At 41.8% G+C, this 52,530-nt stretch overlaps 1 protein-coding gene across 3 annotated transcripts; it reads right to left on the bottom strand.

The window, feature by feature from the left end:
- Positions 1-2,158: 2,158 nt before the first annotated feature.
- On the bottom strand, positions 2,159-42,746 carry lins1 (lines homolog 1). Of its 3 annotated transcripts, none has more exons than XM_048562884.2 (7): positions 42,633-42,740; positions 39,010-39,417; positions 30,720-30,809; positions 23,744-23,885; positions 10,906-11,523; positions 8,343-8,535; positions 2,159-3,850 (listed from the first exon to the last, which is right to left on the bottom strand). In XM_048562884.2, exons 2-7 carry the CDS (start codon positions 39,403-39,405, stop codon positions 2,902-2,904), a joined length of 2,388 nt encoding a protein of 795 aa, XP_048418841.2. In that variant the 5' UTR covers positions 39,406-39,417; positions 42,633-42,740; the 3' UTR covers positions 2,159-2,901. The 3 variants fall into 3 exon arrangements, with proteins under 3 accessions (XP_048418841.2, XP_048418842.2, XP_048418840.2); XM_048562883.2 differs by having other exon boundaries at positions 2,160-3,850; positions 39,010-39,450; positions 42,633-42,746; XM_048562885.2 differs by lacking the exon at positions 39,010-39,417.
- Between the last annotated feature and the right edge of the window lie 9,784 nt (positions 42,747-52,530).

The following is a 52,530-nucleotide window of genomic DNA, read 5'->3' as shown; positions in this document are numbered from 1 at the left end:
ATTAGGTGACCAGAAGTATATGCAGTACTCTAAATGTGGCCAAACCAAAGTCTTATACAACTGTAACATGACCCGTCAACTCTTGTACTCAATACCCCGTACGATGAAGGAAAGCATGCCATATGCCTTCTTGACCACCCTATTGACCTGCGTTGTCACCTCTAGGGAACAATGGACCTGAACACCCAGATCTCTCTACATCAATTTTGTCCAGGACTTTTTCCATTTACTGTATAATTTGCTCTTGAATTAGATCTTCCAAAATGCATCACCTCGCATTTGCATGGATTGAACTCCATCTGCCATTTATCTGCCCAGTTCTCCAATCTAACTATATTCTGCTGTAATCTCTGACAGTCTCCTTCACTATCTGTTACTCCACCGAACTTAGTGTCATCTGCAGACTTGCTAATCAGACCATCTATGCCTTCCTCCAAATCATTTACGTATATCACAAACAACAGTGGTCCCAGCACAGATCCCTGGTCACAGGTCTCCAATTTGAGAAACCCTCTTCCACTACTACTCTCTGTCTCCTGTTGCCTCACAGTTTTTTTATCCATCTAGCTAGCACACCCTGGACCCCATGCGACTTCACTTTCTCCATCAGCCTGCCATGGGCAACTTTATAAAATGCCTTACTGAAGTCCATGTATATGGCATCTACAACCTTTCCCTAATCAATCAATTTTGTCATGTCCTCAAAGAATTCTGTTAAGCTGGTAAGACATGACTTTCTATCCTTCTATCAGGTCGCCCCTCAGCCTCTGAAAACTAGCGAAAACAATCCCAGTTTGTTCAAATTCTCCATGTAGCCTAAATACTCCAATCCAGGCAACATCCAGGTAATAAAATGTGAGGCTGGATGAACACAGCAGGCCCAGCAGCATCTCAGGAGCACAGGTAAACCTCTGTTGCACCCTCTCCAAAGCCTCTAACTCCCTTGCTGGAATGTGGCAACCAGAACTGCACAAAATTCTCCAAAGGTGGCGTCGTCATATACATCTCCCCAAACATTAACTCTGTTTCTCTTTACAGACCTGCTGAATATGTACAGCACTTCTTAAAAATTTGATTGCCAAGGTCTGTTGTATTTCGTTTTTACACTTACCTTTGACTTTGTTGTCCTTGTCTGTTCTTATCTATGGTGTGACTGCTATTTCCCAATAGTTCTTCTACTTTCACAACAGTTATTGATCCATAAACTAAACGAAGCAATGTTTCTTCCCCTTTACAATTAAACCAAGCTCCTCAAAAGGAACCACAGTTTATAATAATTCCATTCCATTGATGGTTAAAATCACCCACTAGCATCTTCTTGATTTTGCATCTTTCTTGTAAATATCTACCCAACCTCATTGATACCCTGGACTGCTTACTGACTCTCACACTATTACTATTTCTTGACTCTATCCATATGGATTCTGTCTTAATGACTCCCTTCCCTGTATCCCAGAACATTGTTTCGGAATTGTAAGAAAATCCTTCACTGATGCTTGATCCTTCTAGAATGTTTTTTTAAAAAAACTCACCTCATATCTTTCACCACTTCAGTTAATCCAGTTGACAGCTTCATGTCAAAGCTTTCACTGTCTAATCTCAGACCCATAATTTTGCCTATTCTGGCATATTCCTGTTCTATTTATATTTTACGTATGGGTATTAAACTACTTGGGTTCAGATTAAGGTGGAACAACGTGGGAATATGGCATTAAGATAAAGGATCAGTTACGATAATCTTGAATAGTAGAGCAGACTTGATGGTCCTCCACCTGCTCCTTTTTTTATAAACGTTTGAATGTATAACTTCTACAAATCTCTCCAATACTTGAAGAATTTGACTATTGCACTCCAGCTCCCGCTGGTCTTCCCAGAGATGCTATTTTTATTACAGTATCTAATTCCTTCAAATTCCATTGGCACTCACAAATGTACATCCTTCTGTATCATTAGTTCGAGTATCGACCTGGGCTTTCAGTTATGCTCACGCTCGCTCTACCATGTGTTCATCAATAATACAAAAATAATCACATTGATTTTGAATGAAACATCATAAAATAGCCCAGTGTAACCAACAATAAATCATATAATTACTGAAATTTGTGTCAATTGCATGTTATAATGGGGACTTTGTCAGAGTATCGTTTTGTGATTTGGTTTGAGAGATAGAGTGGGGAGGGTGGTTACAATAATATTAATTTTGTGGCCACAGCATCACTATTCATTCTTAATTTTCTTTGTGTGTTATAACGTCAGTTCATATGGCACAGAAATAGGCCAACCCGTCTGAGTCAACACGTAACCTCCGCTGGAGCAAACAATTTCAGTTACAAACATTAACGTGGTTTCCGTATCCCTTTGTCTTTTCCTTCAACTATCTAATCTGATACTGAATATTAACAGTTTCTGCCTCGATCATTACCTCTGGAGTTAAAGTCAACAACCTTATGATTCTGTAAAGTTTCTACTGCTCCCTCTTCTAAATCGTCTCTTTCATCTAATATCAATGGCCTCTTGTTCCCGAGAGCTCAAACAGTTGAGCTCAAATTGTCAACAGTTTGCTTCTATTTGTCTTGTTGCCCTGTTGTCTGTGTTGATCAAATGAGAAGGTCGTTCTAGTTTCTATTCTTCTGAGATTTATTATACCAAATTCTAAAATTCTAAGACATAAATTATAGACAGTATGTCATTGTCTCACATAAACTCTTAGGTAGTTCACAGATTCACTGTACTCTCTCTAATACTGTCTGCTAAATCACTTCAAATTAAAATATATAAAGATTAAACAACCTAATTTCACATCCTGTTCGTCATTCTGTTATCGCACACCTTCTGTATTTTATTAGAGAGAGTTAAATTCAGTTTTCTCATTGAATTTTATTTGCAAGAATGAATTATAGTTTAATAAAATATAACATTTGAAGAAACTGTGTCTGGATTGTCAAATGATCTGTTAATCACTGGTATTTTTGCATGGATTGAATCATCTCTTCTGCTAAGTGTTTCAATATCTATTAGCAATTTTAGCAGTGCTGTTGCATTGTATGGAAAAAGATTTCTTCTCTGCAAACGGCTAATGGTTTTCCTCAATTCAGTCAAACAACTCATTGATTTGTTGAATATTTTTTCCAGGGACATTTTTGTGTTGTTTTCACAACTATGTGAATTTATATCTCTTGGGTTTCTTTCAACATTTTTGCTTCTTATTGTTTCTGGAGCTTGTTTCACTGTTTCACCACTTGTGAATGTGTTATTCATTACAATACTCTGATTGGTCTCCAGGCTGAGGATATTTAAGCTGGAAGCTTCCATTACTTCATTGTCTGAGTCCTCAGAACTTTCATAATCCACTAGACTTTGGGGCTGCTTACTTGGCCAGGGCATGTTGCTGCTCATCAGACAGCCTGAGTTGCTGCTTTTCTCAGTGTCTACATGGTTTCTTGGGTCCCTCACAGGTGTGAGAAAGTGTGGTGCTTTGGGATTTACAGTTGCTTCTTTTGAGTTTTCAGTGACAATTTGATTGTTCGTCCTGTCTTGTTCTACACTAGGAGTGAAATTGAAGTTGACACAGCCTTTGTTTATTTCAGAGGAACAAAGTGATTCCGCAGCAGCTTTGTCAAACCGAGCACAAATGCAGCAGAAGGGCTGCCAGTCCTCTTGAAGAAGTCGCAGATATCTCACTAAATACTCCAAGAAGCAGGTTTCAGAGGAAATCAGGAAATCCAGCAGGACAGAATGATCAAATGCTAGACTCTGTAACATCAGGAGAAAGATACAATGGGGATTGAAGCAATGTTCACATGCTTCGCAAGAATTGTTTGCCTTTTCTTGAGGATAGATATCCAAAGATCTGTGAAGAAATAAAATAGCTTTAAATGCTTTGCAACTGAAGTAGTAATCAAGTTAAAGCAATTAGCTGAAATCTTGTGATAAATATAAGAAACAACAGTGGACAAGGTTGACTGAAATACTGGAACGGGCTCATTGGATGGCTAAGTGGATAAAGAGATTTCATTGTATAGTCCTGGATTGCAGAAGGGTCCAGGCCTGAAATGTCAGCTTTCCTGTTCCTATGATGCTGCTTGGCCTGCTGTGTTCATCCAGCTCTACCCCTTGTTATCTCAACTCAAGTTAGCTGATGGGATGAACTAGCTGTGAAGTAATGACATAGGCTTCCCACACATATCATGGAGAAGGATACATGCTTCGTACATTGCTGCACAGAGAGCCCAGTGAGAAAGCAGCCTGGTGCAGATACAAGCTGAAAGGGAATTTGATTTGAGTCTGCTGCCTCTTGCACTGTGAATCACTGATTAGGATCACACTGGAATTAGCAACTGTTTCAGGGTGGGGACAGAAAATTAGCAAGGTGGCCAGCACACAAGTGTTACTGATGCAAATAGAAGGAGAAAAGGAGGAATAGATGTTAAAGAGAGATACACAACCTGCAGACAGTGTGTGCGGGGGGGGGGGGGGGGGGACACACAATTGGAAAGGGAAAAGATAAGATGAGAGTACACTAGATGGACTGTGATACTAATTATTTTCATGCTTTTGGATTTATTTGGAATAAAAGAATCATTTGGTAGATTTTGAAAGAGAAAATGTAAGACTGAGATTCTGAAAATAAAATCCAACAACTTATATTGCTGTGCTAAAAAACAGGTAAGACAATGTTGCAGCTAGTTTGTTTAAACAGAGCTGATGTGGTGTTGATCTAACAGACTGGATGCCTTGTTGAACACTTCTCTGAAACACGATAACCACAACCTACAGAGAGGTAGATGTGCTGTGTTCAGTTTTGGTCTCCTTATGCAAGGAGATCACAAGTGTTATGGCACAGAAGGAGGCGGTTTGATTCATCATGTCTGCACTGGCTTTTCTTCATAACAAGAGGAATTGAGTAAAGGAGCAAAGAGGTCCTTCTGCAGCTGTACAGGGCCCTGGTGAGACCGCACCTGGAGTACTGTGTGCAGTTTTGGTCTCCAAGTTTGAGGAAGGACATTCTTGCTATTGAGGGAGTACAGCATAGGTTCATGAGGTCAATTCCCAGAATGGCGGGATTATCATATGTTGAAAGATTGGAACGACTGGGCTTGTATACACTCGAGTTTAGAAGGATGAGAGGGGATCTGATTGAGACATATAAAATTATGAAGGGATTGGACACTCTGGAGGCAGGAAGCATGTTTCCGCTGATGGGTGAGTCCAGAATCAGAGGACACAGTTTAAAAATAAGGGGGAGGCCATTTAGAACAGAGTTGAGGAAAAACGTCTTCACCCAGAGAGTGGTGGATATATGGAATGCTCTGCCCCAGAAGGCAGTGGAGGCCAACTCTCTGGATACTTTCAAGAAAGAGATGGATAGAGCTTTTAAAGATAGTGGAGTCAAGGGTTATGGGGATAAGGCAGGAACAGGATACTGATTGTGGATGATCAGCCATGATCATAATGAATGGTGGTGCTGGCTCGAAGGGCCGAATGGCCTACTCCAGCACCTATTGTCTATTGAATAATGACCTACTGCCATTCATCTGCTTTCTCCATATACCTTAGACATAATTTCATTCCAAATAATCATCCAATACCTTCATGAATGCCTCTTGTGAACTTGCCTCCACCACATTTCCAGACAGTGCATTTCAATCCCTAACTACTTGGTTCGTGAAGCAGATTTTTCTCACCTCATGGTTGCTAATTTTGCAAATCACCTTAAATCTGTACCCTCTAATTCTTAATCCTTTTACAAGCAGGAAGAGTTTGTCCCCCATCTACTCTGTCAAGCCTCTCATGATTTTGAAAACGTCTATTAGTCTTAAGTGCCTTCTCTCCAAGAACAGTCCCAACTTCTTCAAGCTATCCTCATAACTTAAGTTTCTCATCTCTGGGACCATTCTGGTAAATCATTTCTGCATTCTCTTCAATGGATTCACAACCTTCTGATATCATAGTGCCCAGATCTATACACAAGACTCCAGATAAGTCTAACAAGTTCAATATCACCACCTTGCTCTTATATTTTATGCCCTTACTAATAAAGCCAAGGATACTCTCTCGACAAGTCCTGCAAGCTTCAGTTATCATTGCACATATACACAGGTTCCTGCAGTCCCTTTAGAATTGTACCATTACTTAATGTTGTTTAATGTTCTTCATCCCAAAATGCATTCATTCACACCTGCACAGATTGCACCAAATATTCGCTGAACCAGTTTCCTAGGAGGAAGGGATTGTCCAATGAGAAGAGACTGAGCAAACTAGACCTATATTCTCCTGTTTTGGAGAAGCAATCTAATTGAAACATGAAAAATCTTTACAGAGTAGATGCTGAAAAAATATTTTTCTTAGCTGGAGAATTGAGAACAGTCATCCACAAAAGATTCAATAATCCTATGGATGATCTATGGGTTGGGTCCAAAATGTAAATCACTGAAGCTGGTAGATGGTGAGGACAGTTTCACAGATTATAAAATGTGAGGCTGGACGAACACAGCAGGCCCAGCAGCATCTCAGGAGCACAAAAGCTGACGTTTCGGGCCTAGACCCTTCATCAGAGAGGGGGATGGGGTGAGGGTTCTGGAATAAATAGGGAGAGAGGGGGAGGCGGACCGAAGACGGAGAGAAAAGAAGATAGGTGGAAAGGAGAGTATAGGTCAGTCCAGGGAAGACGGACAGGTCAAGGAGGTGGGATGAGGTTAGTAGGTAGGAGATGGAGGTGCGGCTTGGGGTGGGAGGAAGGGATGGGTGAGAGGAAGAACAGGTTAGGGAGGCAGAGACAGGTTGGATTGGTTTTGGGATGCAGTGGGTGGAGGGGAAGAGCTGGGCTGGTCAGCTTTTGTGCTCCTGAGATGCTGCTGGGCCTGCTGTGTTCATCCAGCCTCACATTTTATTATCTTGGATTCTCCAGCATCTGCAGTTCCCACTACCACAGTTTCACAGATTTTTGCTTTTTCAACAGTCTGTGTTTCCTGGACTTGCAACGTAGCTCAAAACACCTGCTGCTATTCACAACAACAAATAACTGCAAGATCAGAGTTTAATAACATGTGGGGCATCAAAGAAAGAGGAAGAACTGGCTGGATGTGGAACCTGACAAAAGACTGAAGCTTTTCAACTTGAAGTCAGGCATCACCTCATTGGTATTTCATTAAAAGCAGTTACATCCTCCCACTTATGCTGATGAGTCTTTTTGTGGTAGTGAGTGAGAACAGGTGGTGTAGGAGCAATAGATGGATTAGGGAAATACTTGATACATGGGTTTTTTCATATACTGCAAATGAAAACATTTGAGAATCTCTAATCTAACAGCGCAGTATCCAGAGTAAGGGGTCAGGAAAAGCAGAAATTTCTTCACTCAAATAATACAATAGCCTGCATCAACGTGGAATTCTTTTCTGAAAAAAAAATTATAAAGGTGCTTATGCACTCATAGGAGCACTGTGAAACAAAATATGACACCGAGCTATACTGCCATCTCTTAATTAAAGGATCACTTTTATTCAGGGTCACAAGTTTCTGTCACTGGTCTTCATGACTGATTCACATAAGGACGAGACCAAAAGATTGCTCAAAGTGGCAAGTTTTAAGATCAGTCTTCAAAAGTAAACAGAAATAAGGTGCAGAAATGTAGAGACATGGAATTTCAGAGAATGGGACTTAGGAAACTGAAACCATGACTACTAAAAATGACGCAGTTGTAATGATGAATGCACAGATGCGTAAATTAAGGGATGACTGTGCAGTTGAAGATTACAGAAGGTAAAGAGGAACAAGTCTATGGAGACATTTGAAGACAAGGATAAGAATTTCAAAATTATCATGTTGCTGAATTGGGAACCAGCGAAGGTCAGCAAGCACAGGGCTGATAAAGGAATGGGATTTCCTCTGAGTCATGACATGGGCAACAGAGCTTTGGATGACCTCAAGATTTACAGAGGGTAGGTGTAGGAGACTGGCCAGGAACAGTCATGACTTGAGGTAACAAAGGCAAAGATGAAATTTTCTACAGGCTTATAAAATCTTAGGAATTCTCCAAACCAAAAAGCTGTTGATGCTCATTTGTTTAGTATTATCGGATCTAAAGTTGTCTTGATCATTAGGTATGAAAGCAATAAAAGGATATTGGAATAGGATGGGAAGGGGGAGTGATGTTAGATTAACCATGATTCTGGTAAATGGCAGACCAGCTCAAAGAGGACTAAATGACTTCTATTCCTCATGTTCTTGAACAAACACATATCTCTAACAAGAATCAGTTCTAGAGGAATTGAGGAGAATATTAAATTGCGGACTCTATTTGTATTCCACTTAAACAATTAAATCAAAATACATGAGTTACTAACCTGTAGCAACTTGTATAGATGACTAGTAGTGCTCTGGCAGCTTCCACCATATCATCATCCTGCTCACCAAAAACCAGTGAAACCAAAACACATGGATGCGAGAGCTGTTGGGAACGTACAGGGCATTGGAAATGCATCCTCAGAAAAGTCATCAATTGCGATACACAAGGTTGGAGCTCAGCTCTTAGACAGCCTAGAAACAGCATGTACAGTCAATACATTCTCAAGATTTGATCTTATGCTTTTAAACATGAAATGTAGAATGTCCAGGTGACTAGTGTGAATTACAGAATTATGGGGTAAGAAGTTACACAATCATAAGGTGAAAGAATCAAAGCAAATCGAATTTGAAGATGCACTCCTATGTGACATTGGAAGTTTAACTACCAACTTCAGCACAGCACTTAATCACTTGGTCTCTATTGGGCAGCACGGCAGCTCAGTGCTTAGCACTGCTGCCTCAGTGTCAGGGAATTTGGTTTGATTACAGCCTCAGATGACTGTCTGCTTGGAGTGTGCAAGTTCTCCTCCTGTCTGCACGGGTTTCTGTCCAGTGCTCCAAGTTCCGGCCACAGTCCAAAGATGTGCAGACAGGTGGATTAGCCATGGTAAGTGCGGGGTTATGGGGTTAGGTGGGGACTGGGTTTGGACAGTCAGTGCAGATTGGATGGGCCAAATGGCCACTTTCCATACTTTAGCGATTCTATGACTTTATTCATTAATAATCAGCATCTTTCTATTACTTCATCTTATTCTTAGTTCCAAAATTAATCAGTGAACTTGGTATTCAGATAAATATGAGCACTGTTCACATTAAAAATACCAAGTTAACATCAGGAAAGTGGCCATTTGGCCCATCCAATCTGATGATACGGGGTAATCCCTCAGGATCTGCTGGAGTTTCCGTCAGCTCAGCACATTTCCATGTGTAGATGGGACATGCCAATAATCTAAACTGAGTACAGCTCAAACATTTTGAACATTGTTTGAAACTAGAGAATCATAGATTACAGAATCCCTACAGTGTGGAAGCAGGTTATTCGGCCCATCAGGTTCATACTGAACTTCTGAAGAGCGTCCAGTCCAGAACCACCCCCTACGTGGGCGGCACAGTGACTAGCACTGCTGCCTCACAGTGCCAGGGACCCAGGTTCAATTTCAGCTTCAAGGTAACTGTCTGTGTGGAGTTTGTACATTCTTCCTGGGTCTGCATGGTTTTCCTTCACGTGCTCCGGTTTCCTTCCACAGTCCAAAGAGATGCAGGTTTGGTGGATTGGCAGTGCTAAACTGTCCATGGTGTCCAAGGATGTGTAGGTTAGGTGGATTAGCCATGGGAAACACCAGGGTTATAGGAAAGGGGCTGGGTGGAATTCTCTTCGGAGAGTCAGTGTGGACTTGTTGGGCTGAATGGCCTGCTTCCACAATGTAGGGATTCTATGAAGTTCAGTACCAAATCCCTGTAACCCTGCATTTCCAGGGCTAGCCTACTTAGCCTGCACATCCCTGGACACTATGGGCAATTTAGCATGGCCAATCCATCTGACCTGCACATCTCTTACATTGAAAAATACTGAGTTTCACTGGCAGAAAAGTACAGAGGCTGAGGGAGGCCAAGATTAAATGATAAAAGACTTATTCAAAAGAGGATTTTAAAACAGTTTTGAAAATTGAAGCAGAAACAATTTGCATTTATATAAGACATTTAGTATAAAACATTTAAACAATGCAGCTTTGTAGCAGTGTCAAATAATATTCAATATGAAGCCACTCAAGATGATATTTGAACAACTTAGTCAAAGAAATAGATTTTAAAGGAGTGCTTTAAAGAAGGAAAGGTGAATTGGTAGATGTAAGAAAAAGTAGGCCATTCTGTCCCTCAAGCCTCCATATGTTTGGGTATGATCATGGCTGATCATTTACTTCAACTCACTTTCCAGCCTGGGGAAGAGGGTTCGGTGGGGATGGGGAGCTTAGGGCCCAGAGGGCTAAAAATATGGCCACCAATACTTTAAAATTACAGTTGTGCAAGATACCTGAAACTGAGGAGTGCAGAGATCTTGAGGGGTGTAGAACTGAGAACACGTTCCAAAGGTAGGAAAGGACTTGAAAACATGATAACAAATGGCTAGTAGACGATCAGAGTACAAGAGCAGTTTTAAGATTCTGAATATTGACTCTGGTGCTGACATGCTCTTGATTACTAGCAGCTGAAAATTCATTGATTGGCAGTACCAAGTGCAAGTAGATTACTCAGATATAATTTGTAAAATTGTTTCAGGTCATCTTGAAGCCTTCCATATGGTTTAGAAATGATAATTTTCCTCTTCCACTTATTCTGCAGATGTGTCAGACTCCAACACATACTGAATAATTCTAAACAGACTTTAATGTTTTAACAAAGATCTGTAGCTCAGGTTATGGGTTGGAGTTGTTGGTTAGTTTGCTGAGCTGACTGGTTTTCATGCAACATGCACAAAACCCATAAGCTCGGCGAACCAACCAACAACTACAGGCTTTATCACATAAGTCGAGTTAACTAATTAAATTTTTAATGAATGATTACCTTGTTCTGTGATACCAAAGATCCTGTTTTGCACCTTAGTCTCCATGGCTTTAATTAGAATGAGACATACAGCCCTTATCATCACTAGGTCTGGTCCAAAGTTAGAATCTGCAACACCAATCATCTCATTGCCTCCAAAGAAACATGGCTTGGGACTAACAGGAAGTTTTCTGAACTGAGCTGACACCAAAGCTTGTAACACTGCATTCGATACAGCCAGTAAGTCATGCTGCATATGGCTATCTCGCTCAGTTGTTGCATAAGAGGAATCATTTACACTATCTTCGCCAGCATGGCAAAGAACACATTGTTTTAGCAGCAAAAGCACCTTCTTTTTAACTACGTAATGAGCAGAGCAAATGACATGCTGTAGTAATTGTGAGGTACGCAGGTATAATATCCTCAGGCAAGAGAAATTTAATTTCAGCTGGATTCTAATAGTAACCAAAATTTTAAGTAAATCTACAAATACAAGTTGATTGGTTGTGGCAATGTTCTCGGTATCAGGTGCTGCTGTGGCTCCACTTGTTTGGCAATCACCAGAATATGAAGTAAACATCAGGGAGTACAAATCACCAAACACAGAGTTCATTGGAGTCAAGAACTTCTCTATGGTCACTGCAAAGAAAAGACAAATTTCCAATGTTAGATTAAAAGATCGGAGGGATGGTCTGTGTTTATGGATGAAACCATAACAAATGCTGTCAATTGCACATCCAAGTAAAATTAAACATACAAATTATTTAATTGCAACACCAGATAAATAAATAAGTATTCAATCAAACAAAATCTCCCCTGCAAGAACAAGAACTGCTGCAGGAGAAAACTCAGTGAGCTCACAATCTTTCATGGTTTATTATTTTTGGACTACAGTGGCAACAATAATGACTATAGCTGAAGGATAGGCATCAACATTTCTTGCTAACTTTTGTTTTTACCAATTAGAATGGCATGTACATTAACAAATGCAAGCCTTACACTGATGCATTGAATACATCTCTTGGTCTGCTACAAACTTCTAGCATATAGCCATCCCTCTGGGATGCCAGGTTTCTGTTCTCATTGTTGCATTATAATACAGGTGTTATAATTATGAGACAGTCTTGAACTTATTTGGATAATGAGAAGGGTGTTTACAGTTCCAAATTAACTCTAAACTTCAAAAGAAGTCTCTATTTTAAATAAAACTTACTGTTTCCTTTTCATGATGCGCTTTCCCTATTTACTTAACGAATTAGCTCCACATTAGTATTATTACTTCAAAATTCAGTTTAATTACCCAATTTCTTCTTCCAGGATCATAACTTTCATTCAGGCCAAAGGCCGCAGTACAGGTTTAATTATGAGTACAATGTATCCATGATCAATTCTATCCATGGTGTGTAAAATGAATCGAAACAGCAGGCAGCACTAACCAATTTCATGTTCACTAACATCCCCAGAACTCAGCTGCACCTACATCAATAAATTATGCCTGGTACTGTGATGGTTAAATCTGAACATGTTTTACAAATTATTCACATACAGGCAGAAAAGTACTCTGTTCAAAAATAGACCTTTAGACAATTAGGCAATTTTCCCACATAAGCATTTAAAGACTTTCTGGAGGCAAATGTACCAAGGGGATCAGGAAATCCCAAGATTTGATCTGAAGTGCACTCAGTTCATCTACAACTGGGCTCATTTGTGTCTAGTGACCTTTCCTGGCAATGTATGACAAACGCATGGTTCCTATGCTATCCCATAGCACAGATCTGGTCCCTGTGATTCCCACACGCTCAGCAGTGTCCAAGTACACATACACTAAATTAGTTCACTCGTGCAGGATTTAAAAAGTGCTCTGGAATATGATACTACAGCGTACATTAATGGTATAAATTAAGGATGTGTCTACAGGCAGGAGGCACTCACTGAATAATGGGTTAGACACGAAAAAACGATCAACTAATTACTTTGACGATTCTTTGCTCAAAAGAGTATGAGGAGAAATTGGTGAAGGAGCCATTCAACAGAATTATTTGCTGTTTTTTTGTGGTTCCATTTATGCCTCATTATCCTTGAACAGTGCATTAATCTTCAAAGCTTGAGCTCAACTCCACTTTCCTTCCTTTACCCCATACAAGGGGTCGCTGACTTACAAATGCTTGCAATATTGTATACTTAACAAATGCAGTCCCATACAAGAACACATTGTTAGTTTTAAAGAGTCAATAATATGACTGTTTTCTGGTACTTGCAAACAGCTGTTTTGTATCGTTCTGCATCGTGTTCAAACTTGTCTTATGAATTGGCTTTGGAACAGACGCCCAAATGCAACCTGTTTGCAAACTGGGGACTGCAATATAAACATCAGTTTGCTTCATCATTAAAAATCTGTCTATCTCAGTTCTGAATACAGTTAAGGTCCCAGCCTCCACAGCCCACACGGTAAGGAATTCCATAGACTCAGTACCCTCAGAAGAAATTCCTCTTCATCTCTCTTAAAACAGGCAATCCCTTAGTGTGAGGTTGTGCATTTTGTCCTAAATTTTCCCAGAGGGGGAAACAAGCTCTCTGCATCAACCACGTAAAGTTCCCTAAGAATCTCGTACATTTCAATAAGGTTGCCTCTCTTTTTTTAAACTCCAATGATTACAGGCACGATCTACTCAATCTCTCCTCCTAAAACAGGTCTCTATACTCAGGATCAACCCAGCGAACATTCTCTGGACTAACTCCAATGCCAATGTATCTTTACTTAGATAAAGGAATTAAAACTATTCACAATATTCCAGGTGTGGACTAGCTAGTACCATGCATAATTTTATCAAGACGTCCCTATTTTTATACTTTATTGCCTTTGAAATAAAGGCCAACATTGCATGTCTTTTTCCTATTACCTGCTAAACTCCTATGTTCACATTTTATGATATATTTGCATGGATTCCCAAACTCTAATTACAGTTTTCTGCAGTTTATTGCCATTCAGTTCCTATTTTTGATGCCAAATTGGCCACCTCATATTTCTCCATATTATATTTGTTCTGCCAAGTGGTGTAGACAGTGAAAGTGGCTAGGATTATATAGACATATTCGTCAATTGGGTCAATGGGCTGAAAAGTGACAAACAGAGTTTAATTTGGATAAATACAAGACATTGAGTTTTGGTAAAACAAAGACAAGACTTCTACAATTAAAAGTAGGGCCATGAGCAGTGCTGTAGTATAGAGACACCAAGTGGTTCAGGAACATAATTCTCTGAAGTTTGTATCACGTGGAGTGGCATGGTGGCTCATGGTTAGCACCGCTGCCTCTCAGCACGAGGGACCCGGGTTCGATTCCACCCTTGGGCAACTGTCTGTGTGGAGTTTGCACATTTTCCCTCTGTCTGCGTGGGTTTCCTCCAGGTACTCTGGTTTCCTCCCACAGTCCAAAGATGTGCAGGCTAGTTGGATTGGCCTTGCTAAATTGTTCATAGTGTTCAGGATGTGTAAATTTGGTAGGTTGTCTGGGTGGGTTGTTCTAAGGGTGGGTGTGAACTTGTTGGGCTGAAGGGCCTATTTGCACACTGTTGGGATTCTATGATCTATGATATAGGCAGGGTGGTTACGAAGGTATTTAGCATGGTTGCCTTCATTGGTCAGAGTATTCAGTATAGGAGTTAGGATGTTATGTTGAGGTTAAACGGATGTTGATGTCGCCTCGTCTAGAGTACTGTTTCCAGTTCTGGTCTCACTGTTATTGGAAGGATATTGTTAAGCTGGAGAAGGTTCAGAAAAGATTTACCAGGGTTGCTCCTGCGAATGGAGAGTTTGAGTTATAAGGAGCTGGACAGGCTGAGACTTTTTTCATCACAGGATATCGACAGGTGATCTTGTAGAGGTTTATTAAATAACAAGGGGTACAGATAAGGTGAATGGCAGGGATAACAAAGAGTGGAACTGGAGGACACAGCAGGCCAGGCAGCATTAGAAGAACAGCAAACCTGATGTTTCTGGTCAGGACACTTCTTCAGAAATGGGGAGGCTGAAGGGAGTTCAGAAATAAGGACGGAGAGGAGGGATGGGGCTGGGCAAGGTAGGCGGAATGGTGATAGGTGAGTGCATGTAGGTAGTGGTTGGCATTGGTCAGTGAGGTGGGAGGAATGGACAGGTGGGAGACAAGGTGTACAGGCTGTGTCGGGTCAAGGAGGCGGGGATGAGGAAATTTTGAAACTGGTAAAATCCACTTTTAGGCCAGGGGCTGTGGGCTCCTGAGGTGCTGCTCCTCCAGTTTGCAGATGGTGTCATTGTTACACTGGAGGAGGCCCAGGATGGACATGTCATCCAGGGAGTGGGAGGGGGGGAGTTAAAATGTTTCATGACTGGAACGTGTTATTGTTTGTCATGTACAGAGCATAGGTGCTCCACAAAACAGTCTCCAAATTTCAACTTGGTCTCACTGATTTAGAGGAGGCCACATCCAGTGGAGTGGTTGAAGTAGACTAAGTTGACATGTGCTGTGAGCCCATGTCTGATGTCAAAGGTTGTTTTTTGCCTTGAATGGAGGTGAGGGGGGAGGTGTAGGGGCAGGTGTAGCACTTGCTGCGGTTACAGGGAAAGGTGATGGGGGTGGTGAGGCAGTCACAGAGAGAGCGGTCCCAATGAAAGACAGATAGCGGTGAGGAGGGACATACATCTTTGGTTGTGGGGTCGGATTGTAGATGGTGGAGAATGATATGCTGGATGCGGAGGTTGGTGGGGTAGATGTGTGAGGACAAGGGGGATTCTGTCTTTATTTTTGTTTTTGTTGGGGAGAGATGATGTGAGATCAGAGGTATGAGAAATGCAAGCGATGCATTTGAGGGTATTTTCAATCACCGTTCCCTTATCTCTGACTCTAGCATCTGCATTTCTTGCTATCTCAGGTGAATGGCAGGTATCTTTTTCCTAGGGTGGGGATTTCAAGACTAGTGTGCACATTTTTACGGTGACCAGAGAAAGATTTTAAAAAGACACGGGGGGCAGTTTTTTCTTAACACTGTGGTTTATGCGTGGAATGAACTTCCATGGGAAGTGGTGAATGTGAGAATAGTTACAACATTCAAAAGTAAATTAGATAAGTATACGAATAAGAAATGTTTGGAGGGAAATGGGCCAAGCACAGGTGGGTGGGACTAGTTTAGCCTGGACTTGTTGGGCCGAAGGGTCTGTTTCCGTGCCGTATGACTCTCAATGTTGCCCGCTTGCTTAGCCTGCCCAATTCCCTCTCCAGACTGTGTAATCCTCAGCTCTTCTCACTGATTTTTGTCTGATCTGCAAACTTGACTATATCACCTTCACTTTCCTCATATAGTGAAACAGAGCACCGAAACAGACGCTTCAACACAACTCGTCCATGCCAACCAGATTTCCTCAACTGACTGAGTCTCATTTGCCTACATTTCACCCATGTCCCTCTAAACCTTTCCTATCCATGTAATGGTCTAACTGTCCTTTTAAACATTGTAATTGTGCTCACCTACCGTGTAAATTTACTACCATTTCCTCTGGCAGTTCATTCTGCATACAAACTACTCTCTGTATGAAAAGGTTGCCCCTCAGGTTCCTTTTAAATCTTTCCCCTCTCTACTTTTGGACTCTATTCCCCTACCCTGGTGAAAAGATCTTGACTATTCATTTTATCTATGACATTATAAAGCTTTATAAGGTCACTCTTCAGCCTCTTCCAAATCACCGGGGGAGAAAAAAGGTCCCAGCCTATCCAGCTTCAAACCCTCCAGTCTTGGTAACATCCTGGTAAATATTATTTGTACCCTTTTCAGTTTAATAACATCCTTCCCATAGCAAGGCAATCAGAATTGTAGTACTCCAAATGTAGCCTTTGCAATGTCCTATATAGCCATAACATGCCATCCCAACTCCTGTACTCAGTGCTCTGACCGATAACACCATGCATGCCAGGCTCCTTCTTCATCGCCCTGTCTATCTATGATGCCACTTTCAAGGAACTATATTCTGCATCCCTTGGTCTCTTTGTTCCACAACACAACCCAGGCACTACCATTAACTGTTTAAGTCCGCCCCTGGTTGGCTTACCAAAATGGAACACCACGCATTTATCTAAATTAAACGTCATCTGCCATTCCTCGGCCCACTGGCCCAGTTGATCAAGATCGCAATGTACTCTCAGATAAGCTTCCTCACTGTCCACTATACCACCAATTTTGGTGTAATCCACAAAGTTACTAACCCCACCGCCTATGTTCTCATCCAAATCGTTTACATATGTGATGAACGACAGTGGACCCAGCACGGATCCTTGTGGCACACCACTGATCACTGGCCTCCAGTATTAACAACAACCCTCTCCCACTACCATGTCTCCTACTGTCAAGTCAATTTTATATCTGAATGGCTAGGTCTCGCTGGATTCCATGTGATCTAACCTCACTAGCCAATCGACCATATGGAAACCTGTCAAAGGCCTTGCTAAATTCCATGTAAACAATGTTTACCGCTCTGTCTTCATCTACCTTCTTGATCAGCGCTTTAAAAAACTCAGTCTACTTTGTGAGACATGATTTCACATGCAAAAAGCCATGCTGACTATTCCTAATCAGTCCCTACATGCTGCTCAGCCTGCTGTGTTCATCCAGCTCCACACTTTGTTATCTCGGATTCTCCAACATCTGCAGTTCCCATTATCTTGATAATTCGGAAAACGTTAAGTTAACTTTTTAAATTCAAAAATTCTCCCACTTGTCAGAGACACTATAAATAAAAGGGCAGAACATTTCTTGGATCTACTCAGTGTCTGGCACTTTAATTCCACTGGCAGAGTGATAAAAATTCTGTGACATAAAATGGAGGTTCTACTGCAATTTCCATCACATTGGAGCTGTTTCTACTCTGCTAAGAAAAGATCTAATCAAATTCTAAAGTGCTGACTGACATCACATCATTAAACCAATGCAGTCTCCATTTAAACTAAAATCAATGACAATAGAAACCTAGCTAGTTACAGGCGCTGTCCCATGTTGATAATCTAATACATATCATGGGGAACAGAGCTGAATACAGCACGAATCAAACCGTTCTGCCTTTCTTACCCATAAGGTTACATTATTACTGTTGAAAGTGAATAGTATAATAAACCGGGCTTCCAGAAAGTTATGATAAAAGCTCCCTTTGAAAGGCTGCTAAACTATTTACTATAATCCTAACCCTATTCCAGCTGTTTGGTTTGTCTCCAACACCACATTATTTTTGATATTTTGTAATTATCTCTCTGCCTTAATTAATTTGGTTGTGGATCATCTCCTTCACTTACTATTCAGCTGTCTGAACTTTACTCACACTGTCTGACTCTATTGATCACCTGCACAGACTTATAATTCAGCTTATCGACATTCCACTCACATCATGTGTACGATCTTTTTATCTCTCTGCCTACAAATTCTATGCCTTTATGCTCTTCACATGGCAAAGAGGCAGCGCTCCGAAAGCTTGTAATTTCAAATAAACCTGTTGGACTATAACGTGGTGTCCTGCGACTTCTGACCTTATCCATCCCAGTACAACACCAGCACATCCAGATCACACTAGGTCAAGTCGGGGCTGACCAAGTTAGAACTCAGGAGAGGAATGAAATATCAGTTGAGATTAAATCAAGAACAAACATTTTTAACTGTGGGAAAGGTAAATTTTCCAAAACTAGCAAGTGATTTGTTTGTGAGGGACTGGACAGGACTGTTAAAGCATAGATTAGTGGTAAACCAGTGGGACACACTGAAAAGTAAGATTCTTAGGGCACAAAGCAGACATGTTCACTCCAAAATCCAAAGTTGAACAGTTTAGGTGGATTGGCCTCGCTAAATTGCCCACAGTGTCCACAGTGTGCAGGTTAGGTGGTTTAGCCATGGGAAATGAGGTGTTACAAGGATGGGGTAGCTTTAGGTGGGATGCTGTTTGCAGGGTTGGTGTAGATTCAATGGGCTGAATGGCCTGCTTCCACACTGTGGAGACTGTATGAAAAATAAGATTGGTACTGCCAAATCTAGATCCCCATGGTTGTCTTGTTAAAATACAGGGGAAGATTAAACAGAAAAAGCAAGATTATGATTGTCACAAAAAACTCAAAATAGCAGATTGCCTAGAGGAATATAGCATGTACAGGGATCAAGGTTAAAAAAAAGGAAATCAAGGAGGGGGGCATGAAAAATATTAACAAGACAAAGAAAAGCCCAAAAGATACTTTACCAGTATCTAAAGAGCAAAAGAATAGTTAAGAAAAAAAAATGGGATCTATCAGAAAGAAGAAGGGAACTTGCGTGAAGATGCAGAGAATATGGGAAGAATTTTAAATGAATTTGCAGTGTCTGTATTCACAAAGGAAAGTGAATGATAGTAACCTAACAGGAGCAGTGTGAAATTTTGGTCAAAATAATCATAATGAAAGAGGAAGGATTCGAGTGGGAATCCTCGAAACTGGAAATGTTGCCAGGGTCGCATAGATTGTTACCTAGGATGTTGAAGGAGCCCAGGGACGAAATAGCAGATACTCTGAGGATTATTTTCTAATTTTCACTAAACACACAGAGTTGCTAGAAGACTGAAGGAATGTAAATGTGGTTCTGTTGCTTAAAAAGAGTACAAAGGAAATGCCAATTACAGGCCAGTCAGTCTTATATGGTGGTGGGCAAATTGTTCCAATTAATCCTGTGAGATTGAATAAACTTAGAAAGACATGGACTAGCCAGGGATAGTCAGCATGGCATTGTTAAGAGATATTCATTGAATTCTTTGAGAAAGTGACAAGGGGGATTGATGAGGATAGTGCGGTCGATGTTGTGGATTTTCCTATGGCATTTGACAAAGTCCCACATGGAGAGGTCAAAAAAGTAAAAGCTCACGTAATACAGGGTAATGTGTTGAATTTGATCCAAAGTTGGCCTAGTAGCAGGAAATCAAGAGTAATGGTCTTACGAATGGAAAGATGTTTCAAGCTGTGTTGTGACCCTGCTGTTTGTTTAAGTACACTGGATTTGAACGCTGGGGCACTGTTGAGAAACATGAAGACAACACGCAAACTGACCATGTAGTAGATAGTGTACAGGATAGCTGTAAGCTCCAAAAATGAGATACAAGGGTCGGTGGAGTGGGCAGTAAAATGACAAATGAAGTCCAACTCTGATTAGTGTGAAGTAATACATTTAGGGAGGTCAAACAGTAAAATGGAATATACAATAAACAGGAACGTACTGAGAGGGGTAGATGAAGTGAGAGATCTTGGTGTGCAAATGCACAAGTCCCTAAAGATAGCAGTACAGGTAGGTACAGTTGTAAAGAACGTATATAGAATGCTATCCTTCACTGGCAGAGATATGGAATATCGCTGCTAGGTGTGCTGCCTGAGGTGGAGGCAGTGACTTTAAACCCTTTTAAAATGTAACTGGATCTGCACCTTAAGTGCTGTAAGTTGCAGGGCTATGGGCCATGTGTCGGAAGATGTGTTTAGGAAGACCATCTGAGTGTCTTTGGGTCAGCATAAACAAAATTGGCCAAGTGGTTCCTTCTGTGTGGTACCATTTCTACAGGAGCAGATAGTGCTTAGAGAAGCAATGATTCCATGGGGAGATGTCCATGGCTGGCCAACAGAAGACAGCAAGTGGTAGTAGAAGGAAAATATTCTGCCTGGAAGTCAGTGGTGAGTGGAGTTCCACAGGGCTCTGTCCTTGGGCCTCTACTGTTTGTAATTTTTATTAATGACTTGGACGAGGGAATTGAAGGATGGGTCAGCAAGTTTGCAGACGACACAAAGGTCGGAGGTGTCGTTGACAGTGTAGAGGGCTGTTGTAGGCTGCAGCGGGACATTGACAGGATGCAGAGATGGGCTGAGAGGTGGCAGATGGAGTTCAACCTGGATAAATGCGAAGTGATGCATTTTGGAAGGTCGAATTTGAAAGCTGAGTACAGGATTAAGGATAGGATTCTTGGCAGCGTGGAGGAACAGAGGGATCTTGGTGTGCAGATACATAGATCCCTTAAAATGGCCACCCAAGTGGACAGGGTTGTTAAGAAAGCATATGGTGTTTTGGCTTTCATTAACAGGGGGATTGAGTTTAAGAGTCGTGAGATCTTGTTGCAGCTCTATAAAACTTTGGTTAGACCGCACTTGGAATACTGCGTCCAGTTCTGGGCGCCCTATTATAGGAAAGATGTGGATGCTTTGGAGAGGGTTCAGAGGAGGTTTACCAGGATGCTGCCTGGACTGGAGGGCTTATCTTATGAAGAGAGGTTGACTGAGCTCGGTCTCTTTTCATTGGAGAAAAGGAGGAGGAGAGGGGACCTAATTGAGGTATACAAGATAATGAGAGGCATAGATAGAGTTGATAGCCAGAGACTATTTCCCAGGGCAGAAATGGCTAGCACGAGGGGTCATAGTTTTAAGCTGGTTGGTGGAAAGTATAGAGGGGATGTCAGAGGCAGGTTCTTTACGCAGAGAGTTGTGAGAGCATGGAATGCGTTGCCAGCAGCAGTTGTGGAAGCAAGGTCATTGGGGTCATTTAAGAGACTGCTGGACATGTATATGGTCACAGAAATTTGAGGGTGCATACATGAGGATCAATGGTCGGCACAACATTGTGGGCTGAAGGGCCTGTTCTGTGCTGTACTGTTCTATGTTCTATGTTCTATGTTCATGTCCCCAAATTCTAGTGGTCTGTGCTGATATCGTGGGGTAATAGTGTACAAATCAGTTTGTCTCCGCATATTGGATTTGAACATAAATCAAGCAGTGTTACCTTACTCTACCAAGCAAAAAACAAAGATCGGTTTAACAAATTCATAAAGTGTTACATAGGCAACAGAATTCAAAGAATCTTGTAATGAAGGACTTCAATGATATTTGCGAGTGTTCCCTGGGAGTGAGAGAAAAGAAAAGCCAAGTAAGTTAAATAGGAGAGGATAAGAGTAAAAGTCAACTAAGTTAAATAGACCATGCTGAAGAAACAGGAAGAGCTGGAGGCAGACTGGAGAGAAAACAGGAAGGAAAATATGGAGGGGAAAAAGTGGAAGAGATGAGATGGTCAAGGGAGTGGGGGAAGTTGGAGAAGAGGTCAGGATGGTTGTGCATAGATCATCTTCATGTTCATCTGACAGTTATGAATTTAATTTCAATTTTTAATGGGATGGGAAACCCAACATTCAGCATGTGAATTCTAGGTCACCGCGGGTGGGTAGGTATTAGATGAAAAAGTGACCATTTTGAAGGGAACTTCTTCAGGTTGAGATTGAGGAAACATCAATTGATAGAGAATGTCAAATTACTTGAAGTGTAGGTTATGCTGACAGTAATAGATGCTTAAATTTCTTCTTTACAGTTTGGGAGATATAGGGAAATTTTTGTGACAGCCAAAGGTAACACTGCTTGATTTATGTTCAAATCCAATATGCGGAGACAAACTGATTTGTACACTATTAACCCACAATTTCATAATTATAAAACACTGAACCTTTAATAAGTGCTAATTCCTTTACCATATACTGGCATGACAAGCACTGAACGTTAAATATAGAACACAGAACAGTACAGCACAGTACAGGCCTTTTGGCCCATGAAGCTGTGCTGACCTATTATCCTACTAAGGCCAAACTACCCTGCGTACCCTACATTATACTATCATCCATGTGCCTATCCAAGAGACGCTTAAAAGTTTCTAATGTATCTGACACCACTACCACTGCCAGCAGTGCATTCCACATGCCCACCACGCTCTATGTAAAGAATGTACCTTTGACCTTTTCCCCATACTTTCTTCCAATCACCTTAAAAATTATGCTCCCTCATAACAGTCATTTCCGCTCTGGGAAAAAAGTCTCTGGCTATCAAATGCTGACACTTCTTATCATGGATTTTAACATCAACAAGAGACAGTCAAAGGAGCTTGCAATAAATTTGACATAAATGTCATGTCCTTTTTTATTGTATGGCACTGATCTATGTAATGAATAAATATTTAGAAGAACTTAAAATACTTTGGAGTTTGTATGCACTCTACACTCTGTGGCCTTAATCATGCATTGCAGGACAGCAATTAAGAAAACAAACTAAATACTAGATCGCCTTGCCAGACCAGCACAGTACAACTATCATACTTAAGTTGGTTCATGCAAAGGCACTATCTAAAGCACGGTGGCACAATTTTCTCACACTTATTGTCTTAGGGAGAAAGGAAAAACAGGTTGAGACTCTACTTATAAGATAACAAGGTGTAGAGCTAGATGAACACAGCAGGCCAAGCAGCATCAGAGGAGCAGGAAGGCCGACGTTTTGGGCCTAGACCCTTCTTCAGAAAAAAAGGTTGGGAGTCTACTTATTGGGATTTAAAAGAATAAGAGGTGATTTCATTGAAACATATAGGAAGTTCTGAAGACTCGCTGGACTCGAAACATTAACTCTATTTTCTCTCCACAGATGCTGCCAGATCTGTGGAGCTTCTCCAGCAATTTTGTTTTTTGTTTCAGGATTCTTAAGGGGATAGATAGGGTGGAAAATGAGGGACTTCTCCCCTCATCACACAGTCTAACACCAAATGCCATAGTTGCATAATAAAGATGTGCTAATTTAATAGTAAGACAACGAAGAATTTCTTCTCAGAGCCATTGGAACCCCTTGCCACAGCCAGCTGTTGGGCAGAATCTTTGAGTATATTTAAGATGGAGATAGAAAGATTCTTGATCAATAGGGGCATCTATTGATGGATAAACCATGATCTAATTGAACAGTGGAACAGGCTTGAGGGCCGAAATGGCCTACTCCCATTCCTATTTCCAATTTCTTTTTTTGTCCTTGAATATTGCCACAAGCATTCACTAACCTGCTTTATTCAGAGACTTTCCCTTTAAAACTTCTTTAATGACAAATGTAATTGTTTGCACCCATTCAGCTGCTTGGCTACTTCCAGGGTTTTCTGACAGAGTGTACAGACAACTGTTGATCCAACTCTCCACAGATCGATTCTAAAAACAAGCAACAACAAAACTTATTAATAGCTACCAATAAAAAGTGTTGGAAGAATGACTGTTAAAGAAACTGTTAAAGCTTTGCTTTAATTGAAACCTTTTTACAGGTGATAAATAACACAAAAGTAGAACAGGTTTTGGAGATCTGAAACAAACAAACATTTCAATGTTTACTGTGCACAGATGATGTCAGACCCGCTGACTTACTCCAGCAATTTCTGTTACATTTGCTAAATACTTCTAATTGTTTCCACCTTAAAATCCACTCACCATAGACTGACATAGAACATGCAACAAGCAACAAATTGGCAACTTCGAATAATTGCACAACCCGTAACAACTCAAAGCATTTAGTTTAAAACCTGAGCATTAGCTCAAACATGTGAGGCTGGCTAAGCAGCATGGTGACTTTGTAAGAAAAATCCATCAGTGCAAATGAAGAAAGGATGAACAAAGGAAACTACTGCCACATATAGAAACAAATGCACAATTGCAATTAGTTGTAAATTTCAGATGCTTAATCGAAGACTTTCTTTCAATTATTTTTCAAATATTGTTTAGGATCTGAAACTAAGTGAGTTAGAGGACACGGTGATTTGTAACAACAAAGGCATTAGGCATATAATGACCCACATATTAACTGAGCCTGTGACTAAATTGCATTAGTTCTTGGGATCATTTTCTCAATTCTGGGAAATGTATCAATCAGTGACTAAAAGGAAAGACTGATCGACATCAGGACAATGCTGTCAGACTCCTTGTTTCTCAGCTGAGGTCCCAAGACAATATTCAGTGTTGGCAAATTCTGAAACCATAATGTCCAGTGCTCCCAGAGCACTGGACGAATTTTGTCCAGATCCCAGGATTTTTTTTAACAGTAATCCTCCATTTCCAGACCTGCCTCCTTCATCCTGAATAAATGTCTAGAACAGTGATCCCATTCCAGTATGCTCAGACTGCAAGCCTATTTCTCGGAAGAACTTCAAGTGGACATGGCAATACAACTTGGCAGAGAATTCCGGTTCTCATTAAGTCACAAACTCACAGAGCAACAACAACAGATCTATTCATGCTATTCACAAAGATGAAGGTTTTCATTTGGAAAGATGTGCACTATTAAATCATTACAGAATTATTGAACTGGACATTATAGAGCAAAGCCATTCAGTCAATTGAGTCTGTGTGACATCTCTGAAAAGAATCTCCAGTGATTTTCTGTCTTGTGCCCTTTTTCCAGTTCTTAGGTTTTGCTTTTTTATATCCAGTTTCGCCACACGGCATCATAGGACTAAATCTGCTACCGCAGATCTGACAAAAAAGTTGCCAGATATCTCTCCAGGATCTTTCTACTGTACTTCTGAGACAGAATCCATTACAGTATTAGTCCAACAAACCATGCAGGTGACAATCTGAGTGGACTTCCACAGAAAGCTTGCCTCTTTTCATGCCGATAGCAGTCTGTCAGTAAATTCAGTTTAAACATTCTAAATCTAGATGCGAGTTTGCTCGCTGAGCTAGAAGGTTAGTTTTCAGACGTTTTGTCACCATTCTAGGTAACATCATCAGTGAGCTTCCGACGAAGCTCATCGGAGGCTCACTGATGATGTTACCTAGAATGGTGATGAAATGTCTGAAAACCAACCTTCCAGCTCAGCGAGCAAACTCACATCCAGAAACTCAACCTGAGCCACAAATCTTCTCAAAATTCTAAATCTACTTTGACAGCTACTGAAGAGATGGCGAATATAGTGTGGTTGGATGTTGGATGGGAGGAAGGGGGATTTGGTTAGCTTGGTCAGGGTGTCAGTTTTACATTAACCAGGATCTAGAGCAAGTTTTAATCCCTCTATTTTTTACCTAGTTGATTATTCAATCAGAACCCTGTGAATTCTCTGACTTGAACTTGAGGTGGGGGCTATTTGGGAGGGTTACAGACACCAGTTAATTGCTCATCAGAAGTTTATGCTTCACAGTCAATTATCCTGTGATCACTACATTAGGAATTTGAAGAGATCTAAACGCAATAACGGCAATTATGGTGTTTGCTAACCTAATGGCTTGCTGTATTTGCATGTTAACTTTGTGTATTTTGTATACAAGGGCACTTAATCTCTCGGAACACCAATAGTCAATGATTTCTCACCATTTAAAAGATAGTTCAGATTTTCTATCCTTCTTACTGGGTTAAAAACCTCACATATTGCCACATCATACTCCACTTTGTCCATATTTGTAACCGGTCTATATTCCAACTTAGGCAGAAGTATTGACCCTTGGGGAATTAATCCATTCATTTCTTCCCCAGGATTATTAATTTGCAAATTATGTTGAATTTGTGTCCTCTGGTAACTAATCTTTTCTGCTAGAAGAATCTGTTTCTTCCTGTTTATTTTATGAAAGCACTTTAATTTTAAATAAGATTTTGTTGTTCAAAATACAAAATGGATTAATATTTGGAATGGATTACTGAAGCATAATTACATTTAGAAACAGCAACCTTGCTTTCCAATGTGGTGTTGCAGAAGCCCCCGAAACACTGCATGAATCAATTACAAATAACATATTACAGAAAGTACACAATAGCTCAATGATTAATAACTGACCCCATAAACATTCTAATTCACTAATCATTTCACTGGCAACCTGTCACTGGCATTTCTGTATTTTGTAGTAAAATGACATTCAAGTGGTCCACCAAAATGGCATTTGAGCATTGGCACTTTGTAAAGTACTGAATAAGCTGCAAGTTATTAACCGTGATAAAACTTGTGCAATCTAATGAACACTTGATTGTGTTTTGTGTTAGTCCAGGGATTACTGAAAGGAAAAGTGGCAATCAACAATTTAAATATCCTCAATTCAAAACAAAATAGTGAAATGTTCATGGTGGAGTTCACTTTTCAGATGAATTCATGCAAACAGCAAGGAGACCATTTTGCTCCTTTGAAATAATGAGGTTGGGCTCGGTTGGGTGGGGGAGGTCTGGGCTTTTAATATGTTTTGTTCCTGTGCATTCAAACTTCATTACAGAAAATAGAGTTGTCTCACTACAGTGATCCCACATTCTGCATAGACAGTCTGCATCTTTGGAAGCATTCTAAAACTATAATAATCAGATTCACTGTAGCATTATTGATGGCAATTCAGAAGTTATGCAGTACTTTCCAGCAGATGATATTTTATTCTTTGAAGATGTAGGTCTATTTAACATGTACTTTTCCTTTCACATAAGCTTAATAGTAGCATGTAGGATCACACAGTACAGAACCCCTTTGGTCAACTGAGTCTGTGCCACCCAAAATACAATAAATCTACACCAGTCCCAGTTTTCAGCACCAGGCCCATGGCCTTGAGTGTTATGACACTTCAAGCGGTCATCCAGGTCGTTTTGAAAGATTGTGAAGTTTCCTGCCTCAACTTCCATCCCAGGTAGTGCATTCCAGACCAATATCAATCTCTTGTGAATTTTTTTTTTCCTTTAAGTCTCCTCTAAACACCCTGTCTTTCATCTTAAAATTATTCCCCTTTGTTATTCACTCTCCAGTTAAGGGTGGGGGACCGGCTGCTTTCTATTCACCTTGTTCATTTCCTCATAGTCTTATACACCTCTATCAGGACACCCTCAACCTTCCCTGCTCAAAAGAAAACAATCCAACTCATCCAGCCTCTTTTTGCAGCTAAGATGCTCTATCCTATGCAACATCCTGGTGAATCTCCTCTCCACCCACCGAGCAATCAAATCCTTCCTATAGTATGGTCACTAGAACTGCACATACTACTACAGTTGTAGCCTAACCAAAGTTCTGAACAACTCCAAAATGACTTCCCTGCTCTTAAAATCTGTGCCATCCAATATCCCATCCATAATAACCTGAAAATCCTAGGTAACAGGCATTGGTATCAGCTAAATAAAAACATGATTGCCCTGGAGAGAATGTACAGGAGATTCATCAGGGTATTGCTTGGGATGAAAAGTCTCAGTCCTGAGGAGAGACTGGATAGGCTGTGTTGGTTTTCCTTGGAGCAGAGGAGGCTGAGGATGGATCTGTTTGAGGTATACCAAATTATGAGAGGCACAGACAGAGTGTGGATTGTGAGAAACTCTTCCTTATGGCAAACCTGTCTAAGACCAGAGGGTATAAGACTAAGGTGATCAGTAAGTTGTTTAGAGGAGATCTGAGAGAAAAAGTTTACAAAGTTAGTATGAAGATACAACAAGTAACTAAGAAGGCAAATGGAATCTTGGCCTTTATCATGAGGGAATTATAACTTAAACACTGCAAAATCTTATTATAACTGTACAGAGTGTTGATGAGACCACATTGGGAGTAATGTAAACCTTTGGTCCCGTATTTAAGAAAGGATATATCGGTATTAGAGGCAGTTCAAAATAGATTCACTAGGTTAATTCCTTGGGTAAAGGAGTTGACTTGTCAAGAATGGCTAAGCAGGTTAGACCTTTATACATCTAGAGTTTAGAAGGATGAGGGATGATCTATAAAAACATACAAGATTGAGGTGCCTAGACAAGTTGATGTGCTAATGTTTCCATTATTGGTGAATCTCAAACTGGGAAGGCATAATTACAGAATAAAAGAAGATATATTTAAAACTGACATCTCAGAACGTAGCAATGTTCGAAGCACTCTACCCCAGAGAGATATGTGGTGAAAAGATCATTAAAAGTATTGAAAGAGGAGATAGACAGATTTTTGAAATATCAGGGTTTTGAATGCTACGAGGAGCTGGCACAGTTAAAGCCTGGAGTAGATCAGCCATCATCTAATTGAATAGAAGGGCAGGCTTGATGGACTGAATGCCCTACTTCTATTTCTTATGTTCTTAAATGTCTTAATGGTCTGTGGTTTCCATAGGGTCTGTCCTACCTTGTAAGAATATAGCATATTTCTAACTTTCAGGACACAAACTGGATTCAATTTGGACCCTTCTGAAATGGGCTTTTCCTTGAAAAGGTACACAGTGTGCTGTTAAGATGACTGCCAAAGGTCACTTGACCTTTGCGATTTCTGTACTTAACAAAAAAAATTAACTCAGGTCTCTAAAAGGTTTATAGAATGTACATGATCATGAGTGAATTAATTTCCCTTGACTAGACATATGGAATACAATATTACTTGTGAATTTACATCCCCTCTTGTCTTGGTATCTGCGGAAACTCAAATTCAATGTTTCTCAGCCCCAGAGTTAGTGCCTGTGAGTTTGAAACGTTACCGATAAGCATGGAGAATTAAGTCAAAAGCATGTGTAACAGCTGGTATTCATCCTCCACTGTGTAGAATTGCTTATGACTTTGAATCATTGGACAATGGAAATACATGGGCACAGAACGGGTTTCAGATAATGAATCTAATTACTCCAAGAACAGGCCAGAGATAAGTCAATTTGAAATCCAACAGGGCACAAGTAGGATCATCCTCTGATAAGAAGGAAATCCTGCCTAATACCATTGATCGAACCTGGGCTGCGGGGCCGCGAGAGACCGAGAAGGGGCTAGTTTGTTGTCAGCTACAAACTTCAGCCTCAAGCTCATCTTGAAACCCAGAATCCCCCAACTTCCATTAATCTCCAAACAACCACAGAAGACAACCACTTAGGCCTATAACACTACATTTTATTTTTAAAAAGAATGTCTTTTAAAATTTGCTTCCAGTATTTCTGTTAGTAACTCATGTGTACAATTTCTCTCAAATTCATTTTTTCTTGCATGTGTCTGCCTTGGTAAAATGTTTTGTTACATCTGTATTTCAGTGTTGTGAATAAATGTATTTTTCGTTTTGATTTAAACTAACCCAGAAAACCTGTCTCATTTCTATGGTGGCTCAGTGGTTAGCTCTGCTGCCTCACAGCTCCAGGGATCCGGGTTCAATTCTACCTTGGATGATTGTCTGTGTGGAGTTTGCATCTTCTCCCTGCGTCTGTGTGGGTTTCCTCTGGGAGTTCCAGTTTCCTCCCACAGTCCAAAGATGTGTAGGTTAGGTAGATTAGCCATGGGAAATGCAGGGTTACAGGGATATGGTGGGATGCTCTTTGGAGAGTCAGTGTGGACTCAGAATTATAGAATTATAGAATGTACATGATCATGAGTGAATTAATTTCCCTTGACTAGACATATGGAATACAATATTACTTGTGAATTTACATCCCCTCTTGTCTTGGTATCCGCGAAAACTCAAATTCAATGTTTCTCAGCCCCAGAGTTAGTGCCTGTGAGTTTGAAACGTTACCGATAAGCATGGAGAATTAAGTCAAAAGCATGTGTAACAGCTGGTATTCATCTCAACAAGTCCACAGTGACCCTCAGAGGATCACACGTAGACCCATTCCTCTATAAGCCATCTAATTTACACATCACTGGACGCAACATGCAATTTAGCACGGCTAATCCACGTAACCTGCAAATCTTTGGACGTTGGGAGGAAACCGGGGCACCCGGAGGAAACCCAGGCAGACACATCTTGTTGGGCGAAATGGGCTGTTTCCAGACTGGAGGGATTTTATGATGAAAGTTACAACACAGTGCTTTGCAACACTTGCCATAATGTTTACAATAAGGTGTATACAACTTGAAAGTGAGGACAAAGGAGACAAGTTTTTCCAACATCTCTCTTCCATTTGTGACGGATCCCTCTTCTTGTATAAAGAAAACCACATGGAACAATGAAGATGAGCATTGCAAAAAGCACTCTGTTCAAGAAACCTACTTGATAACAGAATAATTTTTCCCAAAAGCAATGCCATCTAATCAATATTTGCGAAGATTGGTAAAATGTTCCTTTATTAATAAAAGCTGTACCCTGAGTTCATACTCACCATCACCAGAATCTCAACCAGAATCAGTGATGCAACACTCTTCATAGCCAAATGAGACAACAGTTTATCTGGGCAGCCAAACAGCAAAACCTGGGAAGGGAAAACATAATATATCACTCAGAATTTCAAGAGTACACTGATTAATAAAGAGAAAACTGTTATTGTTCAATATTTGGAAAGGCTATGGAATAATTCAGTTTATTTTTTTTAAAGATTTGATCTGATGTTGGCTTTAATAATCTGTTAAAAAAAGTCCCATTTTGGTTGAATATTCAGTTACAGACTTTTTCTGATCTTTACAAGTCTCACTGGGACCTAGTTTCATAATATTAAAGGGAGTGAAGAGGTGTTTGAAGGGGCAGGGACAACAAGCTCATTACATGGTATGTTCTGATGGAGGAAGAGGATGACGGGACAGAAAACCTCCTGATTTTGAGTGAATGTTAGGATATAGTTGCATGAAGATTTCAGTTCAAAAAGAAAACTGACTCACATCAAGTACTACACAATCAGTACTCTGCACTGGAGACTGCTGAGAATGATTACAACTTGAAACAGTGCAGTCCAGACCATGACATCAAAGGGAATGGGCTGCACATGGGAAACAAGGAGGAGAAATGGAACCATTACAGGAGATAGACCAGTGAGCCTTACCTTAGTTGTTGGTAAAGTGTTGGAAAACGTTATAAAGGGTAGGATTTATAATTATCTGGAAAAGAATAAATTGATTAGGGATAGTCAGCACGGTTTTGTGAAGGGAAGGTCGTGCCTCACAAACCTTAGAGTTCTTTCAGAAGATGATCAAACAGGTAGATGAGAGTAAACCGTTTGATGTGGTGTATATGGATTTCAGCAAGGCATTCGATAAAGTTCCCCACAATAGGCTATTGTACAAAATGTGGAGGAATGGGATTGTGGGAGCTATAGCACTTTGGATCGGAAATTGGCTTGCTGAAAGAAGACAGAGGATGGTAGTTGATGGGAAATGTTCATCCTGGAGACCAGTTACTAGTGGTGTACCACAAGAGTCGGTGTTGGGTCCACTGCTGTTTGTCATTTTTATAAATGACCTGGATGAGGGCGTAGAAGGATGGGTTAGTAAATTTGCAGACGACACTAAGGCCGGTGGAGGTGTGGATAGTGACGAAGGATGCTGTGGGTTGCAGAGAGACATAGATAAGCTGCAGAGCTGGGCTGAGAGGTGGCAAATGGAGTTTAATGCAGACAAGTGTGAGGTGATGCACTTTGGAGTAACCGGAAGGCAAAGTACTGGGCTCATGGTAAGATTCTTAGTAGTGTAGATGAGCAGAGAGATCTCGGTGTCCTTGTACACAGATCCTTGAAAGTTGCCACCCAGGTTGACAGGGCTGTTAAGAAGGCATACTGTGTTTTAGCTTTTATTAGTAGAGGGATCGAATTCTGGAACCAAGAGGTTATGGTGAAGCTGTACAAAACTCTGGTGCAGCCGCACCTGCAGTATTGCGTACAGTTCTGGTCACCGCATTATAAGAAGGATGTGGAAGCTTTGGAAAGGGTGCAGAGGAGATTTACTAGGATGTTGCCTGGTATGGAGGGAAGGTCTTACGAGGAAAGGCTGAGGGACTTGAGGCTGTTTTCATTAGAGAGAAGAAGGTTGAGAGGTGACCGAATTGAAACATAAAATAATCAGAGGGTTAGATAGGCTCTCCCTATCCACCCTTTTTCCTAGAATGGTGACGGCGAGCACGAGGGGGCATCGCTTTGAATTGAGGAGTGAAAGATATAGGACAGATGTCAGAGGTAGTTTCTTTACTCAGAGAGTAGTAAGGGAATGGAACGCTTTGCCTGCAACGGTAGTAGATTCGCCAACTTTAGGTACATTTAAGTCGTCATTGTATAAGCATATGGACGTACATGGAATAGTGTAGGTTAGATGGGCTTGAGATCGGTATGACAGGTCGGCACAACATCGAGGGCCGAAGGGCCTGTACTGTGCTGTAATGTTCTATGTTCTATGTTCTATTCCCGAGTTAGGAAGGCACCTGGAGCCATAATTTCCAACCCCAAATGGCATGTTGCTTTCTCCATGCTACGGTAAAGGACATCGTGGAGAAAATACAGATATTCTGCAGGAGCAGGGGAGTGAACCAGAAGCTGCTGTATATATTGATAGCAATGACAGAACAGATGGCTGGTAGCCTACAGTCTCTATGTTATTCCTAGTGCTGTGTTCCAGTAAGAAACAAAGATAGGGAAGGTTAATCTGTGGCTCAAAGTACAGTGCAGTAGGATAGGAGGACCCAAAGCAAAACCGATTCAGAATAATGGATAGGCTTTTTAGGACTGAGATAGGGTGGTGAAGAAGGCATTTGGCACGCTTGCCTTCATTGGTCAGAACATTGCGTAAAGGAATTGGGATGTCATGTTGTGGCTGTACTGGATATTCGTGAGGCCACTTTTAGAATACTGCATACGATTCTGGACATGCTTCTATAGGAAAGATGTTGTCAAACTTGAGAGTTGCAGAAACCATTTACAAGAATGTTTCCGGGACAGGAGGCTTGGAATTATAGGCACAGGCTGAAAAGGCTGGGGCTTTTTACCTCTAGAGCATTAGAAGCTGAAGGTCACAAAATCTTGAGGGGCACAGACATGGTGAATCTTTTTCCAAGGGTGGGTCGATCCAAAACCAGAGAGTTTGGGTTTAAGGGAAGAGGGGAAAGATTTGAAAAGGTCCTGAGGGATAACTTTGTCGTGCAAGTGTATGAAACAACCTGGCAAAGGAAGTGGTCAAGGTGGGTAAAATTACAACATTTAAAAGGCACCTGGATGGACTCGGAAGGATTTAAAGGGAATTGGACCAAATGCTGACAAATGGTCAGATTTGGGATGTCTGGTCAGTGTCGACGAATTGGACCATAACCTGTGTTTCCATGATGTATGACTCAATGTATTAATGACTTAGATGAGGAAAGTGAAGATGGTAGAACCAGTTTTGCAGAGGAGGCAAAAATAGGTGGGAAGGAAAGCACTGAGGATGACACAAAGAATCCGCAGAGCGATATGGACAGTTTAAGCAGGTTGGCAACCACTTGGCCGATGGAATATAATATGGAGAAATGTAAGGTGGCCAAATTGGCAGGAAAAATGGAGGAACTGAATGGCGAAAAACTGCAGAAAACTGTAGTACATGGCATTTGGGAATCCTCATGACTAAGTCATAAAAACCCAGCACTGGAGTGCAGCAGGTAATAGGGAAAAGAAATTCAATGTTGGCCTTTATTCAAAGGGAATAAAATGTAGAAATAGGGAAGTCTTGGTAAAATGACATACGGTACTAATTAGTTCACAGTATTCCAGGTGTGGACAATTTATCTAAGGAAAAATACACTGCCATTGGACGCAGTTCAGAGAAAGTTCATGAGATTGAGCCTGGTTATGGGGATGTCTTAGGAGGACAGGTTGAGTAGGACGTAGCTGTGGTCATTGGAATTTAGTAAAATGAGAGGCAACCTTATTGAAATGTATAAGATTCTCAGGGAACTTGACACGGTAGATGCAGACAGATTGTTTCCCCTTCTGGGAGAATTTAGGACAAAAGGCACAACTTCAAAGTAAGGGGTTGCCCATTTTAAGACAGAGATGAAGTGGAATTTCTTCTGAGCGTACTGAATCCGTGAAATTCCTTGTTGTGTGGGCTATAGAGGCTGGGACCTTAACTGTATTCAAGCCTGAATAGATTTTTAATCAGAAAGGGAATTGAGGGTTACAGGCAGTCTCAAGTTTGTAAGCAGGTTCCACTTGGGAGTCTGTTCCAAAGCCAATTCATGCACAAGTCAGAACACAATGCCGAAGAATACAAGAGATAACACAGCGTGGAAGTGAAGGAACACAGCAGGTCAGGCAGCATTACAGGAGTAGGAAAGTTGATGTTTCGGGTCAGGACCCTCCTTCAGAAGGGTGCCAACCTGAAACATCAACTTTCCTACTCCTCTGATGATGTCTGACCTGCTGTGTTCCTCTAGCTCCACTGTGTGTTAACTCTTATTCCAGCATCAGCAGTTCTTATCGTTGCGGAACAACACAAAATACCTGTTCACAAATAGGGGAAAGTACATGCGAATCTTTAAAACTAATATAATACATTCCTAAGTATACAATATTGCAAGTGTTTGAGAGTCATACGTTCCTAAATCAGAGTCCCCCTCATATGGGTAAAGGCAGGAAAGTGGAGTTGAGGATTATCAGATTAACCAAGATCTCATTGAATGACAGAGCAGTCTTGATAGTCTGAATGATCTAAGAAATGGCAAAGTCACACATACTTGATTTTGCCATTTCTTAGATCATTCATCAAAGTCACACATACTTGATTGATTGATTTTATTGTCGTATCTACTGAAATACAGCAAAAATCTTTGTTTACAAGCAGTACAGGCAGATCACAGCAAGCAAAGGTTTGAGGCTAGAGTCCAATCAACAGTCTGATTAACAGCTGGAAAGAAGCTGTTCCTGAACCTGCTTATGCAGCGTTCAGGCTTCTATATCTTCTGCCTGACAAAAGAGGTTGTAGGAGATCATTACTGGGGTGCGATGGGTCTTTGATGATGTTGGCCAGTACCAGAGGATTGGAGAGTGAGAATACAGTACTCGTGCTCAAGAAAGGATGTGAGGACATTCCGAGTAATCAGTTTAAAATCAGCACTGGGCAAAGTTTTCGAAACAATAATCACAAAACACGTTAAGGCATATTTGAAGAGGTCAGATACAATACAATTAAGGATAGCCAGTATGGATTTGTAAAATGCAAATCATGTATGATGAGTTGAATATTTTGAGCAAGAAGAATTTGATGTGAGGAATATAATGGACATTGGCTATATTGATTGCAAGAAGGTATTTGACAATTACGCTTAAAAGGCTGGGTGGCAACACAGAGGCTCTTGGTGGAAAGGGTTGAATAAAAAAATTGGATGAAGGACATGAAAGAGCAAGTCAGGTCACTGATTTTTATGATATATCTACACAAATGACTTGGCAATTAGAATACAGAATAAAATTTCAAACTGTCAATTACATCAGAATTGGAAGCTTTATTCTTTCAAGGGATGTGACCATTACTAGTAGTCTACTATTGTTGCCCATCCCTAATTGCATTTAAAGTGGCTTGCCAGACTATGTTGGAAAGCAGTTGAATATCACCCACATTGTTGCTTGCCTAGCGTCACATGTAGGCCAGACCAGGTAAGGATGGCAAATTTGCTTCTCAAATGGACATTCGTGAAACAGACTTTTGTTTTACACCAATAGTGATATTTTAATATTTTAAGTTCCTGAAAAAGCTATCAAATCCACAGGTTTTATCAATGCACTAGCTGCTAATTACATTTGAACCTATGTATCCCCACAGCATTATTTTTAATATGGGTCCAAGAAAGCACAACTAATGACAAAGAACAAAGAAAATTACAGCACAGGAACAAGCCCTTCGGCGCTCCAAGCCTGTGCCGGGACCCTTTGGTCCATCCAATCAATGTCTTATTGAGGTACAGATGATAATGTGAGGAGGCACATTAGCTTGGGGAACAAAAGCCTCACTGAAATGTGAAGCCTATATGAATTAAACCATTTGTTATCAGATGGTCAGGTTTGGCTACAGCATTAGTGTGAACTCTGCTTGTGCTGGACCGTTCAAATTCAGTGTCATGATGTTTTTACCACTTTAAAGAGAAGTGTGAGGGATATAGAAAGAAAGCAGAAGTAACCTTTTGGTCCAGCAATACAAATATTGCTATGACATGACTGAATCACCCAATAAAGTAGTCAAGGAGAATGAAAATGGAGCCCTTGAAAATTAACAAGTAGCCCCCAAAGAAATCTCACAAGGACCCTTCAATAAAAAAATCTGACCTGGCTAGAATGGCATGAGGAATTAGGGATTTGTGAGATGTGGGGAGAGAAAACTTCATAGCATGGGAAAATAAAGGTTATGACAAGAGTTAAAGATCTAATCAAGACATGCAAAGTCCCCGATTTATCTGTTTGTTGGAATCAAGTTAACATAAAACGGTGACCAAGATCCTGTACTTAGGAACTACTGCTTATTAAAGCACAAATTCTAAACCCACAAGTGATCAAAGCGGTAAACTGGGGACTTTACATATCTTGATTAGATCTTCAATTTTTATGGTGATCCCGGTGGGGCTCAAAAATCAGTGCACTTCCCCAAATGAGCACAGAAGAGTGGTTGGAGCTGCACACATCTGGCAAATGAAAAGTATTTCATCGCATTCTGACTTGTGCCTTACAGGTTAGGTGGACTGGCCATACTAAATTGCACTGTGTCCAGGAACGTATAAGCTATGGGGAGCAGCCATGGGAAATGCAAAGTTACATGGATAGTATGATGGTGGAGTGGTCGGAGGGTTGGTCTGGGTAGAATGCTGTTCAGAGGGTTGGTGTGTACTTGATGGGCTGAATAGCCTGTTTCCACACTGTAGGGATCCTATAGGTCTATCTGTCAACACATGGCTCTACTAGTTAAATGTCTAACCTCTTAAATATCCTATTCAAACAGACAAAAAGAAATTGGTTTTATGTGCTGGGGTGGGGGGAAGAAACTGGGAACCACGGAGCAATAACAGCTAATCACAGAGTTTGCTAGGATGATTCATTTGGATTGTTGGGACATTGCTCTTCAATCTTTATTCTCCAGATTCCTTCCCCTTTTTTAAAAAAAACAGGCACAGGACAATCAATATACTAAATACAGAAACTTTTAGTTACCAATTAAGGGCAAGATCTTACAGCAACTGGTGGGAGAAAACAACTGGCTTTATTCAGAATTCAGGTATTTTTACTTCAAAACGAGGGAGGCATAACCGACCCTTCTGGAGGTCTGCAGGCTTCTCACTGTATCATTCACACCCACAAGCTGTTCAGCTACCCAAGAACTAGAGAACTGTTCTCAGGCACAAACCACTCAACTACCTGTTGTTGGCCAGATCTCAGCTTGCATACAACTCCTGGTGCCAAGCCACTGACAGACTGCTTGAACAAAGAGGTGTAAACATCATACACAATGACTATCAGTAACTTGTTTTTACAAGTGCAACAATTCCTTCCACAATCATCGTTTTTAAAACAGTCCTTTTTCCATTGCAGTCTGCAATACTGAAAATATCATATATTCTTTGCAACTCACAATAAGGTTGATGACACCTTCTAATAAGAACCAGCCCACTTGATTGGAACCACATCCACAAACATTTACTCCCTCCAACCGGGACACAGTAGCAGCAACATGTACCATCTACAAGATGAAGAAATTCACCAAGGCTCCTTAGACAACAACTTCTAAATCCACGACCGCTAACATTTAGATGGACAAAAACAGCAGATACTTGGGAAACCCACCACCTGCCAAGTACTACTTCAAGCCATTCATCATCCTGACTTGGAACTATATTGCTGTTCCTTCAGTGTTGCTGGTTCAAAATACTGGAACTCCTTCCCTAATAGCCCATGACAGCAGCAGATGAAGAAAGCAACTCAACACCACCTTCTCAAGGACTCAATTAAGGATGGACAATAAATGGTAGTCCAGCCAGCTACACCCACATCCAATGAATGAACAAAAACACACACAATAAAGGAGGGATTAGGATTGTACTGATACAGTAAGATGAAGTTATAAGAAATACATAGTTAAATTGGAAAGAGTGCAAAGGACATTTATGAAGATGTGGCCAGGACTAGTAGGCCTGAGTTATAGGGACCAGTTGGCCAGGATAGGACTTTATTCCTTGAGACATAGGAGAATATGAGATGTATAAAATCATGAGGGGCATAGATAGGACGAATGCAGGGATTGGGAACTGAAAACTAGAGGACATAGGTTTAAGGTGAAAGGGAATAGATTTAAGAACGACCTGCGGAGCAACTTCTTCACACAGAGAGTGGTGTGTATACGGAATGGACTGCCAGAGAAAGTGGTTGAGGCAGGAACAATAGCAACATTTCTATAACATTTGGATAGGTACATGGATGAGAAGAGTTTAGAGGGATATGGACCAAATGCGGGCAACTGGAACTAGATGAATGGACACCATGGTCAGCATGGACCTGTTTGGGCAGAAAGGCCTGTTTTTGTGCTGTATTACTCTACGACTCTCTATGACTTTTAAGTGAACAGAGTGGGAAAAGGCTTGCACAGAACGTACACATTGGCATAGCTCTGTTGGGCCAAATGGCCTGGTGTGTAATGAAACATAAAAGAATGATTCTTATCAGGATATTCAGTCATACTCACCAGTTTAGCTAATATTTCCGTATCATCCAACAGAATTCTTATGGTCTTCACATATGATTCTTTGACATCTTGATTTAGTTCTTCAGAATGCACTTTGGAACACATAGTCTGAATCAATGACATCTGAACCAATAAGATTTCATTCTGACTGTCATTTGGGGTACTGTTGCTATCATGGAGCATGCTGTGATTATCTGCAGATACTGTGTCGCCATAGATATAGTCCTGGTTACTTGGTTCTGCAGGTCCATTGGTATCACCATAAATGTTTGGATCATCCACACACACATTGGGAGAAAGCAAAGCTGCTAGCTCAGCAATGTCCTTCCTGGGCCTCTCTTCTGCCAACAACTCCCTGTAGAATTGATGAAGGCTTGGCAAGCATTTCCCCAACATTCTGTATCATTGCTGATGATTCAATAAACAGGATTTAGGCTGAAACTGGGGAAAGAAAGTATGGGAACTGTAACACTAAACAAGGGAAAATTGTCAGTTGTTGCAAAATAATCAGTATTCAGAGATAGTAGGAACTGCCGATGCTGGAGAATCTGACGTAAGAAGGTGTAGAGCTGGATGAACACAGCAGCCAAGCAGCATCAGAGGAGCAGGAAAGCTGACATTTTGGGTCTGGACCCTTCCTCAGAAAAGGAATCAGTATTTGGACATTTTTTTAAATTCACTGGTGGGACGTGAGCTGGGCTGGCATTTGTTTTCCATCACTAGTTGCCCTTGAGAAGTTGATGGTGAGCTGTCTTCTTGAATCACTGCAGTTCATGTGATGTAGGCAGACCCACCATTTGTTAGGGAGGGAATTTTTCCAGGATTTTGACCCAACTACACCGAAGGCGATATAGTTCCAGGTCAGAATGGTGAGTGGTTTGCAGGTGACAGTGTACCTCTGTGTCTGGGATTCCTGACCTTCTATGTGATAGTGATTATGGTTTTGAAGGTGCTAACTAAGGATCTTTGGTAAATTCTGCAATGCATCTTGTAGATGGTACACACTGTCGCTACTGCGCATCAGTAGTGGAGGGAGTGGATGTGGTGCCAGTAAACGGGTTGCTTTGTCCTGGATGTTGTCAAGGTTCTTGAACTTTGTTGGAGCTGCACTAAGATGACTTATGATTGATGAGGGTAGATCAGTTGATGTTGTCTACATGGACTTCAGTAAAGCCTTGACAAAATCCCTCATGGCAGACTGATACTAAAGGTGAAGTCACAAGGTATCAGGATAAGCTGTTAAGATGGATACAGAACTGGCCTAGTCATAGGAGACAGAGGGCAGCTGAGGAAGAATGCTTTTCAGAATGGAGGGCTGCAACTAGCGATGTTCCACAGGGATCAGTGCTAGGATCTCTGTTGTTCGTGATTTACATACATGATTTCAAGGAAAATGTAGCTAGTCTAATTAGTAAGTTTGCAGATGATACAAAGATTAGCAGTGTTGCTAACAGTGAGGAGGATTATCAGAGGATATAGCAGGATATGCATCAGTTGGAAGAAGAGGCAGAAAAATGCCAGATGGAGAGTTTAATCCAGACAAATGTCAGATGGGGAGTTTAATCCAGACAAATGTGAGCTGATGCATTTTGGAAGGTGAAGTACAGGTGGAAATTATACAGTGAATGGCAGAACCCTTAGCAGCATTGATATGGAGAGAGATCTGGGTGTGCAGGTCCACAGATCGCTGAAGGTGGCAACACAGGTAGTTAAGGTAGTAAAAAAGGCCTATGGCATGCTTGCCTTCATTCGAAAGGATGTTGAGTATAAATATTGACAAGTTTTTCAGCAGCTTTATAGAACTTTAGTTAGGCTACACTTGGAATACTGCATACATTTCTGGTCACCACACTACCAGGATGTGAATGCTTTGGAGAGGGTACAGAAAAGGTTTCCAGGATGTTGTCTGGTATGGGGGATGTTCAGTTAGGAAATGTCGGATAGACTCAGTTTGTTTTCACTGGAATGCAGGAGGTTGAGGGGCGACCTGAAAGAAGTTTAAAAGATTGTGAATGGTATGGATAGAGTGGAACATTTGAGGCATTTTCCCAGGGCGGAGGGGTCTAGGACACTATCCTGATGAACTTTTAAGGGTCTTATGGCACAGTGTTCCTTCCTCTAGGCCAGAGAGACTGGGTTCAAGTCCCAGGGACAAATGATTGCAGAAGCAATCTGTACTGAAAACAACAAATACTGCAGATCACAGCAGGTCCGACAGCATCCATGGAAAGACAGCAAGCTAATGTTTCAAGTCTAGTTGACTACTCAGAGCTGAAAAAGCTCTGATGAAGTCATTTAAACTCAAAACCTTAGCCTTCTCTCTCTCCATGGATGCTGTCTGACATGCTGTGATCTCCTGAACTTGTTGGATTCAAGTCCCAATTGCTCAAGTGGTATCTAATAGCATTTCTGAGCAGCTTAATTTGAAAACATTCCTGGAGGAATTCCGGCAGAGATGTCATTATTTCTGATCTACATGTAATAACCCAGATATCCAAACATTAAAGTTTATCAATTTGTGGATATTTAAATAGGAGTACCGGAAAGCCAGTGCTCCAAAACATCAAAAAGTTTTGAAGAGGAGCCATGCACTGTTTCCCTCTTCAGAAAGGCTGTCAGGCCAGCTGAGTTTTTGCAAAACTTTTTGTTTTCAAAACAATGCCAAACATGTAGATTCTTTCAAAACCCATACATAAGCATTCAATGAACGGTGTTTAATTAGCACTGAGGATTGGAACAGAATCAGAAGGTCCTCGGAGATTTATCAGTTTCAGTGGCTGTGGGATTTGGTGCGGGAATAAAAACATTAAGTCAGATAAAATAGCAACTTGCATAGTAGCTGTATCAGAGTATTTAAGCTGAGCTACTAGTTAGGTCATTATCACACGGTTACTCAGTGGATAGCACCGCTGCCGTACAGCACCAGGAACCCGGGTTCGATTCCACCCTTGGGTGGACTGTCTGTGGAGTTTGCATATTCTCCCCGGGTCTGCACGGGTTTCCTCCCGGTGCTCCAGTCTCCTCCCACAGTCCAAAGAGGTGCAGGCTGGGTGGATTGCACATGCTTAAATTGAAGTGTTCAGGGATGTGTAGATTTGATGGGTTATAAGGGGATGGGTCTGGGAGGGATGCTCTGCGGATCGGTGTGGACTTTTGGGCTGAAGGCCTGTTCCACACTGTAGGTGATCTATGAACTGTGCAGTTCAGTAAACCCAGGTATATTTTAAAATAATAAAACTGATATCAACTGTAAAATTGGGGAAGTGGAAGGAAATGCCATGTCTAAAACTCGAAAATGAAGGCATCAGTGGCATCACACACCCAGGTACGTAAAACATTAAAGTTTAAAAGAATCAGATTACTCCACATTAAATCAACACTGAAGACTCGGACAGCACAGGTCAATGAAAATTAAGTCTAAATCATGCATTAGGGTTTTTTTTCTCCTGAGGGAGTGTTAACTATTTGGGATAAACCCGCAGAGTGAGGCTGCAAACAGGAGATGGAAATTGAAGCAGGATGCAAGCGCCCGGACATGGCGAAGATCGCGTCAACAACCCCAAGGAATATCAAACCTAAAGCCCAGCGCCATTCGTCTCCACACCATTACCCCCTACACACACCTTAGCCGAATTTCACTATCACTCTGTCCTCCCTCCTTCCAGGATAACACGGCCATAAGGCTGACAGGTCACCAGCTTCTCGCAGGCCCACGTCGCGGCATTCCAAACGACGCCTGCGCAAAACATGGGGGCGGGGCCGCCGTAGCGGTGAAGTTCAATGGGACGAAGTGTGGAGTCTGTGATAACAAGGTGTAAAGCTGGATGAACACAGCAGGCCGAGCAACATCAGAGGAGAAGGAAAGCTGACGTTTCGGCCTGAACCCTACTTTAGAAATAGGAGAGGGGAAGGGGATTCTTAAATAAATGGCGGGGGGGTGGGGCGGATAGAAGATGGATAAAGGAGAAGATAGGTGGGGAGGAGACGGACAGATCAAGGAGGCGGGGATGGAGCCAGTAAAGATGAGGTTCGAGCAGTTTCAGGTCTGAAGAGATTACCAGAGGGTTGTAGTAGCAGAGAGATCAACTGAGGTCTTTCCGGAGGGAGAACCGTAACTTCTTCAAGGTAGGCATCCTTAGAAGAGGCTTCACAGCGGAGTTAAAATTGATTCAGAGATAGTGGAAACTGCCGATGCTGGAGAATCTGAGATAACAAGGTGTAGAGCCGGATGAACACAGCAGGCCAAGCAGATGTTGGGACGCTGCGGAACTATTGTAATATGGATGGTAGTAAACCTATGAAATACTTCAAAACAGGATACTGAAAACAAAGGCAACAAAATGTTAAGGAATTACTGTTGGCTCAGAGATAGTAAGAACTGCCGATGCTGGAGTCAGGGATATGTTTAGGTTACCTACAGTATGGAAACAGGCCCTTTGGCCCAACAAGTCCACACCGCCCCTTGATATACCCCACCCAGACCCATCCCCCTATAACCCACACACCCCTAAACACTACGGGCAATTTAGCATAGCCAATCCACCTAACCTGCACATCTTTGGACTGTGGGAGGAAACCCACACAGACACAGGGGGGACGTACAAACTCTGCAGACAGTTACCCGAGGTCGAACCCGGGTCCCTGGTGTTTTGTGAGACTGTAGTGCTAACCACTGAGCCACTGTGCTGAAATGCTATTCATTTATAAAATGAACAGTAATTTGAAAGTTACGATTTGTGTTCATTTGAACAATATATTGTTTTTACCATTTTCATTAGATTTGCTGTTTAACATATTAATTGGAGTGAAATATAATTTGACAATCACCACAGATGTAAAACAATTTCTATTTGACACGTTTAACGAACTGAACATTAATGTGACATTCTGTATGTTCATTCAGCAAATAATTCCTCAATATTTAGCATATGTTCATCAGAATAATTTATTTACTATTTTATGTGGATTGACCAATAATTTGACAATGATCACTTTATTGGAGTTGTGAAGTGCTCAATAATTTGAAATAAAACAGCATGTATTTCTACAGCACAGAAGAGCTGGCTCAAGAGATGAGCTAAGGCCTGGGCCAGTCAGCCACGATCTTATTGAATGGTGGCACAGGCTTGAGGGAGTGGATGTCCTAATCCTGCTTTCATTTCTTGTGTTCTTGCAAATCGTGCATTCATTTGGTGGGTCTCGCAATCACCATCGCACCTCAGTTGAAACCTTGCTCTAACATTCTGGTGAACCTGTGTTCAGTCACATACTCACCCAGTTAGTATTCAAATAATTTACTGTATGTAGTAGATTTTCAAGACTTAGGTAGAGAAATTGTAACTTCATGTGTTTAAATGTTACTTGCATGTGTGAAGAAATTTGTACACTTATTGAAAAGTAAAATTCTTCAGATGCTGGAAATCTGAAATAGAAATGAATGTGGAATATGTTCAGTAGATCTTGCAGTATTCTTCGAGTTAATATTTCTTGTCTGTGACCTTTCATCAGAACATATATGTTTGTTATTTCTTATTGGCTTTTTAATCGAACTGGGAACTGCAAAATTTGCTTGCTGCCAATCTAAGATTTCAGATTGGGTCTTACCCATTGCTTGTGCAGTTGCTTAGCTCTGCCTGCTTCTGCTGTTTGGCAGGTAAATAGTTATGATTTGTACTTTCATGTTGCATGTTTAGTCATGCCTAGTGCTGCCCCAGGCAAGGCTCTCCAGCACACTTAGAGTCATTGAGCACTGAAACAGACTTTTTGGTCCAATTTGTCCATTCCCAAACTAAACTAGTCCTACTTTGTTGCATTTTGTCTTTATCCCTCTAAACTTTTCCTACTCAAGTATCTATCCGAATGTTATTTTTAAATGTTATAACAGTACCTGCTTCTACCACTTCCTCTGGCAGTTCATTCCGCATATGAACCACCCTCTGTTGAAAAAGTTGCCCCCTAATTTTGAACTCCCAGACCTGAGGGAAAAGACCTTGGCTGCTCACCTCATCAATGCCCTTCCTGATTTCATAGGTCTCTGTAATGTCATCACACCAACCTCCTACGTTCCAGTGAAAACAAGTCATAGCCAGCAACATGCTGGTAAATCTTTTCTGAACCCTCTCCAATTTGATATCCTTCTTCTAGCAGACCAACCAGAACTGTACACAGTAATCCAAAAGTGGCTTCACCAATGTCCTGTATTAACTTAACATGGCGTCCTGATTCGTACACTCTGCTCTGATCAACTGAAGGCAAGTGTGCTAAATGCCTTCTTAACCACCCTGTCTACCTGTGATGCAACTTTCAAAGAACTATGTACCTGAACCCCTAGGTGTCTCTGTTTGATTACACTACTCAGGGCCCTACCATTAACTGTATAAGTTCTGCCTTTGTTTGGTTTACCAAAACCTTGCATTTATTCAAATTTACCTGCATTCCTCAGTCCATTGGCCCAATTGATCATGATCCCTTTTTAATCTTAGATAACCTTCTTAACTGTTGATTCTACTACTAATTGTGATGTCATTGCAAACTTACTAACCGTGCTTTCCAAAATCTCACCCAAATCTTTTAAATAACTTACAAACAAAAGTGGACCCAGCATCAATCTCTGTGGAGCAACAATGGTCGCAGACCTCCAGTATGAAAAACAAACCTCTACCACCACCGTCTCCCACTGTCAAGCCAATTTTAAATCCAGTTGGTAAGCTCTTCCTGATTCACATGATATAACTAACTTGTCCAAGGCTTTATTAAAGTCCATGTAGATGGCATGATGGCTCAGTGGTTAGCCCTGTTGCCTCTGTGCCAGTGACTCAGATTCAATTCCACCCTTGGGCAACTGTGTGGAGTTTGCACATTTCCCTGTTTCTGCTGGGTGCTCCGGTTCCCTTTCACATTTTAAAGATGTGCGGGTTAGGTGGATTGGACATGCTAAATCGCCTGTCGTGTCCAGGGTTGTGTAAGTTAAATGAATTAGCTATGGGAAATGTACAGAGAAAGGGTAGGGGGATGAGGATGAGTTTGGGTGAGATGCTGTTCGGAGGGGTAATGTGGACTTGTTGGGCCAAATGGTCTGTTTCCACACTGTATGTATTCTATGAATTCTACCGCTCTGCCCAAGATCTTTTTGGTTATGTCACTGAACCAGAGTGGATATCCCGACTTGTTTGAAATGTAGAATCAGACATATCTGGCCAAGACATTGCAGATTGTGATCAGAGATAATGGGAACTGCAGATGCTGGAGAATCCACGATAACAAAGCGTGGAGCTGGATGAACACAGCAGGCCAAGCAGCTTCAGAGGAGCAGGAAAGCTGACGTTTCGGGCCTAGACCCTTCATCAGAAAAGGGGGATGGGGAGAGGATTCTGAAATAAGTAGGGAGAGAGGGGGAGGCGGATCAAAGATGGATAGAGGAGAAGGCAGATAGGTAGGGAGGGGATAGGTCAGTCGAGGGAGGATGGACAGGTCAAGGGGGCAGGATGAGGTTATTGGTAGGAAATGGAGGTGCGGCTTGAGGTGGGATGAGCTGGGCTGGTTGTGGGATGCAGTGGGAGGAGGGGAGATTTTGAAGCAGGTGAAATCCACATTGATACCATTGGGCTGCAGGGTTCCCAAGCGGAATATGAGTTGCTGTTCCTGCAACCTTCGGGTGGCATCATTGTGGCTCTGCAGGATGACCAGGATGGACATGTCATCTCAGGAATGGGAGGGGAGTTAAAATGGTTCACGACTGGGAGGTGCAGTTGTTTGTTGCGAACCGAGCGTAGGTGTTCTGCAAAGCGGTCCCTAAGCCTCCGCTTGGTTTCCCCAATGCAGATGTAGCCACACCGGGTACAGCGGATGCAGTGTACCACATTGGGGATGTGCAGGTGAACATCTGCTTGATGTGGAAAGTCATCTTGGGGCCTGGGATGGAGTGAGGGAGGAGGTGTGGGGGCATGTAGTATTTCTTGTGTTTGCAGGGGAAAGTGCCAGGTTTGGTGGGGTTGGAGGGGAGAGAGTGGTCTCTCTGGAAGGCAGACAAAGGTGAAGATGGCAATATGTATTTAGTGGTGGGGCCAGATTGCAGATGGCGGAAGTGTCGGAGGATGATGTGTTGTATCTGGCGGTTGGTGGGGTGGTATGTGAGGATCAGGGGGATTGTCTGTTGGTGGTTGTTGCGGGGGTGGGGTGTGAAGGATGAGTTGCGGGAAATACAGTCGGGGGCATACTCGACCACCGCGTGGGGGATGTTGCGGTCTTGTAGAACGAGGACATCTGGGATGTACGGGAGTGGAATGCTTCATCCTGGGAGCAGATGTGGCGGAGGCGAAGGAATAGGGGATGGCATTTTTGCAGGACGTTGGGTGGGAGGAGGTGTATTCTAGGTAGCTGTGGGAGTTGGTGGGTTTGAAGTGGACATCCATGGCCAGTGTAGGTACGGAGGAGGGACTGTTCCACATAACCTACAAAGACGCAGACATAGCTTGGGCCCATGGGGGTACCCATGACCACCCTCTTTGTCTGTAGGAAGTGGGAGGAATCAAAAGAGAAGTTATTGAGGGTGAGGGTGAGGGTGTTGGTGGAGGGGGACTGGTTAGGTCTGCGGGACAGGAAGAAGCTGAGGCCCTTTAGGCCATCTGCATGGGGAATGCAGGTGTATAGGGACTGGACATCCATGGTGAAAATGAGGTGTTGTGGACCTGGGAATTGGAAGTTCTGGAGGAGGTGGAGGGTGTGGGTGGTGTCATGGGTGTAGGTAGGGAGTTCCTGGACCAAGGGGGAGAAAATGGAGTGTAGATAGGTGGAGATGAGTTCGGTGGGGCAGGAGCAGGCAGAGACAATGGGCCGACCAGGCGGATTTGTGGATTTTGGGAAAGAGATAGAAGTGGGTGGTGCGGGGTTGGGGAACAATGAGGTTGGAGGCTGTGGGTGGGAGGTCACCTGAGGTGATGAGGTTGTGAATGGTTTGGGAGATGATGATTTGATGTTCGGGGGTGGGGTCATGATCCGGGGGTGGTAGGCGGAGGTGTCGGAGAGTTGGCGTCTGGCCTCAGCAATGTAAAGGTCAGTGCCCAATACTACGACTGCGCCTCCCTTGTCTGGGTTTGATGGTGAGGTTGGGATTGGAGCGGAGGCAGTGGAGGGCTGCACGTTCTGCAGGGGAGAGGTTGGAGTGGGTGAGAGGGGTGGAGAGGTTGAGGCTATTGATATCTTGACAGCAGTTGGAGACGAAGAGGTCGAGGGAGGGTAGGAGGCCTGGGGGTGGTGTCCATTGCAGATTATGGTTGCTATCGCCTCAGGCATATAACAGTTTGAGTTGTGTGATGTATTCAAAATATCTTCTATTTTGCATAGTGGCAATGCCACACACACAATGGAAGGTGTTACTTATTCATTCTCATGATGTTAGGCCAATATTTATCGCCAGTTGATTGCTGTTTGCCCTTCAGGACAAGCTGCTTCTTGATGAGCAACGATCTCTGGTGTTTGTATACCTACAATGCTGTTAGGGATGCACTTCCAGGATTTGTACTAGTGAAGGAAGTTCCAAGTCTAGATTGAGCGTAGCCAATGATCAACTCATATCTTCTACCCTTGGAGGCATAGAGCAATGGTGGGTTGGTGCAGTGCATCTTGTAGATGACATACAGCGCTGCCACTGTGCGTCAATGCAGAGGGACAGAATATTGGGGATGTTAGTTAAATGAGCTGCTTTGTCCTGGATGTTGTTGAGCTTCCTGAATGTCTTTTGAGCTGCAGACATCCAGGCAAATACAAAGTATTACATCGTATCTGATTTCTGCCTTGTAGCTTGTGGACTGGCTTTAGGGAGACAGGAAGTGAGTTACTTGCCACAGAATTTACAGCATCTGATCTGCTCTTGTAATCATAGTATTTGTTTGGCTGGTCCAGTTCAATTTCTGGCCAATGGTCAGTGTTGATAGTGAGGGATTCAATGACAGTAATGCCATTGAATGTCATGGGGCACTTAAATGATGCAAACGTTATTGCCCAGTTATGAATGTTGCCAAACAGAATTTTTAGGATTAGGTTTATTGTCATGTGTACGCAAGTTACAAAACAACAAGTGTACAGTGAAAAGTATACAATGTCGCCAACATACAATGCCATCTTAGGCACAAAGTACCTAGGTACATATCTTGGGTATACAAAACATAGAAAAAAGAAAAACATTATGCTACATTACAACTATACATATTACAAGTTAGGAAAAGAAATAAAGCTAAAAAGATAGACATTCCGGCTTTTCAATAAGGGCTTCCATGTGGTCTGACTAGACTCCACCGGTTCCCAACCAATAGCTATTTTTGCTCTGCGCCCGAGTGTTTTCTCCACTCCACTCTGGGCTGCTAGCTGTCTCTGCCATCTTGGATCTATGCAAACGTTATACAATCATCAGCAAACATACCCACTTATGATTTTTTGCCAAAGTTGTGGAAACTAAACTTTCAACTAAAGAAAGTGTGCTTCCCTTAAGTTGTTCTATACTTCAGTCTTGAAGTGGAATTTATATTTGCTTCTGATCCCAGTCAGGAATGGGAAAATCTTCAAACCCTGGATTTTCTAAGCTAACATTAAACCACAAATGTTTTGAACCAAAAGCAAGCTACTGCTTTCCAACATTTCCACTTTGCCACCTGCAAAGCAAAAACAATTTTACAATAACACTGCGGGTGATCCCCATTCTGTCAGATCGGAGTAGGTCACTTTTCTCTAAGGACTATTTCACCTAGGTTTTGTTTTTAAAAAGCATTCACAGAAGTAAATCATCTGCTGCACTGTATAGTCTTCTCCAGGTTCCACTGGGTGTACCTCTCCATTAGGCCACCTATGAGCGGATACTTCCCCGATGCCGTATGGGGAGGCATTGCATGTAAATACCAGATCTCAATTGGGATCATATTGTGCCAACACCTTTAGAGTATGACAGTTGTTTCTTTACTTTCCTGGAGGCTATGGCTTGGCTACGTGGCCATTCCAGGGCTGGCCCTTTGTTAGGAATTGATGCAAAGATATCAGGATGGAGACCAGGTTATATACAAACTTTCCATAATAGTTCACCAGCCCAAAAATAACCTAAGCTCCGGTACAGACGTGGGAACCAGGGGACTTTTGATTGCCCTTACTTTATCTTCCAATGGATGTTAACCTAGTTTTGACAACTCTGTAGCCCAAACAGGTTACTTGGGGTGCTTGAATACACTTATTTCCTTTCTAAGACATACGCCTTTCTGGGAGAACCCAAGACGTTTCTCCAAGTGCTTCTTATTGGACTCCCCTGTTATTAGTACGTTATCTAGATAAATGGCATAAGGCAAATGGCACTGGGTGGACCTTGCAGAACAGTGCAACTGCTTCCTGATCAACATGCAAGGTGGCCTTGGCTCCTTTGATAGTCATAGGAAAGAAACATAGAACATAGAACAGTACATAGAACTAGGCAGCAAAACACACCAACACTTCATCGGAGGCTGCACTGAGGGTGTTACCAAACATGGTAACAGAACATCTGCAAAACAAGAAATCAGCTTGGCAAGCCAACCAATTTCAACAACCTCAACACCCACAACCCGAGCTACAAATCTACTCCAAAATCTTACACATAGAACATGCCTCACAAGTCTTATTGAATTAAGAGGATGTGACACAACACATTGAAGACAGAGTAGTGGATGTGGTGTATATGAATTTTAGCAAGGCATTTGATAAGGTTCCCATGATAGGCGCATTCAGAAAGTAAGGAGGCACGGGATTCGCAGAAATTTGGCTGTCCAATAGAAGACAAAGTGGTAGTAGATCGTAATTATTCAGGCTGGAACTCTGTGACTAGTGATGTTCCGCAGGGATGTTCTGGGACCTCTGATCTTTGTAATCTTTATAAAATGGCTTGGAAGAGGAAGTAGAAGGGTGGGTTAGTAAGTTTGCAAATGACACGAAGGTTGGTGGGGTTGTGGATAGCGTGGAGGGCTGTTGCAGGTTGCAATGGGACATCAACAGGATGCAGGGCTGGGCAAAAAAGTGGCAGATGAAATTCAACCCAGAAAAGTGTGAAGTGATTCATACTCGAAGGTAGAAAATGAATGCAGAATACAGGATTAATGGCAGGAATATCAGCAGTGCAGACAAACACAGGGATCTTGGGTTCCATATTAGTTGATAGGGTTGTAAAGAAGTATATGGTGCGTTGGCTTTCATTGGCAGGGGAATTGAGGTTATACTGCAGCTCTGTAAAACCCTGATTAGACCACACTTGGAATATTGTGTTCCATTCTGGTTGCCTCATAGAAAGGATGTTTAAGTTTTAGAGAGGCTACAGAGGAGATTTACCAGGTTGCAGCCTGCACTGGAGGGCAGGTCTTATGAGGAAAGGCTGAGGGAGCTAGGGATTTCTCATTGGAGCAAAGGAGGATGAGAGGTGACTTGATAGAGGTGTACAAGATGATAAGAGGCATAGATAGAGTGGATACCCAGAGACATTTTCCGAGGGCAGAATTAACTGTTACGTGGGGTATAATTTTAAGGTGATTGGAGGAGTGTGTAAGGGAGATGTCAGAGTTAGGCACCTAACAGAGAAAGTGGTGGGCGTGTGGGATGAACTGCTGGCAGTAGTAGAGGAGTCAGATTCTTAGAGACATATGAGCGACTCTTGGATAGGCACATGAATGATCGTAAAATGTAGGGTACGCAGGGTAGATTGATCTTAGGCTTATAGGTCGGCACAACATCAATGGGCTGAAGGGCCTGTACTGTTCTGTGTTAAGTACAGGACAGGAATGGGTCCTTCGGCCCACGATGTTGTGCTGAACATGATGCCAAATTAGACTAACCATCTTCTGCCTGCTCATGGTCCCTATACCCCCATTCCTTGCATATTTGTGTGCTTATTTAAAAGTCCCTTAAGCTTCCCAATTGTATCTGCTTCCGCCTCCACTACCACCACCCCTAGCAACCCGTTCCAGACTCCTACCACTGTGCAAAAGCGTGCCCCTCACATCTCCTTTGAACTTTCCCCCTCTCTCACCTTAAATAAATACTAGGGTATTAGATATTTCAACTCTGGGAAAAAGATTCTGACCATCAACCCTATCTATGCATCGCATAATTTAATAGATTTCAATCAAGTCGCCCCTCAGCCTCCACTGTTCCAGAGAAAACAACTCAAGTTTTTCCAGACTTTCCTTTATAACACATACCCTCTAATCCAGGAAGCGTCCTGGTAAACCTCCTATGGACCCTGTCCAAAGCCGCCACATTCTTCTTGTAATGTGGTGACCAGAAGTGAACACAGTACTCTAAGTGTGGCCTAACCAGAGTCTTTTAAGCTGCAACATGACATCCTAACTCAACTCAACATCCTGACCAATAAAAGCAAGCATGACATACGCCTTCTTTACTACCCTATTTACTTGCTTGGCCACTTTCAGGGAGCTATAGGCTGGAACCCCAAGATCTCTCTATACATCAATGCTGTTCACTGTCCTGCCATCAGCATTACACTTTTCCTTAACGTTT

This window comes from Stegostoma tigrinum, chromosome 33 (genome assembly GCF_030684315.1).
Source record: "Stegostoma tigrinum isolate sSteTig4 chromosome 33, sSteTig4.hap1, whole genome shotgun sequence".
Lineage (NCBI taxonomy): Eukaryota > Metazoa > Chordata > Chondrichthyes > Orectolobiformes > Stegostomatidae > Stegostoma > Stegostoma tigrinum.
This window is presented reverse-complemented; position numbering and strand designations above follow the sequence as displayed.

Excerpts from the sequence above, each read along its gene's own strand:
- lins1 (XM_048562883.2), bottom strand. The coding sequence starts at position 39,405 with ATGTTGGGGAAATGCTTGCCAAGCCTTCATCAATTCTACAGGGAGTTG. Across the intron at positions 23,886-30,719 it reads TGGTTGAGATTCTGGTGATG|AATCGATCTGTGGAGAGTTG; the intron begins GTGAGTATGAAC and ends GCTTGTTTTTAG. Across the intron at positions 8,536-10,905 it reads CTTTGGTATCACAGAACAAG|GCTGTCTAAGAGCTGAGCTC; the intron begins GTAATCATTCAT and ends TGCTGTTTCTAG.